The sequence below is a fragment of the Barbus barbus genome (genome assembly GCF_936440315.1).
Source record: "Barbus barbus genome assembly, chromosome: 41".
Lineage (NCBI taxonomy): Eukaryota > Metazoa > Chordata > Actinopteri > Cypriniformes > Cyprinidae > Barbus > Barbus barbus.
Window position 1 is genome coordinate 1162649 of NC_136719.1, and position 72089 is coordinate 1234737.

Here is a 72089-nt window from a genome sequence, read left to right on the forward strand (position 1 = left end):
TACCAGGGTGATTTGAGTCCTTGAAGATTTTAACAGCTCTATTTTTGCAGCGTTTGAGGTAGATGTCCTGCAGAGAGGGGAGAGCAGACCCTGAGATGCGCTCAGCTAAGCGCACAACTCTCTGTAGTGCTTTGCAGTCCTGATTGGAGCTGTTTCCATACCACACTGAGATGCACTGAGTCAATACACTTTCTATGGTCCCTGAATAGAAAGTTTTCAGGATTGCTGGTGAGACCCTGAATTTCCTCAGCTGTCGCAGATGGTACAGTCTTTGCTTGGCTTTCTTAACCTGTGTTTGGATGTGTGTAGTCCAAGTCAGGTTCTCGGAGATGTTTACACCAAGGTACTTGAAGCTACTCACCCTCTCCACAGGGGTCCCACTGATCATAAGAGGAGTGTAGGGCTGCTGCTGTCTCTTCCTAAAGTCTCAGCTCTTTAGTTTTGCTCACATTCAGAGAGAGACAGTTGTCCTGGCACCAAGATGTGAGTCTCTCTACCTCATCCAAGTATGCGGTCTCATCGTTGTTGGAGATGAGGCCCAGAACCACAGTATCATCAGCGAATTTGACAATAGATGTGGAGCTGTGAGAGAACACGCAGTCATGCGTGTAGAGAGAGTAGAGCAGGGGACTCAGGACACAGCCCTGTGGGGCTCCTATGTTCAGAGTGATGGGATTTGAGGTGAACTGGCCAACTTTCACCACTTGAGGTCTGCCGGTGAGGAAGTCTTGAATCCAGTCACAGAGTGAGGAGTTTAGGCCGAGGTCTGTGAGTTTAGATGCCAGCTTGATGGGGACTATAGTGTTGAAAGCTGAGCTATAGTCAATGAATAGCAGCCTTACATAATTCCCATTGTTGCTGTCCATGTGTGTGAGGGAAGAGTGGAGGACGTGAGAGATGGCATCGTCCGTGGATCTATTTGGGCGATAGGCAAACTGAAGAGGGTCCAAAGTATCAGGTATGGAGGAGCAATGTGGCTCTTTACAAGTCTCTCAAAAACCTTCATGACTATAGATGTGAGGGCAACTGGGCGATAGTCATTCAGGCAAGAGGGTTTATTGTTCTTTGGCACAGGGATAAGAATGGATTTTTTGAATGAAGTGGGAACCACGAAGGTAGCAAGGGACTCATTAAAGATGGAAGTGAACAAACCAGCGAGCTGATCGGCGCAGGACCTCAGAACACGGCCGGTTATCCCATCAGGTCCGGCTGCTTTCCTGACGTTCACTCTCTTTAGCGCCCTCCGAACCTCAACCTCCGACGCGGTGATTACAGGATCATCGCTGCTCTGCCTGCTGCTTCCTGACGCGCTGGACGGCAGGGACGCGCCGCCGCTGTTGCCATCGAAGCGGCCGTAGAAGATGTTTAACTCGTCAGCCAGCAACGGATCTGCTCTCACCTCCGCGGAGGATTTGTTTCCGAAGTCACAGATGGTCCTCAGTCCCTGCCACATCCGTCGAGAGTCGTTGAGCTGGAAATGAGACTCAATTCTCTCTCTGTATCTGTGTTTGGCGGCTCTTACTGCGCGTCGGAGAGCATAGCACGATGCTTTGTACTCGCTTGTATTCCCAGACAGAAGAGCCTCATTGTAAGCGGCGGTGCGTGTGTTAACCGCGGCACGGATTGTTCTGTCCACCCACGGTTTCTGATTGGAGAATGTCCTTATCGTTATTGTTTCTGTAGCTTGCTCGGTTAGCGTGTTTACAAAGCTTAATGCTACATCCGTGAACTTGCTGACGTCAGAAGAACTCGCCCGGAACATGTCCCAGTCGACGTCATCAAGCGCCGCCTGCAGCATAGTCTCTGAGTGGGAGGACCATCGCGTCACTACTCTCTGCACCGGAGGTTCCTGAACGAGCCTTTGTTTGTATCCCGGTGTTAGAAAAATGGCGGCATGGTCCGATTTGCCAAAAGCCGGTAGTGAGCGGGCTCTGTAGGCATCCTTGAACTGAGTGTAGCAATGATCCAGTGTGTTTGGTCCTCTAGTTGGACAGGATACATGTTGATAAAAGTTCGGCATGACCTGCCTGAGGTTGGCTTTGTTAAAGTCCCCCGCGATGATGAAGGCAGCGTCAGGATGTTTGTTAATGTAGCCGCTGAGCACATCGTGAAGTTTAGACAAAGCCAAGCCGGTGTCTGCCTGTGGTGGAATGTACACAGCAGTAACAATGATCGATGAAAACTCCCGGGGCAGATAAAATGGGCGGCAAATAACGGAAAGATGTTCCAGATGAGGCGAGCAGGAACGTGACAGAATGGAGATATTCCTGGGCTCACACCATTTCTTGTTGATCATAAAACATACGCCTCCACCCCTGGATTTACCGGCCTCTGCTGTTCTGTCCGTCCGAAAGACAGAGAAGTTATCACTCGGCATTACAGCAGTGTCCGGGACCGAGGACGAAAGCCACGTTTCTGACAAACAAAGGATGTTACAGTCCCTAATGTCCCGTTGGAAACTAATCCTGGCTCTAAGATCGTCCATCTTATTCTCCAAGGATTGGACATTAGCAAGGAGAATGCTTGGAAGAGGAGGACTGTGAGCCCTTTTCCTGAGTCTGACTCGAATTCCAGAGCGCTTCCCGCGGTGTTTCTTGATCCGTCGCCTCGGGGGGTTATTGTTCGTCTCCGCGTTCCGAAGAATCTCCAGAGGCCATGCTGGGTTCGTGGATAAAGTGTCCTGAAGCAGGTTAGTGTAGCGGTTTCCAATGTCCAAAAGTGTTTCTAGGTTGTAGGTGATCAGTGCCGACGTGAAATGTGTAAAAAGAGAAAGTAAAAGTAAGTAAAAAGTTAAAGCAAAATCTCAGCGGAGCGACCCGAACGGCGTCCGAACACAGTGGTGCCATCTTGATTACCGATCATTCAGCTGACTTTCAAAAGACTATTAGCAGGCAAAAACATTTCCGAATACATTAAAACCTTTTGAAAGTTGTGAATTTTGAAAATCACATGAGACCAAGGGACTTTATACAGCTCATGCTCTAGTAAAGATGGTAATTCTATCTCATAGCTTCATTTTTATCTATTTAAAATTCAATATGGCATCTTTCCTGAATAAGTCTAGTACTGTGCAAATGCCAGACATCTGAACATTACATATGGGAAATAAGCAACAATTGTCTTGCTAACATGCCCTATTTCTAGCTAAGGCAACATAAATGCTAAACATTTCCTCACCACTTAATTTATTTATTCATATTTTATCACTTAAATATGTAAAAAAAATAAAAAATAAAAATGCACTGAAGACATTTGTATTTGGATCACTTCTGAATCATTTGTTGCATTAACTGAAAACAGGAAGTTGATTTTTAGTCCCCAGCATTACTTTGCATTGCTTTATTAATTTTTTTTAGATGTAGGATTTTATTTAAAAAATTGTATGCAAAAGGTTCATCGTCACCAGCCAATGAAGGACTGCACTTAAACGTCCTACTTCCCGCTTCTGAAGTTATAATTACGAGTTGGTCGTGTTCAGGTGCTTTGTTGTCTGAAAGAACAGAAATCACGATGGACAGCCTATTCATTCATTCATGCCTGTTTCTTGGGGAAATTTTATTAAAGCCAAAAGGTGTAGATTAGATATTTAGTCAATATCTAACAGGTTTTGAATAAAATGTAGCGTCCCATTCATTTGTAGCCATATAAACATTCACAGCGTTATCTAGATATTGAGTTTGCTGACAATTCCTAAATTTCAATCAAATAGATGCTATTTTTGCTGTGCTCAACATATACAATATGCATTAAATGGTTATTTATATACGTAAATAAATATACATGACTGCAATGGCAGGACAAAGCAATGTAGATGTTGTGAGAAAAACTAATAAAGCTTTACTGTGTTTCTCTCATCTGCCATATTTAAAGTTTATAGCTTGCCCAACTCGGAAACTTGGGTATCAAAATGATCTCCGAGTTTCCCAGTTGTAAATACAACTAAGGAGGCCGTTCATGTCCAATTTTCGACTAGGAAACTTATGTTTATGATCATTCTGATAGCATGTGAAGCCAGCATTAAACCCAGCACACACACTCATTCTCTGTCTGATCTCGTACATAATGTTCATTTTGATTGTTGCCTGTTATTTTTGTTTTGTTTTTGCCTGTGGTTGATACTCCTGCATGTCCATTTGTTCTTCTCCTTTTGTTTTAATAAACACTTCACACTTGAGTTCATCATCTGCCTCTGCCTGGTTATCACTTTTACAGAAATGAATTTGATTCAGCATTAGAGCAGCTCTACAGAAGACAAGTGTCATTTTAACTCAATTCAGTTCAAGTTTTGTTCTCATTCAAAAGAATCAGCACAGTGAAATTGATAATAGTACTGAATATTATCAAGACTGCTTATTATAAGTGACTTTTAGCTTGTTTTTTTCAAGATGGGTAGTGTGGGTTTTGTTTTTTGACTTATTTCTAGAAAACATTTGTGTATTTGGGCTGGTCATTGGTTGTCGCCCACTTTCTGGGCCTGTTTTTCCAGATCAGGTTGCTTATTTTGGGCTTGTTTTTTCAGAATAGGTCATTTATTTCTTTAGCAAAACCTTGCAACAATGTTAGTGTATGTTGCGTCACTCAATGAAAATTTGTGTATATGCTAGTACAGGGGCAAGAAACATCAAGGTTAAAAAAAAAAAAAAAAAACATGCTTGCACTACAAACCGGTGTGTTCATAATTAAGATAATACATTAAAATAACATGGTAAGATACCAATTTTGCAATATCAAGCTGCAAAACGAGCTGTTTTGTACAGCTAAAAATAAAAAGTGAATGAGACTGGAAGCCAGACCCATAAAATCTACAAAAGGCCGTGCCTGCTCTTATAAGGTGGATATGTTTGTTTTAGTGTTAGAGAAAAATTTCATGTGTGAAACTACTGTTCACAGTTGAATTCAGTTTAGCTGAAGAATTGTTTTCAGTGAAATTATACATTCTCTCTGATGACATTTAGATTTTTTCTTCCCGTGGGGAACAAACTTTTACACAGTTATTCTACATAAGTAACATAATGCTTTTGCAGTGAGTCCAGTGCCATGAACAGGTCATATAGTCTGTGTGTGGTCTCATGCTACGGCTCCATCAGCCTGTATGAATGAGGGATTACAGGAAGAGTAGCTCAAGGCACTTTTATCTCTCCACACAGCCGCTGTGCTCTGCAATTATCACTCACAGAGCATGCGCTCTAGCTGCAGCTCTGGCTCACACTTCTAATGCTGCACTGGACCTATAATGAAACCGCAGCCACATTATTACCTCCAGCCTGAGCACCTCCACCCGGGGGCTTGACTCTTCCAGTCCAGCGCATCACTGTCTACAGCCACCCACCCCCATGCCCTCCTTTTGTGTGACTCTTAAGATCGCCAGAAAATAGACCCTCTCCTGGCAACAGAACTGTATTTGTATTCATGCAAATCTCCTGGAATTGTACAAGATGCTTTATAAACTTCATAATGTTTGAACTACTTGCATTCTAATTAAACACTTTAAACTGCTATGCAGTTTCATTTCAAGGATGCTTTAAGAATACAGTCTGTCTTTGTCTGTTTCTATGTTGTGAAATTTTTTAATTGTTACACCTAAACCTAACTCATGTAGCTACCTTATACTTCTCAGGACTTTCTTACACTGTAAGTACACATACTGTAAAACAAAGGGTTGCACTTTATTTTAAGGTGTCCTTGTGTGTCCTATACCGAGTAATATTAATTAACTACATAGTTAGGGTTAGGATTAGGGTTTGTCTTAGGGTTACTTGCATGTAATTATGCATAATTTATTGTTATTATATTATAATACCAAGTACATGTAACATATGTTACAAGGACACCTTAAAATTTATTGTTACCAAATAAACTGTAACCATTTTTTCTATTTCTGGGTGATTTCAGTTTGACCTCTTTTAGCTGATTTTTCAGAATTTAGCTGATTTATTTATCTTCCCAAATGTTTAAAGAGCCATTGTGCACTATGATATGAACCAGAAGTGTAGTCAAGACCAGATCACCAAGATGCAGACCAAGACTATACCCCACATGGTAGGAATACCAGTGGAAGAGCTCTTTTTGTCCACTGCATTCTTTTCTTCCTCATTATTTTATTTTTTTCTTTGTATTCTGCTGTAGCGGTATGAAAAAAGACAACATACAGTGTATATTTGTGGTCTGCTCTCCTGATTTAATTTACAATATACAAAATATCTCATTAATAATTCACTGGAATGCACTAAGAATCTCAACAATTTTTCTCTTTGCAGGTTTGTTTTCACACGAATGCTTCCTGGAAATCACTTTGAAAAATTATCACTCAATGTTCCAGTTAATTAATGTTTTTTGATGTTGCATAATAAATATAGACATATATTTATTGCATAATGTTGCATATTATTTATTGCATATTGCATGTATGTTGCATAATAAATATAGACATAGACTGTGGTAAGATGGTCGATGCAGTGGCTAAACAAACAGCAAAAAAAACAAAAACTCCAGAATGGTCCATGGAAAAATAGTTTTTTTTAATTCCACGTGCTACAAATTCCAGAAAGGTGTATCAAGGACCATAGCAAAATGTCCAATATAAATGAAGACTTTACCCAAGAGAAAAAAAAACTAACAAAAGAATTGTTCAAAATACAACTCAATTCATATCAAAAATAGGATACACCGTTGGCTACTGACCCAACGAACACCCTTCTCTTTTCTCTCTTCCAAACATTTCTCTGTCCTTTTATAGTTTTAATCTCCTCCTTCATTTTCAAACTGACCAATCGTAACGTCTCGGTTACGTACGTAACCCTTGTTCCCTGATGGAGGGAACGGAGACGTTATGTCGTGACGACATTAGGGGATTTACTTGGGAGCCCCGACTGCCTCTGATAAGAGAAAACGCCAATGAAATTTGGCTAGTGGATTTTGCATACCTGAGCCACTCCCCGTGCATACGGGTATAAAAGGGCGACAGGTGCATCCACTCATCAGGTTTTCCGCTGAGGAGCCGAGAACGTGTCCCTGGCAACCAGCGATGGTTCAAGATTGTGGCATGGGGACATAACGTCTCCGTTCCCTCCATCAGGGAACGAGGGTTACGTATGTAACCGAGACGTTTCCTATCTGTCGGTCACTACGAGTTATGTCGTGACGACATTAGGGGTCTATGGAAAGCGCCACAACCTGAACCCCATCACGACCTTATGGCATGCAGATGTTGACAAGCTAGCGCGTGACAGACAAATGCGATGCGAAGGTCGCAACCTTCCCGTCGCCCCAGCGCAAATTCGCTAACCTTGGCGCCCGCAGGGACCACTGAGTACATTGCTGCTGGAGATAGCCAAGCCGCTGTTCCTTTCCCCAGAAATCGGAAGGGATTTCGACCTTCTATGAAAGACTGCTTCAAGTCTTTCCTGTTTGTTGTTACAGCCCAGCAGTAACGACGGGGAAGCGAGCCTTCCGGAGAAGGGCGCTACGGAGGCCACACCCTGCCCGAAGGGAGGTAACGTGTGGAGGCACTGGTATGGACTGGCCCAAGCCTGGGGCAGTGCTACATACGCCTGGACCCTGGGGCAGATCCTACCTAGGAGAAGGGAGGAGGGCTGCCAGCAGAGTCTGACAGAGCTCTGTCAAAGGGAAGACATGGGTTTACCGTGAGGGAAACCGTACCGTGGATGGATACACGTGTGGGATCACCCGAAGGGAATCAGGCCACACGGGCACCTAGCCGAGTACAGGGGCTGACCGGAGACCCGGGCAAGCTAACACCGGTACTGGGCCTGGCGTCAGACTGCTCCGCCCAGTCTGACTGCCGGGGGTGCTGGAGGAACTCCGCCAGGGTTCGCCGTCCGGGGAACTAACTGGAGGAGAGAATAGGCGCTCATATCCCCGGGTAAGGGGGAATGGCGCAGCAAGCGTGACACCGGCCAACTCTTCCCGCCACTTACCTGTTACCCAACACACGGGAAGAGACTGGCTCAACGCGGAGACTGTAAAATCTCGCGAAGGTGTTCGGTGTCGCCCAGCCCGCAGTTCTACAGATGTCTGCCAAAGAGGCGCCGTGCGCCAACGCATAAGAGGAGGCAACACTCCTCCTATGAGGGGGTGAGGGCTCACTGTGGAGTGAGCCCTCACCCCGAGGGGGCACGGCTCGCCTTGGGATTGGTACGCCAAGGTGATGGCATCCACTATCCAGTGGGCCAACCTCTGCTTGGAGACAGCCTTCCCTTTCTGCTGACCTCCGTGGCAGACAAAGAGCTGCTCAGAGCTTCTGAAGCTCCGGGTGCGGTCCACGTATATGCGCAGCGCTCTTACGGGACACAGCAACGCCAAGGCTGGGTCTGCCTCCTCCGAGGGCAGTGCTTGCAGGTTCACCCCCTGATCGCGGAAGGGCGTGGTGGGAACCTTAGGCACGTATCCGGGCCGGGTCTCAGGACAACGTGAGAGTAGGCCGGCCCAAACACAAGGCACTCTTCGCTTACCGAAAATGCTTGGAGGTCCCCGACCCTCTTGATGGAAGTGAGCGCGGTCAGGAGCGCTGTCTTAGCTGACAGGAATTTCAGCTCGACTGAGTCCAGCGGCTCAAAGGGACCCCTCTGAAGTCCAGCCAGGACAATAGAGAGGTCCCAGGAGGGCATCAGGGGTGACCTAAGGGGATTCAACCTCCTGGCACCCCTCAGGAACCTCACGATGAGATTGTGCTTTCCCAGGGACCGGCCGTCCACTGCATCGTGATGGGCCGCAATAGCAGCCACGTACACTTTCAAGGTGGAGGGCGACAGCCTGCGCTCCAACCTCTCTTGCAGGAAAGAAAGCACCACTCCAATCGTGCATCTTCGGGGGTCCTCCCGACGAGAAGAACACCAGTCCGCGAACAGACTCCACTTCAGCCTGTGGCAATCCACTCAAGTCTGCCGCGTCCCATCCAGGAGCCACACATGGAGGTTCCACAGATCTGGACGCGGGTGCCATATGGTGCCGAGCCCCTGAGAAAGAAGGTCCTTCCTCGGAGGGATGCGCCAGGGAGGGGCTGTCCAATATGGCGCAACCAACAAGACCTGCTCCTCGTCCTCCCTGACCTTGCACAGTGTCTGTGCGATCAGGCTCACTGGGGGAAACGCATACTTGCGCAGAGCCCGAGGCCAGCTGTGTGCCAGTGCGTCCGTGCCGACGGGGGCCTCGGCCAGGGAGAAATACAGCTGGCAGTGGGAGGACTCGCGGGAAGCAAACAGGTCTACCTGGGCTTCCCCGAATCGACTCCAAATCAGCCGGATCGTCTCGGGATGGAGTCGCCATTCTCCGGGGAACGTGAGCTGTCGTGAGAGCGCGTCGGTTGCACAATTGAGCTCCCCCGGAATGTGGACGGCGTGCAGCGATTTGAGCTGTGACTGACTCCAGAGGAGGAGATGGTGGGCGAGCTGTGACATGCGGCGTGATCGTCTACACTTGCTGGCCTAAGAGCAGTGGCCGGAACTGCTTTAAGGCCAGATGCACTGCCAACAGCTCTAGGCAGTTGATGTGCCAAAGCAGTCGAGGCCCCGTCCAGAGCCCCGAGGCTGCCTGCCCGTTGCATGTAGCGCCCCAGCCCATGCTGGAGGCATCTGTTGTGACAACAACATGCCGCGACACTTGTCCTAAGGGCACCCCGGCCCGTAGGAAGGCAAGGTCCGACCAGGGACCGAAAGAGCGGCGACACGATTGCGTGATGGTCACACGACGTGTCCCGCGGTGCCATGCCCATCTCAGGACCCGTGAGTGTAACCAGTGCTGAAGTGGTCTCATATGAAGCAACCCGAGCGGCGTGACTGCAGCTACGGATGCCATATGCCCCAGGAGCTGCTGAAACTGTTTCAGCGGAACCACTGTCCTGCCTCTGAAGGAACTCAGGCAGTTCAGCACTGATTGGGCACGCTCGTCCGAGAGACGTGCCGTCATACTCACGGAGTCTAACTCTACACCGAGAAAAGAGATTCTCTGCACAGGGGAGAGCTTGCTCTTTTCCCAGTTGACCCGAAGCCCCAACTGGCTGAGGTGCCGGAGCACCAGGTCCCTGTGACCACACAACTGTTCTCGCGACCGGGCCAAGATGAGCCAATCGTCGAGATAGTTGAGGATCCTGACGCCCACTTCCCGTAACGGGGCAAGGGCGCCCTCCGCCACCTTCGTGAAGGCACGGGGAGACAGGGAGAGCCCGAAGGGGAGGACCCTGTACTGCCATGCCCGCCCCTCGAACGCAAACCATAGGAACGGCCTGTGTCGAGGGAGAATCGAGACATAAAAGTAAGCGTCCTTCAGGTCGATCGCTGCAAACCAATCCGCGGACTGAACGCATTTGATGATGCGCTTCTGCGTCAACATCTTGAACGGGAGCTTGTGTAGGGCCCGATTCAAGACTCGCAGGTCCAGGATTGGCCGGAGGCCACCGCCTTTCTTGGGCACGATGAAGTAGGGGCTGTAAAACCCCTGCCTCATCTCGGCTGGAGGGACCGGCTCGATTGCACCCTTTGCCAGAAGGACAGCAATCTCCTCGCGCAGGACAGGTGCATCTTGGACTGCCACCGAAGTCTCGAGGATGCCACTGAACCTGCGAGGCCGCCTGGCGAACTGAATCGCATAGCCGAGTCGAACTGTGCGAATGAAACGCAAGCCATGCCCCCAGATACCGTACAAGCGGCACCAAAGGCACAATCGACGTGCCCGCAGTGGTGCAGCGAGGGGGAGTAAGGTTGGATGGAACAGAAGGCAGTGCGTTCTGACTCATCCCCACAAAACTCCCTAAGTCCCTGGGGGGACTGGCTAGAGGTGCGCGGGGAGGCATCGCGTCCCCAGACCGCACTCTCTTGGCCACTGGCAATATGGGTCTCGGGTGAGAGTGAGGAGGCAGTGCGTCGCACACTGTCAGCCCGCAGACCTGGGAACCCGGAGGAAAGGGAAATTGCTCTTTCTTTGACAATGTGGGTACCACTGGCCCTTGAGCCAGTGGCAGAACAGAAACAAAAGAAAACACAAGATTCTCCACCCGGCCCTCCTCCGGGGGAAGGAGCGACGCTAGCCTCGTCGTCTCCTGGGAAAGAGCAAATTCCTCCATCTCCGGGTTGTGCGCGTCAGGGCCGCTTTGTCGTCTTCCTGGAGGACTTGGCGGCCGGCTGAGGCGCAGGGGGCGCCGCACTCCTGCGAGAGGTGACGAATAGGTGACGAATCAGCACGAGGCGGAGCAGCTCTGGAGGACGCAGGAGGGCGCCCACGGCGACCAGCAGACTGGGGCCTGGCCCTTGGGCCAGCGGTGGCAGCTGGAGCATCCCGCCGTTTAGGGAGGATGTGCTGAATTGCCTCCGTCTGCTTTTGTACTGCCGAGAATTAATGGGCAAAACCCTCGACAGTGTCGCCAAATAGCCCCGTCTGGGAGATGGAGGCGTCGAGAAAGCGTACTTTGTCGACGTCCTTCATCTCGGCCAGATTGAGCCAGAGATGGCGCTCTTGGACCACTAACGTGGGCATCGCCTTCCCGAGGGACCGCGCCGTGACTTTCGTCGCCCGGAGAGCGAAGTCAGTCGCCGTGCGCAGCTCCTGCATCAACCCCGGGTCGGGACTACCCTTGCGCATTTGTTTCAGTGCCTTGGCCTGGTGAACTTGCAGGATGGCCATGGCATGCAGGGCAGAGGCGGCCTGGCCCGCAGCGCTGTAAGCCTTGGCAGCAAGTGCGGCCGTCAGCTTACAGGCTTTGGACGGGAGACGCGGACGATTCCGCCAGGTGGCGGCGTTTTGTGGGCACAGGTGCACCGCAACCGCTCTCTCCACCTGGGGAATATCCACATACCCCCTTGCTGCCCCGCCATCGAGGGTAGTGAGGACGGAGGAGGGAGACGAGGGGCTTCTGGCCGAGAAAGGGGCCGTCCACGACTTCGTCAGCTCCTCATGCACCTCTGGGAAGAAAGACACCGGGGCAAAGTGCGGCCGCTGGTCGCGTTTTGCGCCGATGAACCAATCATCCAGCCGCGAAGGCTCGGGACTGGGCGGTCTGTTGACCTCCAGCCCGATACTCACGGCTGCCCGGGCAAGCATGGCCGTCAGCTCTGGGTCCGGATCGGCAGTGGCGACAACACCCGAGGGGGACAGCCCCGCCGATCGTTCATCCTCAGAGGACGAAAGCCCATCCCCCGATGCCGTGATCGGCATCTGATCCTCGGGCGGCGCACCGAATGAAACCCCGTGGGGCGAACCAGCGAAATCACTCGGGAACCGGATGGAACAAGTGCTGCGAGAGGAGTAAGAGGTCCGCGGGGACGTGGCCGGCGGAGAAGCTCTTACTGTCACCCTCAGATCTCCCAGAGTGCCAGCCGGCGGTCCTCTGCTCGAGCCAGAGAGACCGGGACGGGTGGCGGCAGAGGGTGCCAATCCTTTCAGAAAGGAAAGGCGAGATCGCAGCGTTGCCATGTTCATACGCCCACAACAGGCGCATGACTCATCCACAAACGCATCTTCAGCGTGCTGGATGCCCAGACACTGAAGACAACGCTCGTGACCGTCATCCGAGGACAGGAAGCGACCGCAACCAAGAGAACGGTCGCGTTCCTGCTCGCCTCATCTGGAACATCTTTCCATTATTTGCAGCCCATTTTATCTGCCCCGGGAGTTCTCATCGATCATTGTTACTGCTGTGTACATTCCACCACAGGCGGACACCGACTTGGCTTTGTCTAAACTTCACGATGTGCTCAGCGGCTACATTAACAAACATCCTGACGCTGCCTTCATCATCGCGGGGGACTTTAACAAAGCCAACCTCAGACAGGTCATGCCGAACTTCCATCAACATGTATCCTGTTCAACTAGAGGACCGAACACACTGGATCATTGCTACACTCAGTTCAAGGATGCCGACAAAGCCCGATCACTACCGGCTTTTGGCAAATCGGACCATGCCACCATTTTTCTAACACCGGAATACAAACAAAGGCTCGTTCAGGAACCTCCGGTGCAGAGAGTAGTGACGCGCTGGTCCTCCCACTCAGAGACTATGCTGCAGGCGGCGCTTGATGACGTCGACTGGGACATGTTCCGGGCGAGTTCTTCTGACGTCAGCGAGTTCACGGATGTAACATTAAGTTTTGTAAACACGCTAACCGAGCAAGCTACAGAAACAATAACGATAAGGACATTCTCCAATCAGAAACCGTGGGTGGACAGAACAATCCGTGCCGCGGTTAACACACGCACTGCCGTTTACAATGAGGCTCTTCTGTCTGGGAATACGAGCGAGTACAAAGCATCGTGCTATGCTCTCCGACGCGCAGTAAGAGCCGCCAAACACAGATACAGAGAGAGAATTGAGTCTCATTTCCAGCTCAACGACTCTCGACGGATGTGGCAGGGACTGAGGACCATCTGTGACTTCGGAAACAAATCCTCCGCGGAGGTGAGAGCAGATCCGTTGCTGGCCGACGAGTTAAACATCTTCTACGGCCGCTTCGATGGCAACGGCGGCGGCGCGTTTCTGCCGACCAGCGCGTCAGGAAGCAACAGGCAGAGCAGCGACGATCCTGTAATCACCGTGTCAGAGGATGAGGTTCGGAGGGCGCTAAAGAGAGTGAACGTCAGGAAAGCAGCCGGACCTGATGGGATAACCGGCCGTGTTCTGAGGTCCTGCGCCGATCAGCTCGCTGGTTTGTTCACTTCCATTTTTAATGAGTCCCTTGCTACCTCCGTGGTTCCCACTTCATTCAAAAAATCCATTATTATCCCTGTGCCAAAGAACAATAAACCCTCTTGCCTGAATGACTATCGCCCAGTTGCCCTCACATCTATAGTCATGAAGGTTTTTGAGAGACTTGTAAAGAGCCACATCTGCTCCTCCATCCCTGATACTTGGGACCCTCTTCAGTTTGCCTATCGCCCAAATAGATCCACGGACGATGCCATTTCTCACGTTCTCCACTCTTCCCTCACACACTTGGACAGCAACAATGGGAATTATGTAAGGCTGCTATTCATTGACTATAGCTCAGCTTTCAACACTATAGTCCACATCAAGCTGGCATCTAAACTCACAGACCTCGGCCTAAACTCCTCACTCTGTGACTGGATTCAAGACTTCCTCACCGGCAGACCTCAAGTGGTGAAAGTTGGCCAGTTCACCTCAAACTCCATCACTCTGAACATAGGAGCCCCACAGGGCTGTGTCCTGAGTCCCCTGCTCTACTCTCTCTACACGCATGACTGCGTGTCCTCTCACAGCTCCACATCTATTGTCAAATTCGCTGATGATACTGTGGTTCTGGGCCTCATCTCCAACAACGATGAGACCGCATACTTGGATGAGGTAGAGAGACTCACATCATGGTGCCAGGACAACTGTCTCTCTCTGAACGTGAGCAAAACTAAAGAGCTGATCATGGACTTTAGGAAGAGACAGCAGCAGCCCTACTCTCCTCTCAGGATCAGTGGGACCCCTGTGGAGAGGGTGAGTAGCTTCAAGTACCTCGGCGTAAACATCTCCGAGAACCTGACTTGGACTACACACATCCAATCACAGGTTAAGAAAGCCAGGCAAAGACTGTACTATCTGCGACAGCTGAGGAAATTCAGGGTCTCACCAGCAATCCTGAAAACTTTCTATTCAGGGACCATAGAAAGTGTATTGACTCAGTGCATCTCAGTGTGGTATGGAAACAGCTCCAATCAGGACTGCAAAGCACTACAGAGAGTTGTGCGCTTAGCTGAGCGCATCTCAGGGTCTGCGCTCCCCTCTCTGCAGGACATCTACCTCAAACGCTGCAAAAACAGAGCTGTTAAAATCTTCAAGGACCCAAATCACCCTGCTAACCGACTATTCACTTTGCTTCCGGCAGGTAAGCGCTTTCGTAGCCTGATGGCAAAAACTGAGAGACTTAGGAGGAGCTTCTTCCCCCAGGCCATCAGGCTCCTAAACTCTAACTCTGTGTCATAACATCACATGACTCCATGTAAATATCACCATATCAATAAGCTATTCAGAATTTTTCTCCATGTAAATATCATATATCAATAAGCTATTCATAATTTTTCTCCATGTAAATATCATATATCAATAAGCTATTCATAATTATTCTCTACCTCATATTGCTGCTATTCAAACACCCTGTACAACTTTTTGCACATTATTTTTGCACATTCCTCTTATTACTATTTAAGTCAACAACATACTGACCTGCACATTTATATTTATATTTTTTATCTTATCTTATTTTATTTTATTCTTTTATTTTATTTTATGTTTTATACTTCTCCTTCTTAATATTTGTATACTTTATAATTGCACTGTCCTTGGAGCGGACCTGACCTACATTTCACTGCTGGTTATACCCTGTATAATTGTGTATGTGACAAATAAATAAAAACTCTTGAACTCTTGAAACTCTTGAACACGGACGGAACGGCATCTTTAAAAAGACGCGAACCGCCCAGTGTTTTAGAAATTTGCTCTTTCAGGTGAAGTGCCCAGGGGAATCGCTGCTGCAGGGACACCGCTGTCTGCACCGTAACGCCAACCAGGAACAAACTTCGAGGCAGACGGCTTTGTGGAGATCTGATCTGTTTCAAGACTTCTCGTCCACTCGGCTCCGAAGCAAAAATCTGATGAGTGGATGCACCTGTCGCCCTTTTATACCCGTATGCACGGGGAGTGGCTCAGGTATACAAAATCCAATAGCCAAATTTTATTGGCGTTTTCTCTTATCAGAGGCAGTCGGGGCTCCCAAGTAAATCCCCTAATGTCGTCACGACATAACTCGTAGTGACCGACAGATAGGGAACCCCTCATCAGCTACTAACTGTACATTATACAAGTTACAGAGGATTTATAAGCTTAGAGACAGCACTTTAATAATAATCACCCCTAACAAGTTTAAAAACCTTAAAAAACAATGGTTAACATAACCATTCATGAAATTTAGGTCTAAACATAACACATCTTAATAGACCAACCCCTCCCCTTCAAAGTAGCATATAATCGGCTTCCTGTTTGCGGGCCACTCCTATTAGGCAGCTCCAGGAACCGGTAAGACAAAAATACATGAACATTAATATACAACCATTATTTGTCCAACTTCATCCTGAATATTTCTCTCTAACAACAGTCACCATGGAATGTGCACCTTTCATGTGACTGCCACTTGAAAAGAACTAACAAAATAAAGATCTTCCAAAACAGTTTGGTCTGGGTTTTTCTTTGAGTTGCACCATGAGTGCCACATCACATAGACATTTATTATATGCCTGTAATAATGCTGTAGAAATAATCAATCGATGGTTGAATAATGTCACTTCGTTGTACCCATTTTTTGAAAATGCTTCATTTTGAGTTCATAGAGTGAACCTTTCATTTGCAGTTTAACTGAAGTTACTCCCATAATTTGTGCAAAGGTCATGGGGTGTAGGATAAAGGTTGATAGGAACCAGAACCTCTAACGGCAGAAGCAGTGACACAATGAATTTATGCTTTATGCATGAAGACAGATTACAGTTTACCATGCCACATCACACCGCACCATTGACTCCAAATGCCATTGGTTTTCTGTACAGTTTGTACGTTGAAATATTTTGAAACACAGATCAGATTAAAGCTATAGTGATTCAGTTAATAATAACTGTAGAATCCTTTAAAATGTAATTTTTCTCATAAAAAAAAATATTCTTCCCAATGCATCCCATTACCCCCATAATGTATGTTTAGGGTAATTAATTACCATCTCCTTGTCTGATGAGTGAGAAGTGCAACCAAGGGCCGCATTTATAAACCGTGCATACGCTCAGATTTGATGTTAATGTATGTACGCTTAAATCCACGCCAACGCTCATATTTGTAAAAACTGTCTTTGACGTGGAAAAGTGCTTAGCGTCACGTTAGGGTCTGAGCAGACGTACACACTTTTTCTTGCTCGAGAACTGCAGGTTTTTGAAAGTGTAAGCTGTTCTTGCAGCTCGCTGTTCTGAATGAAAGAATTTGGATGATGACTGGTGATCTTTTACGTTAATGACATTAATTAGGAGTCGTTTAGCAGAGAGCTGAAACCATTCAGTTGCGTGCAAGTTCAAGATAATTTACAATTCATAGATTTCACATCTGAAAGAGCTGTGTGTTTTCTGTCCGTACGTTCATTCTATCAAAATCGATTATAATTCGATTAAAATTCGATCAAAATTGATCTTACCATAATCTCTCAAATATGCGTACATGTGATTACATGTACGCATATTTGAGAGATTATCGTAAGATCAATTTTAGGATGGTATCTGCGCAACATTTTATAAAGGAGGCCCCGATCTCTAAATTGTGGTTTGTTTACACTATATTTTAAACAGCAAGATGCTGTTGCTGCTTTCTATAGCTATATGTTTACCAAAGAACGAGAGATTCATATCCACATATTCAAAGCTCTAGATCTAAAATTAGATTTACCTTCACAGGCTGTTTCGACACAATCTTGTCTGTGTTTTTTATTTAAATTTTCTGTCTAAGAAGCCAGAGGAGGGAACGCAGCCCGATGCACCTCAGGAGGCAGCAAGCGCAATGATTAGTGAATTGATTGAAACAACTGATAGACATTTGGCAGAATTCCAGCCCTATAATATAGAAGAATCCCTAATTAAGCGTCATGTGACGCTGGAAAGTGCCGCCGGCCTCTCTGTGGGCACAGATTCCACTCATCAGCCTAATTCAAATGCGAGGCACGCTCGTGGCGGGTTTCTGAAAAGATCTGGGGTGACAGCAACATGCACAAAGAGGGAAGGATCATTTTCTCTTCAGATTTAGGATGCTTCCCTTGTGTGTTTACTCCACAAATCAGAGCGCTATCATTATACACGCAAGCCATTTTATAACCAATCAGGATGATCTATCAGCAGACACCCCTTCCCCCCACTTCCATTTGCATTCAGCATTTTGTTGCATTACACTGCAATCGTGAACCAATAACAAGTAAATGCACGCCAATGACGCTACAGTATAACACGCATACTGCATCTCTGACAGACATGATTCATTGTCATTTGCGCTCAGGAGGAAAATGCTTTATTTTTGTGAATGTTTTTTGGAGGGGGGAGGTGGTGTGCCAAATTTGAGCTGACATCATCAGCACATGTAAATTTGCCTTATGTAAAAACCAAAAAAAGGGAAGACTGAGGGCTGAGCTCAGAAACTTGTCCAAAGGCTTGAACGCATTCTTTCCAGGGCTGGAGGACTGTACGGTCAGAGCGATGCATCAGCCAGCCGCCTTTGAAGCAGATAAACCCTTTAAAACCATGAAGAGCATTTTCATACATTTTAGCTAGAGGCAGGTGGTTAGATTAAAAGGGTTTTGATGTGTTCGCTAAGTACTATTTTTGTCCAAACCTCTATAACAAAGCTCTTGCTGTTTCGTCTGTGGACAACAGTGTCAAGTTTGCTTTGAGGATCTTGTTTAGAATTTGCACAGAAATAATTTCAGCCTTCAAATATGCTGCACTACTATAATGAAGGATTTATTATACAATTGATCATGTAGTTATAACTAAGAAGAGCAATGATACTTTTGCTCTGGTCTGCAAGAAACACTGATTCAGACCTCTATGTAAACATATGTCAGTGGACAATCGTTGACAGCATTTGCTGCATGTCTGCTTCAGTAGCGGCTGTGTGGCAAAAGTCAGTTTCCATAGTGATTGTGGCGAATGCAGTAGATTAGCAGCACAGTGTAGTGAGGAGAGATCACAGACGATGTGATGTGCTCTGTGTTACGCTGTGCTCATGGTGCTCTGTGCACGATATATTTGACTGTTTCATAGCTTCAAATCAGAAGTCTACATTTCAGTTGTTAATTAGAAATGAATAACTGTCTAATATAATTAAACACACTATATGTGTTTTGCTATAATGATTTGTGTTCATAAATTTCTATAACAAGGAAGGGGAAAGTATCTTTATTTTTTAAAAGAATGAACTGTAAAGACAGTTAAATGCTGGCTTAAACATTTAGGCCTTTGTGTAACTCCAGTGCAATTTTGAGGCAGAGGGAAAAGAAAAATGGAAACATGAAAATTTAATATTTGCTAATGAATGGAGACAAAAAAGGGGAAGATATCAATGGGAGCAAACCCCAGCAGAAACTCTAATACAACAAGGAGGCTGAGACCATTTTGCTGTTGCCTAGCAACACTTGAACAAAATTTTTAAAAACGATTTAGATGCCCCATACTGCTTTGAGGGATGTATATTTTTATACAGCCCACCTAAATGGTCTGCGGTGCTCACACACAACCTGGATCCTCTGCACTTGTAACCAACAATTTATTGTCAATTTTTCAATGTTCGCCAAGGCAAGTCAGAGACACCGAACACAAGCGTTCTCAAACAATAATGACACAAGAAGGATTGATTACTCTCTTATAGCTGACAGGATTTGCATATTTCATTAAAACAAATCAATCCCAAATCGTTATGGGGTAGATGAGACAAATCATTAAAAAAATATGTGCAGAATTTGAAAAATGGTATAGTGGTTTCTTTCTAAGATCAATTAGAACAGCGGTTGCCATAATGCACTACCTACGAAAAGTTCTTCAACTCACAGACTCTTAAAGGAAATCGGATCCTTACACAAGCTTTTAAAAATATACAAATCACAACTGAATGCCTTTCCAGCAGCATTAAATTCTCTTATATTTAAAACCAATAATAAAACACAAATAAATAAGATTATACAATTCAAATGCATAGTTTGGTTTATAATTTTCATATTAAGACCTAGTTTGCTTCTTCTGGTAACATCGAAATTAACTGTTCTTCTTTCTTTCTTTCTTTCTTTCTTTCTTTCTTTCTTTCTTTCTTTCTTTCTTTCTTTCTTTCTGTCACAAATATGAATTCATATGACTGGACAAAACTGACCCTGTTAAACACAAAACAACAGTTTACAAAATACCATGTTTTGACATGTTATTGTTCTTTTTTTATATATATAATTTGAATGCCTTTGAAAGCCTGTTGATTATCACAAATATCTCTCTAAATGAGTCTATCTGGGCATACCATGGTGTCACCAGCAAGCCAAAAGTACTCAAGTATCCACAGCAGGTGCATAAATATGTCATGTTTTCACAGCCCATAACCAAAGGGAGATGCAGCCAGAAGGAGTGCAAATGTTAAATTTCATGTAGTATCATTAGTAGGTTAGTTCACCCCTCATTGGTTCACCATCTGCTTCCAATTGAGTTCTCCACTATGAGCCAAGCTTTGAGAGAGGAGGTGAAATCTATACCACTCTGACCCAAATCCCACATTGGGTTCATTAACTTTTCATTAACTAGTGTATTTTCACAATTCTGTCATTCAGAAGAAATGAAAAAAAGCTAGCTATTCAGTAAGTGCATGATATATCTTTCATACACATGATGGACTGAAAAGTTGAAAATACTTTACTTACCGCATATTTATGGACTTCCAACAGAAGGTCAAGACTGCGCTGTATACCAGGACATTTATGTAATCCAATGATGCATCCCATAAAAGATAATTTCTTGTTTTTTTTTCTTGAGGCATTCTTTCTTTAAGTGTCATCAGTTTCAGATGAGGAGTGATATTTCCTGCTCACACCTGATGCTGTGTCAGTGGCTTCACCTGTTCTGCTCCTCATCTGCCATATTTTTAATATATATTATGCTTTGAAAGTGGGCTGGGTTTGAAGAGGGATTTAGAATGGGCAGTGAATGCACGAGTTCATTTTAACCTCATGATAGCCACAGATGTGTGTCTGCTTGTGTGAGTAAATCAATGAAACTTGAATTTTAAGTTAAGATTTCAAGGATTTAAAGAGAGAGAGAGAGAGAGAAATAAGAAATAGCCCATGCAGCTGCATCCCAAGAATTGTGCTCAGTTTAAAAAAAAAAAAAAGAAACCTGAATATTCCACCGATATATCGGATTGATTTTATGTGAGTATGATGTTAACATATGCACATGCAAGGTAAAGATTTGCATGCCTGACCTAAAAGTATGTGTGTGTGTGTGTGTGTGTGTCTCCATTGGGGGGTGTTGACTTTCACATGACATTGACGCTCTGGAAATGTTGAGTAGCTGCTGATCTCAGACAGTCGTTGCTCGGTGGATCCAGCACCACTCTCCCGTGGACAGCTCCCGCAGCACCGCTTTACATGGACAGGAGGCTCATTTATGCGCCAAGTCATTCTGGAAGTTTACAACTTGGAGAGGAATCTACGGATACCTCACTGCATGACACACGGGCATATTGCTTTTGGGAAAGAAGCCAAATTCACTGTAAGTAGATACGAGAAATTTGGAAATGATTTTCATTTCATTAAAATGCCTTAAGTGTGTTTGTGTGCGTGCGTGTCTGTGTGTTTAAATGCATTTAATTAGTGAATGCATCAAAACACTGCCGAAACATAATTGAGAAGCTGGCTGATCGTTCGATGGACAAACAAATAAAATAAAAAACAACAGCGATTTATATCTGTAAATTGACTGTCATGACAGACAATTCTGTCTCAATTAGAGGCGGCAGCTCTCTCAGTGTTTTGTGTGTGTGTTTACGAGGAAAAAACAATGGTTTGGTGTGATTCGGTGTCTGCAGGTTAACTGAAGCTGTGTCGGGTTTGATCGGCTGTTTGTGTGGTGGATCTCTGCTGCTGTCTGAAATCAGAGACATGGCGACAAACAACACCAAAAACACCGATGGACAAGTTGTGACGGAACTCAACGAGATCACAACTAACGACAAACCCAAAGCAGAAGACGCCAAACCAGAGAAAAATAAGAAAGACATCCCAGACAGAGAAACTTGGGGTGGGAGATTTGATTTTCTCCTGTCATGTGTGGGCTACGCCATCGGACTAGGCAACGTGTGGAGATTTCCTTATCTGTGCGGGAAAAACGGCGGAGGTAAGAGTCTGAGATGTTGTGTCTGGATGTATGTGTGCTTTGTGTTGCTGTGCACAGCTCCACTGGGTGCTTTCATCTATTTCTCTGATTCCAGGGGCTTTCTTGATTCCTTATTTTTTGACGCTTATTTTTGCGGGAGTCCCTCTGTTTTTTCTTGAATGCGCTCTTGGACAGTACACATCCATTGGCGGCCTTGGGGTTTGGAAACTAGCTCCAATGTTCAAAGGTATATGATTTCTGTGCAGCACCTTTCTTTCTTATCTGCTCCCATACTTACTGCTGAAAAAATACGAGTTGGTTTCTACAAGTATGCAAAGTTGGTGTTGTGTGAGACCTTCAGTAATGGGTTATGTGTTGTAAGTTTGTTATGACTGATATATGTCGTTCTGAAGATGCTAATGTACCCTCTGATCTTCAAAGTTGATAATTATGTTATGAAGTAGTCTGCAATGCTGCATAAAGGATGTTTTCACATGCTGCTTTTTTGAAGGAATGAATGTAAATTATAACACACTGTCATAACTACAGGTGTTGGTCTTGCGGCTGCTGTTCTCGCTTTCTGGCTGAACATTTACTACATTGTCATCATTTCCTGGGCCATTTACTACTTATACAACTCCTTTACCACTGTAAGCATTCCTTGTCACATGTGCTTGCATGCCTTAAAAAATGTAATTTGGAGAATGTTTAGGTGGGGTATTTAAAAAAAGACAAGTAAAGCATTCTTCTGCTCTTTGTAGGAGCTTCCATGGAAATCTTGTAACAATCCATGGAACACAGACAGATGTTACACAAACTACAGCATAGTAGACACTACCAATCTCACCAGCGCTGTCATGGAGTTTTGGGAGTAAGATTTTGGGCAAATTGATGTGCATGACCTTCTTTGACATTTGTACATGAAAATACATGTGTCTAGTAAGTGTCTTGTTGTGAAGTGTAATTGTGTTGCATGATGTGCTTATACAGACGCAATATGCATCAAATGACTGATGGCTTAGAACAACCTGGTGAAATTCGTGCGCCACTTGCAATAACACTGGCCATTGCCTGGGTCCTTGTGTACTTCTGTATCTGGAAAGGTGTTAGCTGGACTGGAAAGGTGAGATGTCTTTGTTGGTCTGGATTTTGAGTGAGTTTGTAATAATTTCACCGCATTGAATGCAAAGCACACATGCTTTGTGGGAGGAATCAAAAATGCTCTATGGGTTTCTTGTTCCATGAAAGCAATTTCCAGCATTTTTTAACAGACACAAACACATACGTGGAACAAATGCACATGCGGAAATGTTTGATAGAGAAATCAATGTTTTGCAGGTGGTTTACTTCTCTGCCACCTACCCATACTTCATGTTGTTCATTTTGTTTATCCGTGGAGTGACCCTGCCTGGGGCTAAAGAGGGAATCATGTTCTATATCACTCCTGATTTTGAGAAGCTGAAGGAGTCTGAGGTGATTTTACACGTTTAATCATTCATACAGGATGGAACAAACCCAATCTAGCTGCTAAACAGTTTAATTTTTAAATCTCAGGTTTGGCTGGATGCTGCAACACAGATTTTCTTCTCCTATGGTTTGGGTCTAGGCTCTCTTATTGCTCTGGGCAGCTACAACCCTTTCAATAACAATGTGTACAGGTATGAATAATACAATCAACATTTCATCAGTTAGATAACTCGACCCTCTTTCAGTGTTTCAGGCCCTGCCCATTTGTTTTTTTGATGCTGTGAATGGTTTGTTTGAACGAGCTAGATCTCTAACTGTGACTGACTGTGATTACATGCCCATTATCAGACTTGACATTTTAGCATATGAAGAGCGAGAATTACCATCAAATTAAATTTGAAGTTTGGCTATATCACTTACATAATCCATCTTCTCCTGAAATGCTAAAATGATATGCAGCTTTCAGATCAGACAAAGACGTTTATAGCACATTTGAATACAGAATCCTCTTTTTTTCTGCAGGGATTCTATCATCGTGTGCTGTATAAATTCCTTCACTAGTATGTTTGCTGGATTTGTGATTTTCTCTATTGTGGGCTTTATGGCACATGTGACAAAGAGATCAATAGCTGATGTAGCTGCATCAGGTAATCCGTTCATTTCTACATAATTAGAATTTAGCAATTTACATTTTTATATCGGTTGAAGTATGGATATTTCTCTTAAAGTGTTAATATAACTGTTGTTGTTTTTTCTCATGGCTTACACAGGTCCTGGTTTGGCGTTTTTAGCTTATCCAGAAGCTGTGACGCAGTTGCCTGTCTCACCACTGTGGGCTATTCTCTTCTTCTCCATGCTGCTGATGCTGGGAATCGACAGTCAGGTGAGAATATCACATATTCAAGCTCTGACCTAGAAACAGAAGTGAACGGGATCTGGTAGGTACTTCAGATCTGCCAGCATCAGTGGTGGAGTCCCTGGCGACCACACAAGGAAATAGAAGGAACATTAAAAACACTCCACCGGCCTCGTGCCAAATAGAATCTTTTGATGTTGATTTCTGCCTTTATGTCTGCATGCATTGATGATTTTAAACTGATATTCCTTATCTCTTAAGCTGGAAATGTTAGCATTTTCTGTAAAAACAAACTGGGGTAGAATCGATCCCAGCCCTGAGGCACCAAAAAAGATAGAATTTAGCAATTGTTTTATGTCCTTTACTTTAACGAATTGTTTTTGTTTTTGGAAAGTAATATAAAACCAACTCTGATTGGATGTGGTTATGTAATAACTGAAGCACACAGGCACACCTGTGCATACAGATTTATCGAACATAACCTAATTGTTTGTTGTGATTAATATGCTCACGAAATGTATTATTTATTATTATTTATTTATTATTGAAAATTGGAGCCATTTATGTGTAACAACAACAAAATGAATTTTGTGTTGTGATCTATTGCTATATTTTCTTCATGCTACCATCAGTTCACAGAATGCTTCAGTGTTTTCAAAAAATGCCATATAAATGCAATATCAAATCACCGTTGTTGATGTTGTTTTCAGTTCTGCACAGTGGAGGGCTTCATCACTGCTCTGGTGGATGAATTCCCACGGCTGCTCAGGAAAAGAAGAGAGATTTTCATTGCATGTGTTTGCGTTGTATCCTACGCCATTGGGCTGTCCAATATCACACAGGTAATCAATGAAGAAAGCAGATGATGAGATGTTTGACCAGAGGTTGTATATTAATGTGATTGCAGGCAGGGCCTTGTATTGATGTTCTTGCTTTGTTTCAGGGTGGCCTCTATGTGTTTAAGCTCTTCGACTATTACTCAGCCAGTGGAATGTGTCTGCTCTTCCTGGTGTTCTTTGAGTGTATCTCAATCTCCTGGTGCTATGGTGAGTCCTTTTTATGTCCTCTTAAAATATGTAATTTGCACTGTGCTCATCTTTTGCTTTGAATAGCATTATAAAAACGGACAGAAATGCTTTGGCTGTCAGTCATAAATAATCATAAATAATCATGTCACGACAAAAAGTGCATCCAGTGGGAAAGTGCCACAAAATAGCATTTTTTTGAAAGTAAAAATCATATATATATATATATATATCGCTAATTGCATGCCATGAATTTTAAATAGGGTTGTCAACAGTCCAATATATTGCAACCAGCCAATCAACATGTATGTACAACACAGAAACTCAAACTAAAGTTAGTAACCATAGTCATAAATTAAAAGTTGTGTTCCTACAGAAGACCGGTTTAGATTACAAATGTAGCATTATACTGTCGCTTCTATTTCTTTCCTGTTTATGGTACTATCATTTGGGACTGATACATTACCACTGCCTTTTTTCTGCCAATTTCTGGACATTATTCTTGGTTGTGAATGTAGTGTTAGTTACTGCCTGCTTTCTTTTAGAGTCTGACATTGTTGACCCCGTATACAGCATGTCCCTCATTATGTCTATTGCTATCATCAGTGCTTCTGTTTTCTCTCTGTCCTCAACTAAAGCCAGTTGATTTCTCAATGTTTGCCACCTCCGCTGTCTGGTAGTGTGATATTGCAGGGTACGGCTTGTTTTTGCATGGAATTTCTCTATTTTTGCAATTATAATCCAATCTTTGAATCAGAAGCTGCCTGGGAAACTGTACTGGCTGCTCATCGTGTGTCTGATATGCAATGAATTCAGTTTTCAATTTAATTCAACTCTCTCGGTCCTTATCATGTTTACCCTCTTCACAAACATCCTATCATGCTTTTTTTTTTTAAAGATTGAATTACATTTCCATATCTTTGCTCTAGATCAGGGGTACTGTTTTTAATCACCTCCATGTTCTGTGGGTAAATTTGCTTGTGCTATGATAATTTATAGTAGCGCGTAATGTTACCACACTTAACAATCACAACAATCACCTTCTCAGTACATGTCTGTACAGTCTTTTTCAAATGCATTCAGGTGTTTTCCTTGTCAGTCGTCCTTTTCAAATGTTACACAACAATAGTTAAGAATTGAAGGGGAGTGAAGATCTTTTTGCTTTTTTAAATGATTCTGTTATTATTTAGCACATTCAGTTAGTATTTTAAAAACCATTAATTTCAAGCTTTTATACACACATGCTTATACATGCCATTACTGTTGCAAATATATGTATCAGTACTGCTTCAGATGAATGAATGCATGTATTGATAGATTAATGTATTCCAATCTAATCGGTCAATCCTATTGTTGCAACGTAGTTGCAGTGAATTAATGCAATCCCTTTCAAATTTCATCTAATTTCAGGTGTGAACAAGTTTTATGATAACATCCAGGAAATGATTGGATACAAGCCTTGTCTATGGTGGAAACTGTGCTGGGTTTTCTTCACCCCTCTCATTGTCGCTGTAAGTAACCTACTTTGTTCTTTATGATGTGACATTACGAAATATATATATATATAATGTATATATTAGTGCTGTCAAAAGTAGCGTGTTAACGTAAGCAATTAATTTTTCCAGTTTAACGGCGTTAGAAATATTTAACACAGTTAACGCAGGGCTGAGCTAGGGTTGGCCACCCCACTCACATCTGCTGCTTTGGTCTCTTTTTTCTTGACAAGAATTGCACGCTGTAGCCTGTATCATTCCAAATCAAAGAAACTACGAGCTTGCGCATCAGATCCGTGTCAAGTTCAGCAGCAGCAGCTCTTAAAGTAACAGCAGCCGAATAACCTAATAACCCAGCTCCTGTGATGTCTGTTAATTAAAGAACAAAAGAAAAAAAGAGGAAATCAATAACTTTTGTAGCTTTAAGGGTTTTAATGTCATATTTAATATTTAATGTCAATTTTGATGTTAAATATGCCATTAAAAAATATACTGTCTTTATGATGTTTGTCCATTAATTTGAAGATTGAATGTGAAATTATTGCAGCATAAAAGTGTATTTAAAAACTTTAATATTATTAATTGGGATTAATCGCGATTCATTTCTGAAAAATGTCTGATTATTTAGTTAAAATAAATTAACTAAATATTCACACATATTTTTTTTCTGAAATCATATATATACTGTATATATATATATATATATATATATATATATATATATCTACACACACACACACACACACACACACACACACACACGTGTATATATATATATGATTAATTTATACACAGATATAGATACTGTACCTTGTATTATAGATGTGTGCTTGTATTATTTTTTAAATTTAACTCAAATTTTTATTTTCTATGAATCTGTCAGCTAGCAATGCAAACTGACAAACTTGACCAGTGTTGGGGGTAATGCATTACAAGTAACGTGAATTACGTAATCAGATTATTTTTTTTTCAAGTAACTAGTAAAAAAGCAACAGAAGTTACTTTGTTTTTCCATTTATTGACTGACAGCTCTCCTGTCCCTGTGTTGAGAGAAATCAGGAGTGAGGTGCAGAGACAGAGGCCTTAATAATTTCTCTTTTGGTGTGAAATTGCCTTTACAGTTGCCAAACATATTTTGCATTTTTATGTAGTTGTTTTTTGTTATTAAAAATCAAATAAGCAAGCCCAGCCCAGGTGACAAAAAGTAACACATAAATAACAATGCATTACTTTACATAAAAAGTAACTAAGTAACGCAATTATTTAGTTTTTCATGGAGTAATGCAGTAATGCATTACTTTTAAGAATAACTTTCCCCAACTCTGAACTTGACAACCTAGTTATTTTGCTAACAAGTTGCATTGTGGCATATATAGCCACTTTAGCATGCATAATGTGTGTTAAAACAGTGGTTTTATTTTGTAAACCCTGTTAAAATTAGACATAAATGGATGAGTTAAAGTAAAAATGCAGCATATTTGAATTTAAATTTTTAAATATGGAAATGCGATTCTGATTGTTTTCTCATTTGACAGTGTCAGTTAGTATCAGCTGTTGATTATTAAAGTCATTATTTGCTGATGTTAATGATGAACATTACCTTTGCTGTGTAGAATTACCCTTGTTCATAGTCCCAAATTTGATCCCAGTGTTCTTACACTTTTATTTGTCCCATATGTGACCCTGGACCACAAAACCAATCATAAGGGTCAATTTTTTAAAATTGAGATTTGTACATCACCTGAAAGCTGAATAAATAATCTTTCCATTGATGTATGGTTTGTTAGGATAGGACAATATTTGTCTGAGATACAACTATTAGAAAATCTGGAATCTGAGGGTGCAAAAAAAAAACAAAAATATTGAGAAAATCACATTTAAAGTTGTCCAAATTAAGTTCTTAGCAATGCAGATTACTAATCAAAAATTAGGTTTGGATAAATTTATTGTAGGAAATTTACAAAACATCTTCATAGAACATGATCTTAATATCCTAATATCCTTACTTAATATGCTAGTGATTTTTGTCATAAAAGAAAAAGCAATAATTTTGACCCATATATTGTATTGTTGGTTATTGCTACAAATATACCCGTGCTACTTATGACTGATTTTGTGCTCCAGGGTCACATATACTCTTTTTTCTGGGTATCATGTTCCTTGACTGTGATAAGAATGTTTTTAAAGTCTTGCAGTCTTTAGAAGTATGAATAGATCATGGTGTAATTCTGTGAAAACTGCAGTATTTGTAAACAGAGCTTCTCTACAGGGCGTGTTCCTCTTCAGCGCGGTGCAAATGGTTCCTCTTACAATGAACAACTATGTGTTCCCTAAATGGGGGCAAGGAGTGGGCTGGCTCATGGCTCTGTCCTCTATGGTTCTCATACCTGGTTATATGGGCTACATGTTCCTCACCCTGAAGGGAACATATAAGGAGGTAACTGTATTCATTTAGAGCTGAAATTAAATACAATAATGAGTGGTATAGACCATTGATCTCAAACGCAATTCCTTGAGGGCCACAGCTCTGCAGAGTTTAGCTCCAACCCTAATCAAGCACACCTGATCCAGCTAATCAAGGACTTCAGGACCCATGTGAAAAACAAGTGCACTTCCATAATGTACATAAAGTGCTCTATTTTCGCGCACTAATTTTGCACTCAATATACTAAAATTATTCTTTGGTACTTCTTAAGATAAACTTAAGATCATCTAAGTGTACTAAACTGTGCTATTTTGATACACCATGAATATGAACTAAAATGCACTTTTAACATTCTATCTCTGTATTAAAAAATGTACTTAGTCACCACTTGTAGTACACTTGAGTGTTCTAGTGTATGAAAGATGGTTCAAGTGTACTACAAGTGGCAACTAAATAAATCTTTTTAATACAGAGTATGAAAATAATATGTTAAAAGTGCATTTTAGTTCATATTCATGGTGTCTCAAAATAGCACAGTTGAGTACACTTAGATGATCTTAAAGGAGTCATATGATGCAATTTCTTGTTTCCCTTTTCTGTAGTGCGTTATGTAGCTGTTTGTGCATGTATAAGATCAGCAGAGCTCAAAGTCTCCCACAAAAGGATTGATTCTATGTAAAAGAGAAGGCTGATCCAGACCGGGCTGAAACGCCTCATTCAAACACGCCCCCACATGTCTACGCCACGATGTGGAAATATTTGTGTAATGCTGCCCAAATGTGTACACAAAGAAAGACGGCGTGGTTTCAGTAACCGCAGCCATGTCAGGGAGATGCTGTGTGTTTCTAGGCGAAAGCAAAAGCACTTTATTTGGCTTTCCGAAAGTAGATGCAATTAGGAATCATTGTTAAGATTGGTTTACAACAGAACAGCACAACCCAAATGTTCGAATTTGTGCAACGCATGGACGACAGTTTTGTGAACCTAGGAGAGTACAAGGCTGGCTGTGACCAGGCTATTTCTAAAAAAAAAAGAAGAAAAAAAAAAGGGGGTCAATTCCGACTTCGCTATGACAATTTGGCGCTTCTGAATCAGCGACTGTAAGTATGTTTTGTTATTAGTTTAAGTATTCGCTATAGACTGTTCAAATGCGCAGTTTTGCGCAGTGTCGAGTAACGCGTTGTGTGTGAGAGAGAGAGAGAGAGAGAGAGAGACAAGCAGAGTCACATCACAGTGGAGTCAGCTGTCTTAATCGTGGCTTGTGTGCAAATACATATGAGCTTCATCACTGTGTCTCTCACGCGACTCAGTTTTACCATCATTTCAAGCGCCGAGAGGGGAACAAACGACATTATTAACTGTCATTATATTTATTTTGAAAGCTGAAGCAGTTAGGTTATGGTAAGGGATGTTACATTTCGGATGCGTGCTTGTGGTGTTCGGCCAATCACAATGCTCTAGGTCAGCTGGCCAATCAAGACTGTGCTTGTTGGAAGGAGGGGATTTGTAGAAAATGATGTGTTTGAGAGAGGCAGGGCACAGAGGAACTACAATAATGTACAGTATTTGAAAAATAATGTGTTTTTTGAACATTAAAGCGTCAACATATTCTGTTACACCAAATACATAAAATAATGATCTTTAAAAAAAAAGCATCATATGACCCCTTTAAGTTTATATTAAGAAGTACTAAATAACCATTTTTAGTATATTAAGTACAAAATTAGTGCACGAAAACAGAGCTCTTTAAGGACATTATGGAAATGCACTTGTTTTTCATCTGGGGATTACTAGAAACTTCCAAGCAGGTGTGATTTGGAGCTGGTTGGAGCTGGCAGAGCTGTAGCCCTCCAGGAATTGAGTTTGAGACCACTGGTATAGACGGTATATCTGTGCTCACTGGTGCTGGTTCTGGACTCATTTTAGCGGATCAGGATAATGCTGCAGCCTCCAGCGGTGAGGCGTGCTCAGGAGAACGGGCCAGAGCAGACACAGCCACAGCAGATGGAGCAATCACCGCAACAATCACCGCAACAAGCGCAGCAACCGGACCAAGCACCGCAGCAACCGCAATCACCACAAGCACCGCAATCACTGCAAGCATCGCAAGCCCCACAAGCTCCGCAAGCATCGCAAGCATCGCAAGCACCACAACAACCGCCACAGCCGCAGCCGCAGGCGCAGGTGCAGGCTGATAGTTCCTCTTCGACTAACCCTGGCAATGATGCCAATGTTTAAAACCAGTAGAAGTGAACCCCAGCAGAGAGCAATCAAAGATTAACAACACAGACGACTTCCATGTTTATACAGTAATAGAATCATCTACCTCCAGGGGTCATACATAATCAAGCTAAACATGAAAAAAGCAAAAGTAAAAAAAAATAAAAATAAAATAAAATATATATAAATATATATAAAAACACACAAACACAAAAACACTTGCATTTGAAAAACCTATACAAACAAATTCTGTAAGTTTTTCTAATGTGAAGCAAAGCGTGTCAGTGTTAAATGACTTGTGTATTATGTGAATTTGTCTCTACTAAGGTTATACTGTGAGTTAGATTTAAGGACAGTGCATTGTTTGGCAATGCAGAAGCTATTTATGTGAGGTATGTACTGTTTCTATGTTGCACTGGGGACAAATCGGGAGTATCAATGAGAAACTGGGCGAGATAATGTTACATTCTGGGTTATTTGGGAAAACCAAGGTGTATCGAGCAAGCCCTGTGTCTGAAGCACAAAGAATTTCTAATCGGAAGAGCCCTTGGGTGACCCGTCACGTGTTGTTGAATATTTTTGTTGAGAAAGACTGTTACTATTTTGTTTTTCTTTTCTCAGATAAAAAGTGAAAATACTTGTAAGTGATGAAAACATTTTTAGAATTATTTTTAGAATGCTTTGTACTTTAATGTTGAGACCAAGGACCAAAATCATAGACGTAAGCAAAAACAAATCTATGCCTGCCAATATGTAGTTTGTAAAGCACAGGGTACAAAAAACTAACAAAAAAACAAAATGAAAACACTGCAAAACACAGGGTGAACATTTTTGCTGATTATTATACAGATTATTGATGAGTACTGTCAATTCAGTGTCCTGTTTACATGTTCCCTCAGGAATATCCAAAAAAAAAAGACAAAAAGGGAAAAAAAAAATCTCAGATATGTCTCTGACCTGAGTGCATATCAGCTCCTTAAGCCTGTGATTAATGTAGTCGTGATTTGCATGACCATTAGTTACTTCATGTGCCAAAATGCTGAATAGGTGCAGTGCTAAAACAAAACAGGAACGCACACAAACTGGCCACTACATAACAATGGTTTACACTACTTGATTGTGCCATACATTTTTGAAAAAATATATAAAATATTTCTACGGTATAATAGTTGTACCACATTTGAAGTAAGTAGCACAAACTAAAATACATGAGGGTGTTTTGGCCCTTTTTTCCCCAAAAGCACAAAACGTAATGAGTACAGAGACTTCTCCAACGCTATGGCAATGATGTGGTGACAGTGTGCATAAAAAGGCAGCTACATGTGAAAAGCGTTTGGTCACGTTAAACTTGTTTACTAAGAGAAGATACATACCTACAGAAAATGTGAAATGGCTATGTCCTTTGAATTTTGTACAAAGTTATTTTACTGCAGTTTTACCTGGAACTTTATTGTAAAATTGTATTGTGTAAAACATGTAACCGTGAATGTCTGTACTCCATTATTAAGTTTTTGTCTAAATGTTCACATATTTGAAAAACAATTGCTGTTTTCTGCAATAATATTTTGATCTCTGAAGCACATATCTAACGGAAATTATGAGAGAAGATGATTATAAAAAGGATTATAAAACAAATAGAATTTATGTCTCGTAAGAAATATTGTTTTTTATATTTTTAACTGTTACACTGCCTAAAATTATAACATAGGACATGTATTTAAATGGTGTCATACAAAAAAAGCACGATTGTTATGTCAAATGTATGAATAAACAGAAAATATTCGTAGTCTATAATCTGTGTGCTGATTTTCAGTCTTCACTAAAAGCCATTTATTAGGAGCCTGTATTTTACGATGACAGCCTAATTGTTTCGAACAGTATCCCTTAAAAATTATACAAATAAAGACATCAAGGAATACAATACAATAACCAATAAGCAGCAATTAACTGGGCTGAAATAATGAACGTGCTAAAAATACAGAGGTCCTATTGAATGGGCATGCCAAAGCCAAAAACTCCTGCTCTGTCTGTTGTATTATTTAGTTTTGCAGGTATTTGTAGTCCCAGGAGTAATTGTCAAACAAAGATTTCAACAAATGCATTGAGCGGTTGAACAGTTATCAAACAAATGAACCACGCTTTTTGGGAGTTACATTGTCAGTTTTAGCATCAGTGATTTTGTTACCATATATTTTTAGAGTGTATGTGGTTTAGTTTATTGAATGAATCCAGTGTAATTTTGTTGATTATACGGTGTATCTAATCACAAAAGAGGTACCCAGTTGTTATGGCAGAATGACAATATAATCCATTCTTACATTTCAAAATAATTTAAATATGGTTGTTTTGTCAAGAAAGGCAATATAATGTATGTGTCTATGCTGATTGCTACACTTGCTGTACTGTGCTATAACATTTTCTGATTTGTTAAAAAGTAATTTGAACAGTTTTATTTAATGAATCTGCTGAAAAATATTTAATTACCTTAAATCAAAAATCATTGTTCTTATGCCAGGTTCATTAATTTTGTTTATGGGTGAAAAGATGATATTAAAAATGGAGGTACACACACACAAAAAAAAAAAAAGTAATAGAAGTTACCATTTTGTGTGCTTGTGAAAGGGGATTTGTCCTACAAGATTCATGCTAAAATTGTAATGTGGATAAAATGTAAACTGAACAGACCAATCAAGATCTTGACAAAATATTTAGTCACTTATGTATGGTAAAGAGACTCAGACAGAACAGAAAGCCAAAGCAGAACATAAAAAATACACCCTATTTACAGGAATTATGCTTAGATTCATGCGCAAGCTAAAGCGGAAGTGAAGTGCAGGAAAATGCATGAGATAACACAGGACCAATCGAGTAACATTATTTTACTACACAAACACTGACCAAAATAAACATGGGATTTTTTGAGAGATGCCTTTATCTGCAAAAATGATTGAAGACAAGCAGTTTTTTTTTACAGTTCTCCCAATGACTTGTACAGATGTCATACCCTGGGACATTCTAACACTTATTTAACACTCACATAATGAGCTAAAATGAAATATCAGGCTTACATTTACATTTAGGCATTTAGCAGCCGCTTTTATCCAAAGCAAGATACAAAGGAGGACAACAGAAGCAATCAAAACCAACAAAAGAAATTGAGAATACTAGTGTTAGATGCTCTTTTTATATATAAAAAGAAAGCAAGCATTGTAAAGAGTGCAAGTGTTAAAGGATCAAGTGTTTTTTAATATAAATAAATAAAAAGAAAATGAGTAGAGAGAACAGAAATAGAATAGAGTGCTAGTATTAGAGAGTTAAGTAAAGTAAAATAACATTTAAATGAAATAAACAGAAATATTTGATTGATTAATAGCAAAATACAAATCACTCAATAATTGAATAATAAACAAAATTAGTAACTACAACTGGGACGGTTTGTTTTTATGATCAAACAACAATGAGTCACAATAAAATAACAATATTCACAATAAAAGAATTTCATTGGCCAATCAACAAGAACGCAGAACAATTTATCGCTGTAGAGCATAGGTGCCACAGCTATTGTGCATTCGCTTGCCTCAATCATGAATGGAGTAGATTGCAGAAAACTACTGTTAGCAATTAATTCATTTAATTATTAATTTAATTTGAGGACAGGGAAAAAATTCTAAATAAGAGTAATGTTATACATCAAATGCCCCGGCAAAGTCCCATCCCAAACCTCTTCGTGGTGTCAGGGATCAACTACGGTTACCCTCCAGGGCTAAACCGTAGGCTAAAGTCTCAACCATTCGTGGTTGAGCCCAGGGAGGGCCGAGGGAAAGACCTGGCCACCTACCCTCGTATTATGCAAAGCTGAAAGCAGGAAGATCTGATCCTAAGTGTGAAGGAGGAAAGCGAACGTATGGGCCTGTATTTGAATGTCAAGAAAACGAAGATCATGACAACAGCGAGCAACGGGCAAGTCCACATTGCTATCGACGGTGAGGAAATCGATGTAGTCAAAGATTTTATCTTCCTTGGATCAATTATTGAGCAGGATGGAGGCTGCACATCTGAAATCAAGCAGAGGATTGCACTGGGTCATGGCGCAATGGCAAACATGAAAAAAACTAAGATCTTAGCCTCTCCATGAAGTGCAGAATCGTCCAGGCCATCGTGTTCCCCATCATCACATATGGTTGTGAAAGTTGGACAATGAGAATCACTGACAAAAGACGGATTGTTGCGTTTGAACTTTGGTGCTGGAGAAGGCTGCTGCAAATTCCTTGGATGGCGATGAAAACCAATGTGGAAGTCCTAAATCGAATCAAGCCAGATATGTCGCTTGAAGCCAAAATTACCATGCAACGGTTAACATTCTTTGGAAATGTCATGTGAGCCGATTCATCATTGGAAAAATCTATCATGCTGGGACTGGTCAGTGGAACACGAAGGAGAGGCCGTCCAAGGACACGCTGGTTGGATACCATCCTCATGAAAATGAGTGACCTCAAGGAAGCGGTAAAAGACAGAAGGATGTGGAGGAGGCAGGCCTATGAAGTAGCCAAGAGTCGGACACAACTAAATGGCTAGAAGAAGAAGATGCATCAAATAACAAAGAAATGTATATTAAATGTTAATATTAATCAGCAAATGCCCACAAACCATTCTCTCGAATGTAAATGTGGAACAAAGAACAGACAGCTTAATGCTACTTGAAGGCTAAATGTCAAAAGTCTTTTAACCAAGTACAGTCAGTGCATCTGGGCCCTCCTGGCTGATCTGCTGGCTTGAAGATATGGCATGACTGAATATTACAATCCCTTCTAACACTGCTTTTCTTTTACATCACCTCTCCACTCCTTAATGTCCTTAACAATGCTCTCATTCTATCTGTAAGACACTGAGGTACAGCAGTGTCACATGGTAAAAACAAACCAGAAGTCAGGAAGAGAAGATAATCAGAGAGGATATAGAATGGTGTCAAGACACCCCATATTCCAGATCTCCATGTACCTAAAATGTTTGATTGCCCACCTGTGAGGGATCTAAAGATTGCACTAAAGATTCAAACCATGGAGCGGTCTACAACATAAATGGTTGGTTATAAAGAAAATCTAATCTGACAGCAGTGAAAAACACTAAACTCTTGGTACATTACACAGCCTATTGTTCACCATGGACAATAACCCAACATCAATACAGGGCTGTGCACTGTCAATTCAAGTCAAGTCAATATTATTTGTATAACACTTTTAACAATGCAAATTGTGTCAAAGCAGCTTTACATTGGCTTGATATAAAGCTGGGTGGATTTATATCAGTTTTACAGTATATAGACAGGGAAATAGTTTGTCGAAATAGTGTCATTCTCCTCTGGCCAGACAAAATCAGCAGTTTAAATCTAGGCTAAAGCAGAATCAGATTGTGCAAAGGACTCATCTGGTTCCTGTGGTCTTGTCCCGATGGCCGTCTTGGATACAGGGTCTTCACTGGGGATCAGTCTCTGGGGCTCATCTAGGTGTCCTGGCTGTAGAGGTCATCTCTAGGTGCTGATCCACTATCTGATCTGGATACAGTCTGGATCTGGGTGGCTACAGTGACCTCGGAATAAGAAAGAAACAGACTGATATTAGCGCAGATGCCATTCTTCTAACGATGTAACAAGTACATCAGGTGTTTTGAGAAGTGTTCCCGGTTCCGGTTGACCTAATTAATGCTGCCTAACAATCCTTTAACGGATCTGAATTATAGAAATGCGATAGTGTATTATGTGTAAGGTAGGTTAAAGAGATGGGTCTTTAATCTAGATTTAAACTGACAGAGTGTGTCTGCTTCCCGAACAGTGTTAGGTAGATTGTTCCAGAGTTTGGGCACTAAATAGGAAAACAATCTCCCGCCCGCAGTTGATTTTGATATTCTAGGTATTATCAAATGGCCAGAGTTTTGAGATCGTAGTGGATGTCACAGAAATCAGTTAATTCTCAGCACATAGAGACTCTTTCACCTAGATATCACACTATAGAGACTGTGTCTGTTCCCCGAAACTAGAAAATACAGAAAACATCCAAACCAAAGTAAGAGTAACAATCTAATTGATGTTCAACAAATAAAAAATGTTTACAATACAGAGAAACAATTGATAAAACTTGGCTTACTGAATATTTGTCACTGACATAACTCGCCCCTCCCGAAAGGCACGTCCCGAGCCTAAACAGTTCCATCCGGGAGGGGGGGTGGGCGCTCTGGAGGCCCCTCAGGACAGACACGGACCAGAACACAGGACGGGGACCTCCAGAGCGGAAAATACAGATGGACCATGGCGGAGCCATGGCAGGTGGTCTTCACTCCAGCTGGAACCCTTCTACCCCCCCAAAAATTTCCATGGGGCAGCTCGGGGGTATCAGGAGCCCTCCGGGGCTAAACAAACAGGAACAAGTTAAAAAGACCTTGGTCACAGTCTGGTCAAATGTGAAATGTGGGCCGCGGACGTTGGGTGGGCTTTCCCCACGGACGGCGGCGTGATCTACCGCGAACGGCGGGGTCGGTGAGCCGCGGACTGCGGCGTCATACCCCGCGACCGGCAGGGTCGGTGAGCCGCGGACGGCGTCATACCCCGCTAACGGCGGGGTCGGTGGGCATGAGTCAGCAGCGATCCGGCGGGCATAGCCGCGGGCGGACAAAACTAAGGAACTAAAAAAAACACTAGAAAAACTGAACAAAACAAAACGAGGTGAAGGGACTACTGTTTGGTCTGGTCTTCTGTCATGGTGCACACAGCAGGGAGGATCAAGGCACACGCAGACGAGGACGTAAACTCAAACAATAGACTTTAATGTCAACATCAGGACAGGACAAGGCAACGCAGACGCAGACACAGACACAGACACAGACACAGACACAGACACAGACACAGACAGGAACACTGGGGAGTAACGAGTAGACCAGACGAAATTACACTGAACAGACAGGACTATAAATACACAGGATAATGAGACCGGCTGGACAAGAATGAACTAATTACATTTAACAAGGACAGGAAACAAACCAAATATGGGCATGGAAACACAAGACACACACAACAGAGTTCTGACAATATTAGGTCCCTTTCTACAAAAGCACTTTTTGTAAATGATATGATCACTGACCATAACCTAGATTTGCTCTATTTGACAGAAACATGGCTAAAATCAGATGAATACATTACTTTAAATGAGCCTACCCCCCAAGATCACTGCTATAAAAATGAGCCACGTCCAAAAGGTAAAGGGGTAGGTGTTGCTACAATTTATAGCAATATTCTCAGTATTTCTCGGAGGGCACGCTTTAAGTATAAATCGTTTGAAGTTATGGTGCTGCGTATAACATTATCTAGAGAAACACGTGTTAATGATAAATCCCCTGTGATGTTTGTACTGGTTACTGTATACAGGCCACCAGGCCACCATACAGACTTTATTAAAGAATTTGCTGATTTTCTATCTAAGTTAGTACTGGCTGCAGATAAAGTCTTAATTGTTAGCGACTTTAATATCCATGTCGATAATGAAAAAGATGCATTAGGATCAGCATTCATAGACATCCTGAACTCTATTGGGGTTAGACAACACAGTTGTAGGACCTACTCATTGTCAAAATTATACTCTAGATTTAATACAGTCACATGGAATTGATTTTAGTGGTGTTGATATTCTGCAGCAAAGCGATGATATCTCAGATCATTATCTAGTCTTGTGTAAACTCCATATAGCTAAAACTGTAAATTCTACTCCTTTTGACAAGTATGGTAGAACCATCACTTCTACCACAAAAGACTGCTTTGTAAGTAATCTTCCTGATTTATCTCAATTCCTCAGCATATCCAATAGCTCAGAACAACTCAAAATGGAGTGCAGCTGGAGGAAAACAAAACTTGAGGTATTTCGTATAGCCTGGTGGGAAAGTACCCTATCCTACAGAAAAGCATTAAAAACTGCTAGATCTGATTACTTTTCGTCTCTTCTAGAAGAAAAGAAACATAACCCCGGTATTTATTCAATACAGTAACTAAATTAACAAAAAATAAAGCATCAACAGGTGTTGGCATTCCCCAAGAACACAGCAGTAATGAGTTTATGAACTACTTTACTTCCAAGATCAATACTATCAGAGATAAAATTGTAATCATGCAGCCATCAGCTACATTATCGCATCAGATAGTGCACTATAGATCCCCTGAGGAACAATTCCACTCATTCTCTACTATAGGAGAGGAAGAATTGTATAAACTTGTTAAATCAGCTAAACCAACATCATGTATTTTAGACCCTATTCATTCCATCTAAACTACTAAAAGAGCTGCTTCCAGAAGTCATAGATCCCCTTTTGGCTATTATTAAATCGTCATTGTCATTAGGAAATGTCCACAAAACCTTCAAATTGGCTGTAATTAAGCCTCTCATTAAAAAATCACAAATTGACCCCAAACATCTAGTTAATTACAGACCGATCTCAAATCTCCCTTTTCTGTCAAAGATACTAGAAAAGGTAGTATCCTCACAATTATATTCCTCCTTAGAGAAAAATGGTATCTGTGAGGAATTCCAGTCAGGTTTTAGACCATATCATAGTACCGAGACTGCTCTCATTAAAGTTACAAACGACCTGCTTTTATCATCTTAATTAATTAATTAATTCTTTGGGGTCAAGTTGTGTTTTTTTAATGAGAGGCTTAATAACAGCCAGTTTGAAGGTTTTTTGGGACATATCCTAATGGCAATGATGAGTTAATAATATTCAGAAGAGGATCTATTACTTCTGGAAGCACCTCATTTAGGAGCTTAGATGGAACAGGGTCTAAAATACAGGTTGTTGGTTTAGATGATTTAACAAGTTTATACAATTCTTCATTTCCAGTAGAAAAGAATGAGTGGAATTGTTCCTCAGGGGATCTATAGTGCACTATCTGATGCGATACTGCGGATGACAGCTGCATGGTTACAATTTTATCTCTGCAAAGTCCAGATGAACAAGCTCAGTTTTCTTTATATGTGAGTTTTCTTGTTTGCTTGTTTCTGTTCCAGACCCTCACATGGTTTCCCTGAGTTTGCAAGATGATCATTACCAGCTCTGCCTTATTTCTCTTCTCTTCTTAGATTTATACTTACCGTCTGCACATATTATTTGCCAGATTGTGCTTCCATTTACTAGAATCAGTTGCAGCATCTCCCAGGCTTTTTTATTTAGTTTGACTCATTTCTTTGGATTACTTTTGATTATGAGTCGGCCTGCTGCTTTAGTCTGATTATCTTGCTTTTTGCTGCACTGTTTTTACTCAGTCCTATTTTTTTTGTGGGAACTCTTAGGCCTCTGACAACGCACAAGGCAGGAGCTTGTGTGTACTACATGTACAATTTTTTCAACTTCCTTAAAACATTCAGGAGAAGTCCAACAGAAGTTCAAGTATTTTACACTATTAAGAAGTAAAATGATGTAAACTGAGGTCATTATCAGTTATGGAAGGGCATAAGAATCCAATAAATTTCACATCAAGCTAAAGCAAACTTCCATTAGAGCTCTATTATTTTGTAGACAAAAAATATGTTGTGTACATTTACAATGACATTTACATTTATTCACTTGGCAGACACTATAATCCAAAGTGATTTACAGTTGAGGAAAACAACAAGCGATTAATCATAAGATAGTAATAAAGAGAAGTGCCGTTTTCAGTCATCGGTCAAAATAATAAAAGCTAGCAGAGGAAGATATTAAAGGAAAATAAGAGCATAAAAAAGTGAAAGAAGCAGAATATTAATTTTTTTTTGGGAGGCAATTAGAACTTTTCAGTTGTTTCTTGAAAGGGATTCAGCTGTCCGGATGGAGTTAGGTAGGTAATTGCACCAACAGGGTACAATGAAGGAAAACTTCCTTCAGAGTGACTTTGTGCCTCTCTGCGATGGGACCATGAGCCACCGCTCATCTAACAACCGCAGGCGGCTGGATGTAGATTCATAGAGAGTGGAGGTAGGAGGCTGCGGAGCCCGTGGCTGTTCTTTAGGCAAGCACCAATGACTTGAACTTGATGTGAGCTGCGACTGGAAGCCAGCAGAGAGAGATGAGAAGCAGATGTGCTGCTGCATTTTGAATCATTAGCAGAGGTCTGATTGCACATGATGGAAAGCCAGAAGAGCATTGCAATAGTCCAGCCTAGAAATGACGAGGGCCTGGATAAGATGTGTTAGGAAGGGTCAGATTTTCCAGAGGCTGTGTAGTGCAAACCTGCATGATTGTGATGTTTTTGCAAGATGATCTTTAAAGGTCAGTTGATCATCAAGGATCACTCCAAGATTCCTGGCCGAACACAATGGGATTATGTTGATGAACCGGATGGTAAACTGGTGCTGTACTGATGGGGAGGCTGGGAAGTTGAGAAATCTGTGTAGGTATATGTGTATATTGTAGTGATACCAAATATAGCATCAAATATGGCACTAAATTATGTTGTGAGTTTTGTCACATTACTTAAAATGTCCCTAGGACATCAGCTAAGGAATTTCACATGAGCAGTAAAAAACATTCTTGGAGGATTGGTGAAAAATACAATGTGAATTGGAGGGAGTTTATTGAAGGATTTGTGTGATATCGGTAACTTGTAGGGCCTCTTATCATCAATACAAAGAAGATGCAAGCTTCATAAAAGGAATTACTATGTCAATTAAAATGTTAAATGATGAGTGAGTGTTTTTTAAGGGTAGGTTTGTGTGTGTGTATTGTTGTTTATGGATTAAATGGTCTTGTTAATGTGAACACCTTGAATCCAACACAAATGTACCCTTTGGGGACAATAAAGTGTATTCAGTTGTATTAACAAAAAGATAAAGAGTAACTAACCCAACTATGAAATACCATGAATGGATAAGGAAGTGCATAAGATTGAATGCAAGTGATTAAGTTGTATGTTACTATGGCAGTTACATCTTATGGAAAGTTTTTCAAAAGTGAATTCATAATTCTGTCAATCATTCAGTCATAAACTGAATGATTATTTGTTCATTACTGATATCACTTATACAACTTCTAAAAGTAATCTTTACATTTCAAATGGTCAAGTGATGAGTCTGTCAGAGGCAATGCTTTCCCCTGATTGTGCTGCGGCACATTGCAGTGAGAGAAAGGAGTTGGATTCAATTTAAACAGCCTTGAACATAGTGCTCAAGAACTTGCAAATTTGTCGCCTTCCAGTTCCAGTGCAATGATTGGCTGTTAGCCACGGCATGGCCCACTCTGGTGTGGAACTTGCTGCATTTACATTGTCTAAAGTTCATTTTGAACAGTGTAAGGTTTTACACCTCTGCATTATTTACCTTCCAATCCAATTAGCATCTCTATGCATTCAGCGTTGTTTTCATGTATACCTTAATGGGTCCATAAATTTACATTGTTGTCATTTTGTTTACAATGTGACAAACAGTACTTATAAAGTTTATGCAGTTCTGGAAATGGATTTGGAGAGGATGTGCCCCCCAATTATTAGAAATGGCTAAATTGCACCAGAGATGCAATGGGATTTGAGCCTTTTGGGCTCATTGAAGACCAGTCGTGCCGCTGCATTCTGAATAATTTGTAAAAGTTTGATAGTGCATGACGGAAGTCCAGCCAGAAGAGCATTGCAGTAGTCCAGCCTAGAAATGACAAGGGCCTGGACAAGAAGTTGTGCAACATGCTCCGTTAGAAAGGGCCTGATTTTTCTGATGTTGTGCAATGCAAACCTGCAAGATCGATCAGTTTTTGCAATGTGGTCAGCTGGTTATCAAAGATTTACACCAAGATTTCTGACTGAAGTTGATGGGGTAATTGTTGATGAACCTAACTGGATGGTGAACTCATGCTGTAGAGTTGGAATGGCAGGGAAGACAAGAAGCTCAGTCTTTGCCAGGTTGAGCTGTGGGTGAGGTTCTTTCATCCATGCCGAGATGTCCGCCAGGCAGCCTGAGATCCGTGCAGCTACCGTTGGATCATCTGGTTGAAATGAGAGATAGAGCTGTGTGTCATCAGCATAGCAATGGTAGGAGAAGCCATGTGCCTGTATGATGGGACCCAGTGATGTAGTGTATATGGAGAAGAGGAGGGGTCCAAGAACTGATCCCTGAGGAACCCCAGTGACCAGTTGGTGTGCTTTGGATTCCTCCCCTCCCCAGGCCACCCTGAAAGACCTACCAGAGATAGGATTCAAACAAGTGGAATCCCAGTGATGCCCAGTGATGAGAGGGTGGACAGGAGGATCTGATGATTGACGGTGTCAAAAGCAGCTGATAGATCCAGCAGAATAAGAACTGATGATGTGGAATCAGCTTTTGCAATCCGCAAGGCTTCCGTGACTGACAGTAGCACCGTCTCAGTTGAATGGCCACTCCTGAAACCTGACTGGTTAGCATCCAGTTTGTTGTTCTGTGAAGGAAATAATGGTACCTGTTTGAAAAACACTCATTCGAGGGTTTTCGCAATGAATGGAAGGAGAGAGACAAGTCTGTAGCTGTCTATAAGAGAAGTGTTTAATGTAGGTTTTTTTGAGCAGTGGGGTTACCCGAGCCTGCTTGAATGCAGTGGGGAATATGGTCATACTTCCTGGTTCTAGTAAGAACTCTAGCTGCTGCATTTTGACTTTTGGAAGCACCTCTTTTAGTAGCTGAGATGGTATAGGGTCTAACATACATGTTGTTAGTTTAGATGATTTAACAAGTTTATACAATTCTTCCTGTCCTATAGCAGAGAATGAGTGGGATTTTTCCTGATGCAACACTGTAGTCGATGGATGTATGGTTATAATTTTCTCTCTGATAGTATTGATGTAATGATGGGTCTGAGGCAGAGGGATCCATTTGCAACTTTATTGATAAGACAGGGTCAAACAGGCAGAGGGATCCATTTGCAACTTTATTGATAAGACAGGGTCAAACAGGCAGAGATCAGTCAACAGCGACAGGGGTGTCAGAGGTAAATCAGAATCCATAAACGATATCCAGGCTAGAGTCAATGTAATGATGGGTCTGAGGCAGAGGGATCCATTTGCAACTTTATTGATAAGACAGGGTCAAACAGGCAGAGGGATCCATTTGCAACTTTATTGATAAGACAGGGTCAAACAGGCAGAGATCAGTCAACAGCGACAGGGGTGTCAGAGGTAAATCAGAATCCATAAACGATATCCAGGCTAGAGTCAAGGCAGGCGGCAGACAGGGGAAGTAAACAACAGTCCAAAGATCAGGGGCTCGTTCTTCGTACGTCGCTAACTCAGTTAGCTGGATTTGATTGTTGACGATTTGGCATGATCTTGGATCGTTTGGTTCTTCGACGCTCATCCTGGACTTGCTGTCATAGCAACAGGTGCGCAAGCTTAAACCTGCTCGGGAGCAGGCTTATTTCATGTAAACAGGATTAGATCGCGGCTTTATAAGCGGAGGAGATAGGGAAGTCTGTCGCAACCATGTCTTGCCCGTTTTTACGAGAGCAACCTGTTGCGGAAGGTGCGAGGATAATTCGCAGAGCTTTTAGAATTAATCGCATTTTGCGACACAGACAGGATCCATTAGCACAGGGCGATAGAAGTGCAGCCTGATGATGACCTCCAGCCAGTGCACTTGGATCAACCTAGTGGCAGAGCTGCACGGGACAGGATTGTGGAACACCATTTTTGAGAATAATTTAATAAAAATTTAGACAAATAAAAAAAAAGACAAGGCAAATATGGATTCAATGGTTTTTATTAGTTGTTCTTTGAGAAAAAAAAACAAATTAGGGTCATCTTTTGCCTGCAAAGAGATATTGTTATGCAAGGTCAACAGTAGTGCTCTGAAATGTGAAATGTTTTAGTACTTACTCTGAAGTTCCTTTTGCAGCAACTCTATTTCTAGAGCAATTTTCTTCTTCATTAGCTCTTGGAGCTCCATTTCTCCCCTCAGTTTTTGTTTTTTTAAATGCAAATATTCAACCTTTTGCTGTAGGCTACGCTTATAGAGGGAACGGATGTCACCCTGTGCCATTTGCAGAGAAAATAAATTAGACTCAACCCATACAAAAAAAAAAAAACTGAAAGTAAAAAAAGTCTGCACAGTCTGCCTCTGTGCAGACTCCTGCAACTCATATTGCGGTCAAAAATATAAAGGACATTAGTTGATAAGTTTATAGGGTATATTATATAGTGCATTTTTATGTGTAGTCATGCACTTACAGGTACTTCCTCCAAAGGACACTCATCCGAGAGGGTCTCTTCACTGTCCTGTGCAATGAAAATAAATGGTATGACAAAGTGATACGGTGTCTCCACTATTGATATTGATTTCACTATTGAGAAAAAAAAAAAAAAAAAAAAAAAAAAAAAAACGACAAGTCCACTTACTGCACATGCTTCAGCCACCACTTGCATGGGAACAGGTAAAAGTGTGGGTGTGTTATGTAAAACTGCACAGAAATAGAGAAAGAAATAAAAATTCATTACAATGAGGTACACAGGAAAAGAAACATAGAAACTTTTTAGTCCCCCCCCCCCCCCCATTTACTCAAAGTAGGTTTAACTGCCTTCCTTTCATGCCAATGCAATTCAACACTACTCAAGATTTACCAGTTGAAGGGTGTAGCTGACATTTGGATTACACCAAATGCAAGGTAGCTACCAATTATTTTACAGTAGCCTATACAAAGTGAATTAAAAACCTCTTTACCAGTAATGAAGGTGCTGCTGCTACTGCTTCCTGGCTGTGGGTCTAAGGAAGAGCTGCTCCCAGGGATGCCCTGAACATTGGGTCGGTTCACATTTAACTCAAGGGCCAGCTCTTGAGTGTGACGTGGGGGTGCAGGACCACCGCCTGTTTTTTTTTGCTCTGCCTTTTTCCTAGTTGCTGATATAAACAAGCACATCATTTCACAGTCGTTTAAAACAAAAACAAAAAAGACTAAGAACAACATATGTAGTTAATTATTACCATTTTGTAGAATATTCTTGTATTTCACCTTTACTTGTTTCCAATTTATAGTGGGTCCTGTGGAGGCTCTAATATGAAAGATTAAAGATGAAATTGTTTAATGTACACTGTCATAACTGATTGAAAACCTCTAACACAATCACTACTTACGCATTTAATTTGTCTGCAACTTTTTGCCAGCCCTCTCTCCTGGCTTTTGCAGCCTTTGAGGTGTTCCCTGTCGTTTTTATTAAATTTTGGAACTCCCCATAGCCCTCCATCAAGAGTTCTTGTTCTGCCGCAGAGAAAAAGTGGGCGCGCTCTTTGGCCATTGTGGGCAACCAATAACAGCGTTGCTGATCAGTGTTTCTACTATCGATACATATCCCCTTTTAAACCAGCGCATGAACGCGCAGTTATCTCAGATAACTCAATCCAGCGATACTAATCATCAACAACAGGTGTGTTCGAAGAACCCAATTAGCCGGATCATGATTAGCACGATGAAATCATCTCGGATGTCTCATTTGATCTCGGATGTTTTAAGCAACGTACGAAGAACGAGCCCCAGGTCACAAAGGCAGGTAGCAGAGAATTACAGAGTCGGATAAACAGTCCAAGGTCAAAAACGGGAGATCAATAAACATGGAATAACGCTCAGTAGTGTAGCCAGGGCAATACAAGACTTTGCGAAGTGTTACTGGAGATTGCAGCTTAAGGGGTAATGGTGATGGGAAACACCTGTGCCGCAATCAGTCCCAGGTACAGGGCATTGTGGGAAATGCAGTTCTGTTAGTACTCCGGTGATGGTGCCCTCCGGTGGTGTTCGGGGAGGGCCACAGAGGCCGAGTTTGTGACAATTGATCTTGGAATTCATAAAGTCATTACTGCTGGGCTATTGGGAAATGTCTGCACCGTTTGCTACTTTATTTTTTGTTAATTTAGCCACTGTATTGAAAAAATACCTAGGATTGTGTTTGTTTTCTTCCAAAAGAGATGAAAAGTAAGCAGATCTAATAGTTTTTAAGGCTTTTCTGTAAGTGGAAGTACTTTCTCTCCATGCAATACAAAATACCTCTAGTTTTGTTTTCTTCCAACTGCTCTCCATTTTCCAGGTGGCGCATTATACCATGGTGTCAGACTGTTTTCCTTAATCATCTTTAAGCGTAAAACTGTGCAGCTGCAACTACAGTTACAATTTATTCACAAATTACAAAGTCTTTTGGAAACAAATGATTGCTTTTTGTGAGAAATAGACCCAAAATCGATCACTGTCTCTATCCAGTGGTGCTCAATGCTTATATCACAAGCACATTCACAAATTGCTGCCTGAAGAAGCTTTGATTGTGAAATGCCATTGGTTCTAGTGTGTCTTGTGACCAATTAGGTCATGCTAAAGATTTATCTTTCAAACAAGATATGACTTTCTTAATGAACCAAGATAATTTTCAGTAATTTCACTCGGTTACTCACGTAAACATATTGCATGGCTTCAGAAGACCTGGAATGATGTTTGTAATAAATGGTTAATAAATACTTAAATGGAGGAACCCTGGTCATCTTTCTGCTGCCGTTTTCAGTGCTAGTAGAAAGGTCCCTTTACTGTCCCAAGTTATTGTAACTGTGACATAAACTGCTGTTAGTGTCTTAAGGACTGTTCCACAGGTGCATATGCAATAATTGTTTATGGTTCATTGAAAAAGCATGAAAAACATTGTTTAAACCTTTACAAAATGATCTTTAAATACAGGATCCTGAAAAAAGGGGCTTTAAAAAAAAAAGAAAAGAAAGTCTGTGGAGAATCATAATGAATTAAGAGTTTTTTACATTTTATTTGATGTATTGCAACCATTTTAAATGTAACCAGGTGATAGCTATAATTGGCCATAATGGCCTTAATTTCTTTGATGTTTATTGTAGACATCTGTGGAGAATGAATTATCTCACCAGCAACGGGGCTAAGAGAGACTGTCCGACAACCAATTATATCAGGTCATAAGGACTTATGCTTTTCAAGGCTTCTTGTAGAGACTTTTAAGGACTTGAGTTCACACATTGTCAGACCCAGATGATATAGTGAGACTAATTTTCCAGAATAAATTACAGTTGCAGAGTATGATAAAGCAATATCAGTAAGTTCTGCCCTGAATCAGAGGTATTATGTTCATGTCCTAAGGGAAAAGCACATCTCACCATATCAGAATCAGAATCAGAATCTCCATATTGTGGAGATATTACATATACAGTCGTGGCCTAACGGATAGAGAGTTGGACTTGTAACCTGAAGGTCGTAGGTTTGAGTCTCAGGTCCAGCAGGCATTGTAGGTGGGGGGAGTGAATAACCAACACTCTCTCCACCCTCAATACCACGACTGAGGTGAGACCCTTGAACAAGGCACCGAACCCCCAACTGCTCCCCGGGTGCCGCAGCATTGGCTGCCCACTGCTCCGATGTTCACTACTGTGTGTACGGATGGGTTAAATGCAGAGCACAAATTCCGAGTATGGGTCGCCACACATCACTTCCCTTTCCCTATACATTACATTTACATTTAGTCATTTAGCAGACGCTTTAATCCAAAGCGACTTACAAATGAGGACAATGGAAGCAATAAAAATCAACAAAAGAGCAATGATACGCAAGAGCTATGACAAGTCTAAGTCAGCCTAACACAGTACACGTAGCAAGGTTTAATATATATATATATATATATATATAATAAAAGAAAGCAGATAGAATAGAAAAAGAATAGAGCAAGCTAGTGTTAGAGGCCTTTTTTGCTTTTGTTAATTGCATAATAAATAAAAAGAAAACAAGTAGATAGAATACAAAAAGATTAGAAAAGCTAGTGTTGGTATTTTTATTTTTATCTTTTAAAGAATAGAATTAGAATAGAGAATGCTAGAGTTAGAGGGTCAAATAAAGATGGAAGAGATGTGTTTTTAGCCGATTCTTGAAGATGGCTAAGGACTCAGCTGCGTTGGGCAGGTCATTCCACCAGGAGGGAACATTTAATGTAAAAGTCTGTGAAAGTGATGTTGTGCCTCTTTGGGATGAACAATAAAGCGATGTTCACTTGCAGAACGCAAGCTTCTAGAGGCATATAAGTCTGAAGTAATGAATTTAGGTAAAGGGGTGCAGAGCCAGTGGTGGTTTTGTAGGCAAACATCAATGCCTTGAATTTTAATGCGAGCAGCTATTGGTAGCCAGTGCAAATTGATAAACAGAGGTGTGACGTGCAGTCTTTTTGGCTAAATAAAAATGTATCTTGCTGCCGCGTTCTGGATTAATTGTAAAGGTTTGATAGAACTGGCTGGAAGACCTGCCAAGAGAGCATTGCAATAGTCCAGCCTGGACAGAACAAAAGCTTGAACATGGAGTTGTGAAGCATGTTCCGAAAGAAAGGGCCTGATCTTCTTGATGTTGAATAACGCAAATCTGCAGGACCGGGCAGTCTTAGCAATGTGGTCTGAGAAAGTCAGCTGATCATCAATCATGACTCCAAGGTTTCTGGCTGTTTTTGAAGGCGTTATGGTTGATGTGCCTAACTATATATATCATAATATTTATTGGGAAGTATGACAGGTTGGTGAATGATTTTACAGAAGAATTTGAAGGGGTGCTGCATGCTAGGAATCAGTCTGACCACTATCAAAGTGGTTTTGTCATTTCTTTATTAAAAGGGACAGCCTTGGAAGAGTTAGTGACTTTTTTGAGTGCTTTAGATAAGCCTTTAGAGTCAAGCACAGCACACCTCAGCTTCTACACAGTTTCTACAGTAGAAAACAACAGGGTGAAAACATAAGAGAGTTCTCTCATGCTCTGACACAAGCTCACAGCCTGGTTCTGAAATGTTCCCGTAGCACTGTAGTTATTGGGAAGTGACCATTAAGGGTTGATTTCATAGAAGTTGTCTGGGATTTTAGGCTTAAGGGGGGAACTTAATAAATTAGTATGAAGCCACCCTAGCCTTCAACATGCAAGAACAAAAGGATGCCACCTTAGAAGATGCTTAAAGTGGTAGCCGGACAAGGCAAAACAATTAGCGAACTAACTGAAGCAAAAAAAAAAAATGCTGGCTTGGCTGAGTTTGTGGTGTCACCACCCAATACCTGTTGGATAGTCGGTAGTCAGGTTGCACAATTACTGAGTAGTTCTGGTACCATCTTTCTCATGAAAATGACTATATTCTCTCCATGCCTGGTTGGCTGACCTCATGGCTACCTAGAATGATGGAGTTTGAGGCAATGGAAAATAAAATTCTGAATTGTGACTTACCAGTTGTTGAAGACATATCTAGCCTTGAGAAACTGTGGTTTTGGTGCTAGTGTGCAGTGCCCTTTTCCTCCAAACAATGCATTGTCCAACCACCACCACAAAAAAAAAAAAAAAAAAAAAAAAAAAAATCCAGATGTTTTTTTCCAGACTTATTCTTGCCATTGTACTTCCATTAACTACAAGCTCTAAGCAAAAGCAACAAATCCCACATACAAAAAAGAAAATTCTACTCATATTATTTTGTTCTTGAATTCCTTAAAATCAAGGTTTTTTAATTTTTTTTTTTTTTTTAGTTCCACTCAAAACAATGCACAAGCAAATAATTTGGACCGCAAACAATCACATCAAATTGCACATTGGGAAGGGGTATAAATGGCTTGAGTTTGGTCTATTGCATAATGTCAAATAATCTGCCAGGAGCAAAGGAAATGAAAATAGAGGACACGGTTCGTTATTTAGCATTTTCTTGGTGTGGTGGAGACCCTATTTTTAAAGTGGAGAATTGCCCGCAGTGATACCGGAGGAGAGGGCACAGCAAGAGCAAACTACTGATCCATGATGCTTTGCAGTGAGATACCAGAAGCTCATCCTGTAATAGTTCATCCTCCCAATCCATTAACTCAATGTAAGATAAAAAACTATTATTATTTTTTGTCTTTCTTTCATCAACACTGATCACAATGATTAAACCTGAGATGAATAGAAATAGAAACTGTATGACATATTATCATGTATTTTTCTTTCATCCTCTGATCAGTTTTTTGTTCAGTCCATTATTTTTTAAAGCTAGTTTATCATTACCACGATATACTGTATATGTACTGGTGCTGAACTGCATTCAGACCTAAACTGACAAGGTGATGTGGTATTGTATTAATGTTAAATTTGTCATTAAGACTAGCTTGTTTAAAGTAAATAAAAAATATAATATTGATACATACTGTACATACATTCAATATAATGCCTTTGATTTTAACATCTTTTTATTGTCTGTTTAAAAAAAAATCTGAATGAAATCCATATCTTAATCCTACACCTGTTGTGTTTGCATAGTTTTGTGTTTTCTAATGTGGGTGGATGTGGCTTGATCATGTGTTTCTGTGATCCAGCAGGAATTTCCTTTAGACCATCACACTCTTGAGACAAAGTTTTCACTAAACATCCAGCAACCATCTGTCAGTATAGTGAAACCAAGAAAATATCAAGAGACTCCACTGTACCATTAATGTGCAGTGAAATGTAATAAGTAACAGATTAGAGCTATTTAAATCCAGTTCAGTCAAATGCACCCTCTTTGAATTAAACTGCTGCATTTTTACATTTCTTACCCCAACCAAACTTTCACTCTAAAACACATAATTTCCATCAATTGTAATATCTCCTTTCTAATGATAGTATTTATATTAATTAGTGGACTGTTCATAGTGACCTTTTGAGTGCTAATGCTTGACTCTCATAGTGTCACAGCTTATAACATCTCCATGTTATGCCACAGGCTCAGGGAGTATAGCTGCAGATAGGATGCAGACTGAACCAAGCATGCATCATCAGAGAAATATATGAAGCGGAAATCTGCGGAATGATGAAGATCAGATAAAATGTGTAAGGAAATGAACAACTCTGTTTTTAGGGAAATGCAAGCTTTAAAATGAATTTGCAAAAATTAAATGAAATGTTGCTTTATTCCTGGACACAATTAATGCACAATCATTATTGTAAAAAATCATTTTGTTTGGACAACTTATTAATATACCCAAAAGAGCATGAAATAAAGCCTTTTTAGAGAGAAACAAAAAAGAGTGGTCCCACTTTTTATTAGGTGACCTTAACTACTATGTACTTACAGTTAAATTAACCATTTGGTACAATGCACTTATTCTGTACATATATGTTTTTACATTGTACTTATATTTTTAAAAGTACCTAAAAGTTTCCTTTCAGTTCTGTATTGACCTTATTTGGTAGTTCCTGTTCTTGTTTCCTATTAATTAGTAATCATCGTTTAGTCCTGTCACCTGTTTTGTGTTAATTATCTCGTTTGCTCTTTTGTTTCCTGGTCTTTATAAGTCTTGAGTTCCCTGGTCTAGTTTGTCGTGTCTTAAAGTTAGGTATACGTTTGTTCTGAGATTGTTTTCTTGTATCCTGAAACTCTTATTTTATTAAAGATCTGTTTTTCTGTTTACCCGCTGGTTCCTGCATTCCTTCGTGGAGCATACCATTACAGAAGACACGTTATTAAAGGAAAAAGTGCATTGATGCATCGTCATTCTCCGTTTTGTTATTTTGTTTATCTACAACCACAGATTCCATAACAGAAGACAGGACCCAACCAGAAGACTCCCCAAAATGATTAGGAGGCGGCTGGTCTTGGTTCTCGGCGGCGAAGATAAGGATTCCGCCCGAGGCAATGATGTTTCCGCCGTCAGAGGCGATGTTGGTTCCGCCCGCAGCGAAGACAGTTTCAAGATAGAACCGCCGACACAAGATGGGGGGCTATTGGATGAGGCTCTGCCCCCGGAGTTCTCGGCTCTCATACTCTCTCCAGTGCCTGCTCTTCGCCAGTGCCCTCCAGTGCCTGCTCCTCGCAAGTGCCCTCTAGTGCCTGCTCCTCGCCAGTGCCCTCCAGTACCTGCTCCTCGCAGGTACCCTCCTTCGTCTCCGCTAGTTCCGCCCAGCTCTCCTGCATCTTCGCTGGTTCCGCCCAGCTCTCCTGTGTCTCCGCTGGTTCCGCCCAGCTCTCCTGCGTCCCCGCTGGTCCCGTACGGATCCGTGCTCCCAGAGTACCGCCGAGAAGTCGCACTTCCAGAGCACCCCCGAGTATTCGTGCTGTCAGAGCGCCGCCGAGAGTCCGCGCTGCAAGAGCGCCCTCCTGCGTCTCCGCTGGTCCCGTCCAGCCCTCCTGCGTCTCCGCTGGTCCCGTCCAGCTCTCCTTCGTCTCCACTGGTCCCGTCCAGCTCTCCTGCGTCTCCGCTGGTCCCGTCCAGCTCTCCTGCGTCTCCGCTGGTCCAGCTCTCCTGCGTCTCCGCTGGTCCCGTCAAGCTCTGCGCCTCCCGAGCGCCCTCAAGTATCCGCGCTGCAAGAGCGCCCCCAAATGTCCACGCTGCAAGAGCGCCCTCAAGTGTCCGCGCTGCAAGAGCGCCCTCAAGTATCCGCGCTGCAAGAGCGCCCTCAAGTATCCACGCTGCAAGAGCGCCCCCAAATGTCCGTGCTACAAGAGCGCCCCCTAGAGCTCGCTCATCCAGCGCGTTCCCCAGAGCCCGCTCCTCCAGAGCGCCCTCAAGTGCCCTCTCCTTCAGAGCGTTCCCCAGAGCCCGCTCCTCCAGAGCGCCCCCTAGAATCCGCTCCTCCAGAGCGCCCTCCAGTGTCCGCTCCCCCTGAGCGCCCCACAGAACCCGCATCTCCAGTGTGGCCCCTTGGGGGGAACATTCCAAAAGAAATGGTGTTTTTTTTTGGGGGGGGGGGGGGGCTATATACCCCTGGCCTGCGTGGCCGGGCCGAAGGCAAAGGCCACGGAGCTCCCTGTGCTATCTCGGCCAACCCAAAAAATAGTCCCTCCAGGGCCTGACGTGTCTCCTGATCCGCCATGGCCTCCTGTGTCCCCGGATCCGCCATGGTCTCTCGTGTCTCCTGATCCACCATGGCCTCCCGTGTCTCCTGATCCGCCAGGGCCTCCCGTGTCCCCGGATCCGCCATGGCCTTCCGTGTCTCCTGATCCACCATGGCCTCCCGTGTCTCATGATCCGCCAGGGCCTCCCGTGTCCCCGGATCCACCAGGGTCTCCCGTGTCCCCGGATCCGCCATGGCCTCCCGTGTCTCCTGATCCGCCATGGCCTCCCGTGTCCCCTGATCCGCCATGGCCTCCCGTGTCTCCTGATCCGCCATGGTCTCCCGTGTCTCCTGATCCGCCATGGCCTCCCAAGGCCCCTGATCTGCCCTGGAGGCTTCCCTGGTCTCCTCCCTGTCCTGGCCCGGCTCCAGCCTCCAGAGCGCCCGCCCCCCGCCCGTTATGTGTATGTTACGGTGCGGGATGCACCTTCCCGTAGGGGGGCGATATCTGTCACGGTTTAGTTTCCTTTCAGTTCTGTTTTGACCTTATTTGGTAGTTCCTGTTCTTGTTTCCTATTAATTAGTAATCACCATTTAGTCCTGTCACCTGTTTTGTGTTAATTATCTCGTTTGCTCTTTTGTTTCCTGGTCTTTATAAGTCTTGAGTTCCCTGGTCTAGTTTGTGGTGTCTTAAAGTTAGGTATACGTTTGTTCTGAGATTGTTTTCTTGTATCCTGAAACTCGTATTTTATTAAAGATCTGCTTTTCTGTTTACCCGCTGGTTCCTGCATTCCTTCGTGGAGCATACCATTACAATCTATGTGCAGAAGTGTGTGTGCGCTTTGTGTGTGGTAGTCATTATTTACTGACTAATAATCTTGCTTGACAGCTATAATAATGTTTTACTCTTACTGATTAGACATGATATAATAAACAGCAACTTGTGAAAAAGTGGGATTTTTTCATATTTGGGTGAGCTATTCCTTTAAGTAGTTGTGTGATCTTACAAATCATGAAAAAGACAGGTTGTGTCATGTACATGCACGGCTGTTTCATATTATCTATACACGCTCAAATTCACACTTGGCAAGGCAAGTTTAATATAGCACATTTCATACACATGATGGTAATTCAAAGTGCTTTACATAAAAGGAAGTCAAATAATCATAAAAATGTATAATCACAACAATAAAAACAAGGAATTAAATTTATTTAAAATTTGATTTAAAATGAATTAAAACAGTTAAGAATAGAAAATATTTATACATAAAATACAGTGCAATCAGTTCGGATGTGGCACAGCTAAACAGATGAGTTTTGAGTCTAGACTTCACAGACTTCGAAAGATACACACATCCTATATATGTGTGTGCGATGATTTGCACATATGAGAAGGAAGTTTAGGACAGGTCATCACCGAAGGCACAGTGAATCAGAGCTGTGATGTAGTGAGATGCGTTCTCTTCCCGTCTGTCATTGTGTTTTACATCTGCACTCACTGATGGGGGGATGACAGAGCTCGGACCACCCCTCCTCCATCCTTGCTGACGTCAGCCCTCATCTGAGTCAGGGCACAGACCAGCAGTCTCTCCGCACCGAAGAAAGCTACACATATGGGAATAAAATATTCTTCAACTATATGTGTTAGTTTTGCTCTTATTGTTCATTTTGATTTAAAATGTATTATGTGCGAATTAGATGGGCTCTTGAAATGCATTGTTAGTTTAAGTAGATGATTCTCTGCAATTGCTTCAGTATCCCTCCTCCATCTCAACTCCACCCTCAAGTCTAGTTATTGCTAAATTTGTTCAAGTAAGTCCAAGTCTTCACTTTGAACTCAGGTTGACTTTCAAGCTTGAGTCCTCCATTACAGTCAGTAAGCAAAATATGTTTACCTTCTCTTCCAATTCAAGGATAATATATACATGCAAACTTCTGAAATACATACATGAGTATCTGGGATTCAAAATATAAACCTGGAAATTAAAATTTTTAAAGCTTGTACACTGTTTTTAGGTAAATGGATATAAGTTCAGTCAGGAAATTGAGTGATGTAATCTATGCTAGCAATAATATTGTATACATGGTGAAAAAACTGATTGGCTTCTGCTCACTCTGCAGCCAACGAGCTTTCTCAACATTTAAACACTGTGTTATTCAGTGTTCACTATAAATCAGTCGGACCGTGCAAACTCTTCTAAAAAGCGTGGCCATAACAGTCAAATGATTGTCATGTTATTTAACCTTATTTCACCCTTTTAATATAAAAACCATATGCATTTAATAACCAAATAAAATATAAAATGGCAATATACAAAATAAAATTGTGCATGATTTCCACAAATATTATTCCTTTTTAATGTAGAGAGAAAGAGACAAGAGAGTGACAGCCATTAATAACTGCTCATTATGAATGACGTCATTCTACGGTACTGCATGAACCTTCACCAAACATATTGTTATAACTGTAATTCATTCATATTGGTGAAATAAAATCTCTTATTTGCACTGTGGGAGTTTTACATATTCTGGAAAAGGAATGGAGAAAGCATTTTATCTTCAAATAGACTGCAAGGCAATATCAGTTTGATCTCTCATACAATGTTCTTCTGAAAAGATTACCAATTGGCCTAAAGCAGTATCTGAAGCGGAAAAGAGAGTGTAATGGCACTGGCAAATTGTGTGAGTTACCGGGCACAACACTACATTACGTATGTTATAAAGCACACATAACTAGTGAACATGTGTTTCATAATGGTCTTTGGGGCAGTGCGTGCGTCTTGGTTTTAGATCTTTTGTTTGTGCTCAGCCTTACTGTCACGGTTGCCTACAGTGACAAGATGAGGAGATGTGGATAAATTCAAAGTAAATGGTCTTTAATAAACAATCCAAAACGGGGTAACACAAGACAGGAAGACTCACATGAAGCACAACATCGATGTTCAATACCGGACGCTGGACAATGGAAAACACAGGGCTTAAGTAACAGAAACTAAACGAGGTAATAAATCAAACACAGGTGGAACTGAATTAACTAAATGGGGGACAGGAACAGAACCAAATATGGGCATACACAAGGAACACAAGGATGAACTAAGTCAAGGGGAGCATGAAGAGACAGAAAACACACACAAGACAGTCCTTGGGCGTGACATTACCTCCACCTCCAGGAAGGCTCATCCACGCACCATATAACATCTACCGGGGAGGGGGGGGGCACTCTGGAAGCCCCTCAGGACAGATTTACACAGGGATGGACGGGCTCCAGAGCGGGACCCGTTCCAGGGGGCCATGGGCGGAACAGGGAGCTCAGGAGGCCTGCCCCCCCCCCCCCAAAAAAAAATAAAATCGGGAAATCGTGGTCTCTGAGGCCCTCTGTGGGCCTGATGTGGGAACAGGAGCCCTCCTTGGGCTAGACGTAGGAACCACAGCAGTCTCTGGGCTGAACAGTGATTCCTGAAGAGCGCTGTGATCGATTGCTTCAGTCTGTCCCTGTCTGTTGTGCTGCTGAGAGGTTTTCATTTGTAGCTCCGCTTTTTTATTGAATCTTTACCTTACTTTCACTCTCTGTTGTTTAAAGTGATAATATATAACTTAATTCCCACCATATTTCTGGTATTATCTATCAAACTAATCTAACTAATTTGATCGTTCGCTTTTTAAAACCGCGAGTGCAGCGCATCAGCTGGTTAGCTTGTTACTCGCGGTTCCATTCGCGTTTCTATTCCGCCTATTATTGTTTTCTTTTTTCTCGCTCCGTTTTCATTTCTCTCTCGCTCCGTTTTTCACAAGTTCATCAAACAACAGTGGTAAGTGGTAAGTTAAGTTAAGTTGGTATCATTCATCAGTCACGGTGAGTAATGGCTTCTTCTCCTGCTATTGTTGTTTGCACTTTATGTCACATGTACAGTTTATCTCTCTCTCTCGGCGACAAGGGATTCGCATGTGATAAATGCAGGGAAATAGTTAGGCTGACAGAGAAGGTTTCAGAATTAGAGACACGCATCCAAACTTTAGTTGAGGATAGTAAGAATGTGAGGGCTGTAGATACTGCTTTGGATGTGACTAGCTCAGGGAGTCCTGTACATTGTTAGGTTCCAGTATTAGAGCCCGTGCAGCAGGGCAGCTGGGTGACTGTGAGGCGGCCTAGTCGCAGGTCAAAACACCGCCCTTCCATTCCGATCAGAACATCAAACAGGTTCTCCCCACTCAGTGAGGCACCCACTGAGAAACCTGGTGAAAGTGCTCTAGTTATTGGTGATTCTATTATACGGAATGTGAAAATAGAGACACCAGCCATCATAGTCCAATGTTTACCGGGAGCCAGAGTGCCTGACATCTTGGCAAATTTAAAAGTGCTGACTAATGCTAAACGTAAATTCAGTAAGATTGTTATCCACGTCGGCGCTAATGATGTTCGACTTCGCCAGTCGGACATCACTAAAAATAATGTTAAAGAGGTGTGTGAACTTGCAAGTACGATGTCAGACACTGTAATATGCTCTGGCCCGCTCCCTGCTTACCGGGGTGATGAGATTCATAGCAGACTGTCGTCACTCAATGGCTGGATGTCTAAGTGGTGCCCGCAGAATAGCATAGACTTTATAGACAATTGGACAAGTTTTTGGGGCAGACCTGACCTGTTGAAAATAGATAGTGTTCATCCCTCCTCGGATGGTGCCGCTCTTCTCTCTAGAAATATGGCACATAGTCTTAGAGTTCGTACTTGACTAACTGGGGCCCAGGTCAGGAAGCAGACAGACTGGCTAAACCGACCGTCTGCTAGCCACCTTACGTTCTCAGCACATAGAGACTCTTTCACCTAGATATCACACTATAGAGACTGTGTCTGTTCTCCGAAGTAGAAAATACAGAAAACATCCAAACCAAAGTAAGAGTAACTTAATTTAATTCATGTTCAACAAATAAAAAATGTTGGTTACACTTTATTTCGATAGTCCACTTTAGACATTCTACTAGCTATAAGTAACTTTGTAATTACATGCCAACTACATGTCAACTAATTCTCATTAATGTGCAACTACATGTCTACTAACTCTCAGAGTGGACTGTTAGGTTAGGTTTAGGGTTGGTAGAATAAGTTGACATATACTTGCAAAGTTTCTAATAGTCAGTATGTTGTATGTTGTGGACGCATCAAAATAAAGTGTTAGAAGATATTAAGCAGACAGTCTACTAATACTCTAATGACTGCTAGTTGACATGTAGTTGCAAAGTTACTTACTGTTAGTAGAATGTCTAAAGTGGACTATCGAAATAAAGTGTTACCAAAATGTTTACAATACAGAGAAACAATTGATAAAGCTTGTCTTACTGAATATCAGGTCCCTTTCTAAAAAAGCACTTTTTGTAAATTATTTTATCAATGATAATAATCTAGATTTGCTCTGTTTGACAGAAACATGGCTAAAACCAGATGAATACTTTACTTTAAATGAGTTCACCCCCAAGATTACTGCTATAAAAATGAGCCACGTCCGAAAGGTAAAGGGGAAGGTGTTGCTACAATTTATAGCATTATTCTCAGTATTTCTCGGAGGGCAGGCTTTACGTATAACTCGGTTGAAGTTATGGTACTGCGTATAACATTATCTAGAGAAACACGTTTTAGTGATAAATCCCCTGTGATGTTTGTACTGGCTACTGTATACAGGCCACCAGGGCACCACACAGACTTTTTTAAAGAATTTGCTGATTTTCTATCTGAGTTAGTACTGGCTGCAGACAAAGTCTTAATTGTTGGTGATTTTAATATCCATGTCGATAATGAAAAAGATGCATTAGGATCAGCATTCATAGACATTCTGAACTCTATTGGGGTTAGACAACACGTTTCCGGACCTACTCATTGTCGATATCATACTCTAGATTTAATACTGTCACATGGAATTGATGTTAGTGGTGTTGAAATCCTGCAGCAAAGCGATGATATCTCAAATCATTATCTAGTCTTGTGTAAACTCCATATAGCTAAAACTGTAAATTCTACACCTTGTTACAAGTATGGTAGAACCATCACCTCTACCACAAAAGACGGCTTTGTAAGTAATCTTCCTGATTTATCTCAATTCCTCAGCATATCCAACAGCGCAGAACAACTTGATGATGTAACAGAAACTATGGACTCTCTCTTTTCTAGCACTTTAGATACATTTGCTCCTTTACGTGTTTTGAGTTTGAGCTCTGTCAAATTGATTCTTTATCGTCTATTTTTTTTATCTTAAAACTATTTTATACACTATCTTTTTCGTTTTTATAACGTGTGAATATATCCACAATAGCATTCTAAAACAAAAACAATCGGAGCGCCTTGTTATCACTAGTTTTATTTTGATTTCTCGTGTTTGCTATTAGCTTATAGCCCGTTAGCATAGGCAGCGTGCCTGCCGCTAATCTAGCTTACACTGCTAATACTCTATTCACACACATTGCCTTTGTCTCACTCTTATTTGCTTAAATGGCGGATTTGTGTCTACCTTTGAGTGCAGGTGAGGACACGTTCGAGCTGCATTCGGTGCAGCTGGAGCTGGAGGCCGTGGAGAAGCAGATCCGCGACCTGGTGGAGAAGCAGGCCCAGCTGAGAGAGAGGAGAGCCGCGCTGGAAACATCCCGGGCTGAAGCTCACAAGTCCGGGGTAAGTATACAGCACGCTGCTAACACTCCCACCACCTCTACTCCGTGCGTTTCTCTATACAGACACTGTGCACCCAGGACGCGGTCTTCACAGATGTCCTTCACTCCGGCGCCGGGACGCCACGGACCCTGGGTGCAACAACAGCAGCGGAAGACGCGAGCCAGGCCCTGGGGGACAACCTCGCCGCCTCCGGTCTTCGAGATCTCCACCCGGAACCGCTTCGCTCCCCTCCGCGAGACGGAACGCGACGCTGTGATCGTCGGAAGCTCCATCGTCCGGCACGTCCGTGCTACGCTAGCTGAAGGTAAAGTGCACACACACTGTTTCCCCGGTGCTCGTGTTCTCGATGTTTCTGCGCAGATACCCGCGATCCTGAAGGGCGACGAGAGCATCGGTGCTGTCGTGCTGCACGTGGGGACTAACGACATCAAGCTGCGGCAGACGGAGACACTGAAGAGGGACTACAGGAGCCTGATCGAGACGGTACGCAGCACATCGCCCGCGGCGAAGATCATCGTGTCAGGTCCACTTCCGACGTATCGACGAGGACACGAAAGGTTCAGTAGACTGTTTGCTTTAAACGAATGGTTATTGTCATGGTGTAAAGAACAGAAACTGCTCTTTGTAAATAATTGGAATCTTTTCTGGGAGCGTCCTAGGCTTTTCCGTGCTGATGGCCTGCACCCCAGCAGAGTCGGAGCGGAACTCCTGTCGGACAACATCTCCAGAACGCTACGCTCCATCTGACTAGTAAGTCAATTCTCAAATGACTTTTGTTCTACCCACTTAAATGATAGAAGTACCCGCGTTGTCCAATCTATACAGACTGTGTCTGTCCCCCGAATAGCGAGGTCAAAATATAAATTTAATGCAGGATCTAGAAAAAATCTGATCGTGATTAAACCAGAAAAACACAAAATAAATGAACAAAAACAATTTTTGAAGCTTGGGCTCCTAAATATTAGATCACTCGCACCCAAAGCAGTTATTGTAAATGAAATGATCACAGATAATAATTTTGATGTACTCTGCCTGACTGAAACCTGGCTGAAACCAAATGAATATTTTGGTCTAAATGAGTCTACTCCACCGAGCTACTGTTATAAACATGAGCCCCGTCAGACTGGTCGTGGCGGCGGTGTTGCAACAATATATAGTGATATTCTCAATGTTACTCAGAAAACAGGATACAGGAGGTTTAAGTCATTCGAAATACTTCTGCTTAATGTTACACTGTTAGATATGCAAAATAAATCTCTCCTATCTCTTGCTCTGGCTACTGTGTAAAGACCGCCAGGGCCATATACAGATTTCCTAAAAGAATTTGCAGATTTCCTCTCAGATCTATTGGTTAATGTTGATAAACTGCTAATTGTCGGAGATTTTAACATTCACGTTGATAATACAAATGATGTGCTAGGACTTGCGTTTACTGACCTAATAAACTCTTTTGGAGTCAAGCAAAACGTCACCGGGCCCACTCATCGTTTTAATCATACGCTAGATTTAATTATATCGCATGGACTTGATCTTACCGATATAGATATCATACCTCAAAGTGATGATGTTACTGATCATTTCCTTGTATCGTGCATGCTGCGTATTACTGATATTAATTATATGGCTCCGCGTTATCGTCTGGGCAGAACTATTGTTCCAGCCACCAAAGACAGATTCACAAATAACCTGCCTAATTTATCTCAACTGCTCTGTGTACCCATAAATACACATGAACTAGACGAAATAACTAGCAACATGGGCACTATCTTCTCTAATACATTAGAAGCTGTTGCCCCCCTCAAATTGAAAAAGGTTAGAGAAAAATGTACTGCGCCATGGTACAACAGTTATACCCATTCTCTCAAGAAAGAAACTCGTATTCTTGAGCGCAAATGGAGAAAAACTAACTTGGAAGTTTTTAGAATTGCGTGGAAAAACAGTATGTCCAGCTATAGACAGGCTCTAAAAGCTGCCAGGGTAGAGCATATCCGCAAACTCATAGATAATAACCAAAACAATCCAAGGTTCTTATTTAGCACAGTGGCTAGACTAACAAATAAACAGACACCGCCGATCTAAATATTCCCTCACAATTTAATAGTAATGATTTTATGAATTTCTTTACTGATAAAATAGATAACATCAGAAATACAATAACAAATGTAGATTCTACTGCGTCTAGTATTTCAGCTTCATTCATCGCACCCAAAGAAAAACTGCAGTGCTTTACAACTATAGGACAGGAAGAGCTAAATAAACTTATCAGTGCATCTAAACCAACAACGTGTTTATTAGATCCTATACCCACTAAACTACTGAAAGAGTTGTTGCCCGTAGCAGAAGAACCGCTTCTCAATATTATTAACTCATCGTTAGCCTTAGGTCACGTCCCAAAACCATTCAAGCTGGCGGTTATTAAGCCTCTTATTAAGAAACCACAACTAGATTCTAATGAACTGGCAAATTACAGACCCATTTCAAATCTTCCGTTTATGTAAAAAATTTTAGAAAAAGTTGTGTCTGCTCAATTGTGCTCCTTCTTGCAAAAAAATGATCTCTATGAAGAATTTCAGTCAGGTTTCAGGCCTCACCATAGCACAGAAACTGCACTTGTTAAAATTACAAATGACTTGCTTCTTGCTTCAGACCAAGGCTGCATCTCATTGCTAGTATTACTTGATCTTAGTGCTGCGTTTGACACTATAGACCATGATATACTCATAGATCGACTACAAAACCATATTGGTATTCAAGGGCAGGCTTTAAGGTGGTTTAAATCATACCTGTCCGATCGCTACCACTTTGTTCATTTAAATGGAGAGTCATCACAATTATCACCAGTAAAGTATGGAGTACCACAAGGATCAGTCCTAGGTCCTCTTCTATTTTCAATATACATGTTGCCTCTTGGTAATATTATTAGAAAATACGGGATTAGTTTTCATTGCTATGCTGATGATACTCAACTATATATCTCAACAAAACCAGGTGAAACTTCTAAACTATCTAAGGTAATAGATTGTGTAAAAAATTTAAAAGATTGGATGACCAATAATTTCCTCCTATTAAATTCAGATAAGACAGAGATATTACTTATTGGACCAAAAAACAATACACAGAATCTCTTGGATTACAATTTACAACTAGACGGATGCACTGTCACATCCTCTAAAGTCAAAAATCTGGGTGTTATATTAGACAGCAACTTGTCCTTTAAAAATCATATTTCCCATGTTACAAAAACAGCATTCTTCCATCTTAGAAACATTGCCAAGCTTCGAAACATGCTACCTGTTTCTGATGCAGAAAAGCTAGTCCATGCATTCATGACCTCTAGACTGGACTATTGTAATGCACTGCTAGCTGGTTGTCCTGCATCTTCAATAAACAAGCTACAGATAGTCCAAAATGCAGCGGCTAGAGTTCTTACCAGATCAAGAAAATATGATCATATTACCCCAATTTTACAGTCTCTGCACTGGCTACCTATTCAGTTCCGTATCATTTACAAAATATTATTACTTGCCTATAAGGCCCTAAATGGTTTAGCTCCTGCGTACCTAACTTGTCTTCTACCACGCTACAATCCAACCCGCTCCTTAAGGTCGCAAAACTCTGGACTTTTGGTAGTACCTAGGATAGCAAAGTCCACTAAAGGAGGTAGAGCTTTTTCACATTTGGCTCCCAAACTCTGGAATAGCCTTCCTGATAACGTTCGGGGTTCAGACACACTCTCTATGTTTAAATCTAGATTAAAGACACATCTCTTTAGCCAAGCATTCACATAATGCATTTTATAATCTTGTACTGTAGTATATCTGATCAAATGTACATTATTATTATTCTTTAGCTTGGGATGAACAAATCTTTTTTTTTTTTTTTTGCTTAGATGGAACAGCAGCTACGCTAATTATGTTTCTATTTGTCTCTGTTTCTCCGTGGTAATTAGGAATGACAGAAGCTTCAGTCTGGATCCAACCCCTAAATGATCTGAGATGACCGAACACCTGAGAAAAGATAATGCCAACCCCTAAGAGGATGCCAACGCTCAGACAACATACAGAATTACCAAATGACCACTGGAACTAGTTGAGACCTTACAATCTGACTTTGCTGCAGTTAAATTGAACTGCTGGTTTGTTGGCCAGAGGATTTTGATTTTGATATTGTGCAGTTGCTTTGACACAATTTACATTGTTAAAAGCGCTATATAAATAAAGGTGACTTGACTTGACTTGACTTTACACTTAAGGAAGATCAAAGAAAACAGTCCGACTCCGTGGTATAATGAGCACACCCGCACCTTAAAGAGAGCAGCCCGGAAAATGGAGCGCAGATGGAGGAAAACAAAACTAGAGGTATTTTGTATAGCCTGGTGGGAAAATACCCTATCCTACAGAAATGCATTAAAAACTGCTAGATCTGATTACTTTTCGTCTCTTCTAGAAGAAAACAAACAAAACCCCCGGTACTTATTCAATACAGTCACTAAACGAAAAATAAAGCATCAACAAGTGTTGGCATTTCCCAAAAGCACATAGATTCTATCAGAGATAAAATTGTAACCATGCAGCTGTCAGCTACAATATCGCATCAGATAGTGCACTATAGATCCCCTGAGGAACAATTTCACTCATTCTCTACTATAGGAGAGGAAGAATTGTATAAATTTGTTAAATCATCTAAACCAACAACATGTATGTTAGACCCTATTCCATCTAAACTACTAAAAGAGCTGCCTCCAGAAGTCATAGATCCTCTTTTGGCTATTATTAATTCATCACTGTCATTACGATATGTCCCCAAAACCTTCAAATTGGCTGTTATTAAGCCTCTCATTAAAAAACCACAACTTGACCCCAAAGATTTAGTTAATTACAGACCGAGCTCACATCTCCCTTTTCTGTCAAAAATACTAGAAAAGGTAGTATCCTCACAATTATATTCATTCTTAGAGAAAAATGGTATCTGTGAGGAATTCCAGTCAGGATTTAGACCGTATCATAGTACTGAGACTGCTCTCATTAGAGTTACAAATGACCTGCTTCTATCATCTGATTGTGGTTGTATCTCTTTATTAGTTCTACTGGATCTTAGCGCTGCGTTCGACACTATCGACCACAACATTCTTTTAAACAGACTAGAACACTTTGTTGGCATTAGTGAAAGTGCATTAGCATGGTTTAAATCGTACTTATCTGAACGCCATCAGTTCGTAGCAATGAATGAAGAGGTATCATATCGATCACAAGTGCAGTACAGAGTACCTCAAGGCTCAGTACTAGGGCTGTTACTTTTCACGCTTTACATGTTACCCTTGGGAGATATTATCAGGAGACATGGTGTTAGTTTTCACTGTTATGCTGATGATACTCAGCTCTATATTTCTTCGCGGCCCAGTGAAACACACCAAATTGAGAAACTAATGGAATGCATAGTCGATATAAAAAACTGGATGACGAGTAACTTCTTACTGCTAAATTCTGAAAAAACAGAGGTGTTAATTATCAGACCTAAAAACCCCACATGTAATAACCTAGAACACTATCTAACACTTGACGGCTGCTCTGTCAATTCTTCTTCATCAGTTAGGAACCTAGGTGTGCTGTTTGATAGCAATCTTTCATTTGAAAGCCATGTTTCTAGCATCTTTAAAACTGTGGTTTTCCATCTCAAAAACATATCTAAATTGCGACCTATGCTCTCAACGTCAAATGCAGAAATACTAATTAATGCGTTTATGACCTCAAGGTTAGACTATTGTAATGCTTTATTGGCTGGTTGTTCTGCATGCTTGATCAACAAATTACAGTTGGTCCAAAATGCAGCAGCTAGAGTCCTTACTAGAACCAGGAAGTATGACCATATTAGCCCGGTTCTGTCAACACTGCACTGGCTCCCTATCAAACATCGTATGGATTTTAAAATCTTGTTAATTACTTATAAAGCCCTGAATGGCTTAGCTCCTCAGTACTTGAGCGAGCTCTTATCACATTATAGTCCTCCACGTCTGCTGCGTTCTCAAAACTCTGGCCATTTGATAATACCTAGAATATCAAAGTCGACTGCGGGCGGCAGATCCTTTTACTATTTAGCACCCAAACTCTGGAACAATCTACCAAATACTGTTTGGGAGGCAGACACACTCTGTCAGTTTAAATCTAGATTAAAGACACATTTCTTTAACCTGGCTTACACATAACACACTAATACACTTCTATTATTCAAATCCGTTAAAGGATTGTTAGGCTGCATTAATTAGATCAACCGGAACCGGGAACACTCCCCATAACACATGATGTACTCATTACATCATAAGAAGAATGGCATCTACGCTAATATTTGTCTGTTTCTATTCTGTGTCTCAGTCTGTGTCTGGATAAGATGGTGGATCGGCGCCGGGAGATGATGTATGTGGTACTGATCGTCGGATGAGCCCGGGGACATATCCCCAGTTACCGTAGCCACCCGATCCGGTCCGTATCCAGCCCAGATGGTCACTGCAGTCACCAGATCCAGTCCGTATCCAGATCAGATGGTGGATCAGCACCCAGAGACGACCTCTACATCCCTGAACGTCAGCGGAGACCAGGACACCGAGATGAGCGCCAGAGACAGATCCCCAGTGATGACTGGCTTGCTTAGTTGGGGACACTTCATTTCCAGCGATATCGTCGACCTGATTGCAAAGACACTATTTAAACTGAACATCCAGCTCAGGATGATGACATCACTGAATTCAATAATGAAATGCCTTTAACTTAAAATCTTTTTTTTTATCTTTTCATTTTACATTATTGACACACTATTTTCCTTTTTTGATATTGTGCAGTTGCTTTGACAGAATTTACATTGTTAAAAGCACTATATAAATAAAGGTGACTTGACTTGACGTGGGAATAAGGGTCCTCTCGGGGCTAAACTCGGGAACTGGAGCCCTCTCTGGGCTAGATCCCGGGACTTGAGCCCTCTCTGGGATAGATCCGGGGACTGGAGCCCTCTCTGGGCTAGATCCGGGGACTGGAGCCCTCTCTAGTCTAGATCCGCGGACTGGAGCCCTTTCTGGGCTGGATTCGGGGACTAGAGCTCTCTCTGGGCTAAACTTGGGAACTGGAGCCCTCTCTGGGATAGATCCGGGGACTGGAGCCCTCTCTGGGATAGATCCGGGGACTGGAGCCCTCACTGGGCTGGATTCGGGGACTGGAGCCCTCACTGGGCTGGATTCGGAGACCAGAGCCCTCTCTGGGCTAAACTCGGGAACTGGAGCCCTCTCTGGTCTAAACTTGGGGACTGGAGCCCTCACTGGGCTGGATTCGGGGACTAGAGCCCTCTCTGGGCTAAACTTGGGAACTGGAGCCCTCTCTGGGATAGATCCGGGGACTGGAGCCCTCTCTGGGTTAGATCCGGGGACTGGAGCCCTCACTGGGCTGGATTCGGGGACTGGAGCCCTCACTGGGCTGGATTCGGGGACCAGAGCCCTCTCTGGGCTAAACTCGGGAACTGGAGCCCTCTCTGGTCTAAACTTGGGGACTGGAGCCCTCACTGGGCTGGATTCGGGGACTAGAGCCCACTCTGGGCTGGATTCAGAATCTGAGGCCCTGGAGATCGCTGCGGGCTAGGGCGGAGAAGCAAGCGGCAGCTTCCATGCCACGGGGAAAAAACAGGAAAACAAAAAAACTCTCAAAAACCAAGGAGAAGGGGCGCCGCTTACAGTTTTAGGTCCGGTATTCTGTCACGGTTGCCTGAAAACACGGAAGCACAACTTCGACGTTCAATGCCGGACACGGGACAATGGAAAACACAGGGCTTAAGTAAGAAAAACTAAATGAGGTAATCAATCAAACACAGGTGGAACTGAATTAACTAAATGGGGACAGGTACAGGAACAGGAACAGAACCAAATATGGGCATACACAAGGATGAACTAAGTCAAGAGGAGCATGTAGAGACAGAAATAACACAGTCCTTGGGCATGACAATATATGTCTATCAGGTCTGCCAGAACCTAATTTCTTAACTTTTTTCGTATAATATGTTTAAACTTTGGGAGTTGACTGAAATGACCTTAAGTTCAGTCAGAAAACTCTTGATGGCAAAAGGTATTTCACATGTAATCTGCTAGCAATCGTATTTTATACTGCATAGCACTGATTGGCCTCTGATGCATCTGCAGCAAATGAACTCGCTTGTTGTAACATTTAAATAGTAATTCAGTGTTTAATGTAAGCCAGACCTGCAGCATGCTCTCAGAGTTGTTCATCCTTCCCCAGAACCACCAGTCTAGATCTGCTATGGGGATTATGCATATAATGCATGTTTATTTGGGCAGGAGCAGCATAACGTGCTTATTAGAAGCATACCTTTGTATATCTTAGCAATAGAAAGTCTCTGTGCTTGCTCTGCAGCATCAGCAGGAATAATAATACTAGCTGCAATGTGTACAGCCAAAGCCCAAAGTCCAAAGCCAAATACTGTAAATTAACTTTAAAGTGTAAGTAAATGTGTGTCAGTGATAATTTTAACTTCTTTCAACCAAAGATCAGTTTTCATTGCTTCCTTTAAAGCATACTTAGATGCTTGATTCTCAAATCATGCTGGATAACATGGATCACCGAGTGTTTTGTCTCTCTCAGAGAAGTGTATAAAATTCTAAGACAATCATAAAATCATTTAGATTTTTCAAAACCAAATAATTTTTCTTTTTAACTTTTCAATTTTATTTTGCTGATAATATTTGTAATGGAAAAAAAAAATACAAGCATTTTCTAACTTTTAGACCCAGCTGTATCTGTTTATTTGTTTCTGACATGAGTAAGGTCATCAGTTGATGTCAGCTCCTCTAGTCTGTGAGAGAAATAGCACAGAAATTAGAGCACTGGTCGTATTCACCACTGCGGTCTCTCTCTTGCATGCAAATGCACACACACAGACTTGGGTTAAGTGTGACTCGTCAGAGTCCATCACTCCCCATTACAGCCCAGTGGTCTGCTGCGTATGCTGTGTGCATGGCTGGACCCCAAAACAGAAAATGTCAAGTGGGATAAGAGTTAGTGTATGTTCATATACTGTGAAACTCTGCCTGGTCCAATCGCCCTCAGAACGCAACACGGCCTGTGGCCCTTGCTCAACTCTGCGGTGCTTTAGATGAACATCTCGCTCCAAAACGATGAGCACAACTCCTTCACGGGTTTTTTACATACCTCGAGCATGTGAAAATCAAGCTCTTTCTTTCTTTTCATTTAATTTATAAATGACATTTCTAAAATTTAATTTCATTGGTTGAACACTATTATTGTATTTTAAATGCAATTTTATCAATGTCATATGATATCCCCTTCAGCCAATAAAATAAAAGGTTACACTTTATTCTGACAGTCCACTTTAGACATTCTATTAACTATAAGTAACTTTGCAACTACATGTCAACTAATTATCATTAATTTGCGATGTCTACTAACTCTCAGAGTAGGCTGTTCGGGTAGGTAACTGTTTAGGGTTAGTAGAATAAGTTGACTATGCTTGCAAAGTTGAAAGTGAAAGTGAAGTGACATACGGCCAAGTATGGTGACCCATACTCGTAATCGTGCTCTGCATTTTAACCCATCCAAAGTGCACACACACACTGTGAACACACACACAGCAGTGAACACACACGCACCGTGAACACAAACCCGGAGCAGTGGGCAGCCATTTTATGCTGCAGCGCCCGGGGAGCAGTTGGGGGTTCGGTGCCTTGCTCAAGGGCACCTCAGTCGTGGTATTGAGGGTGGAGAGAGCGCTGGACATTCACTCCCCCCACCTACAATCCCTGCCGGCCCGAGACTCGAACCAGCAACCTTTGGATTACGAGTCCGACTCTCTAACCATTAGGCCACGACTTCCCCAAGTTTCTCATAGTCAGTATGTTGTATGCTGTGGACCCATCAAAATAAAGTGTTAGAAGATCTTAAGCAGACAGTCTACTAATACTCTAATGACTGCTTGTTTACATGTAGTTACAAAGTTACTTACTGTTAGTAGAATGTCTAAAGTGGACTATCAAAATAAAGTCTTACCAAATAAAACCTTTTTTTGCCATGTGCTTCACATTTATTTTCAACAAGGATGTGGGACATGTTAGGTCACATGCTTTCAAGGCACAGATAGTTAATTTTAGACTAGAAAATACATATAAATATATATATATATATATATATATATATATATATATATATATATATATATATATATATATATATATATATATATATATATATATATATATATATATATATATATGTATGTATGTATGTATGTATGTATGTACAATGGATCTACTATATTTATACAGTGGCCTCCAAAAGTATTGGAACAGGAAAGACAAAATTGCTCTGTTGGCTGTGGAGTCAAGACATTTACAAATATGATTAAAAGATGAATATGAGACAAAACTACAGAATGTCACATTTTATTATTAGACATTTATATTTATTTATTATTTATTATTTTCAACACATACATGTTTTACCAAATAAAAAGAACAGCACTTTTAGAGTTTCATCCCTCTATCTGATGTGAGCATAAGTATTGGAGCAGTTGCCTCACAGGTCTTTCTAAGTGATCAGCTGTGTCCTGTTGCATTAATTCTTCAGATATTAAAAGCAGGGAATGTGTCGTATCAGTTATATCCATTACTTCTGTATTCTGAATCTTGCATTCGATGATGACACACACAAACCAGGATGAAGATGAGGGAGCTGACTTTGAGAGAAAAGCAAGTAATTTGGATGCTAAAAGAAAAGAGGAAGTCAGTTAGAGCTCTAGCAAAAACAAAGGGCATGGAGAAATCAAGAGTTTGGAAACCACCAGCGACACCAACAACGACCTGATCGGCTGAGAAAACAACAGTAGTTGATGACAGACAAATCATAAAAGCTGTGAAAATGAACCCTAAAAGACATGTCTGTAAAATCAGCAACAGCTTCCAGAAAGCTGGGGTGATGCTCTGACAATCTACTGTCCTCAGGAGACTTTGACACATAATTACAGATGCTACACAGCAAGATGCAAACCTCTGACCAGCTCCAAACATAGAAAGACAAGATTAGAGTTAACAAAAAAGCACAAAGGTGAGCCAGAAGAGTTTTGGAACTGTGTTTATAGACCGATGAGACAAAGATGAACCTTTATCTAAGTGATGGGAAAACAAAAATGTGGAGAAAACAAAGGGAACTGCAATGATCCCAAGCATCCAGCCTCATCTGTAAAGCATGGTGGAGGTGGTGTCATGGCATGGGCATGCATGGCTGTCTCTGGAACAGGCCCTCTCAACTTTACTGATGACTTA

The 72089-nt window shown here is 41.9% G+C and overlaps 1 protein-coding gene across 1 annotated transcript; it reads left to right on the forward strand.

Moving 5' to 3' along the window:
• The first annotated feature begins 21087 nt into the window (after positions 1-21087).
• Positions 21088-31501, forward strand: LOC306860970 (sodium- and chloride-dependent GABA transporter 1-like). The gene is made up of 15 exons (XM_079402996.1): positions 21088-21273; positions 21590-21897; positions 21992-22123; positions 22426-22526; positions 22638-22747; positions 22867-22999; positions 23215-23349; positions 23431-23534; positions 23866-23990; positions 24114-24226; positions 24910-25041; positions 25143-25245; positions 26635-26735; positions 28987-29154; positions 31069-31501. Exons 2-15 carry the CDS (start codon positions 21663-21665, stop codon positions 31378-31380), a joined length of 2004 nt encoding a protein of 667 aa, XP_079259122.1. The 5' UTR covers positions 21088-21273; positions 21590-21662; the 3' UTR covers positions 31381-31501.
• The last annotated feature ends 40588 nt before the right edge of the window (positions 31502-72089 follow it).

Coding starts and splice junctions, on each gene's coding strand:
- LOC306860970 (XM_079402996.1), top strand. CDS start 21,663: ATGGCGACAAACAACACCAAAAACACCGATGGACAAGTTGTGACGGAA. Junction 23,535..23,865: donor TTCAATAACAATGTGTACAG/GTATGAATAATA, acceptor TTTTTTCTGCAG/GGATTCTATCATCGTGTGCT. Junction 23,991..24,113: donor AGCTGATGTAGCTGCATCAG/GTAATCCGTTCA, acceptor TGGCTTACACAG/GTCCTGGTTTGGCGTTTTTA.